The sequence below is a fragment of the Oncorhynchus clarkii genome, chromosome 5 (assembly GCF_045791955.1).
Source record: "Oncorhynchus clarkii lewisi isolate Uvic-CL-2024 chromosome 5, UVic_Ocla_1.0, whole genome shotgun sequence".
NCBI lineage: Eukaryota > Metazoa > Chordata > Actinopteri > Salmoniformes > Salmonidae > Oncorhynchus > Oncorhynchus clarkii.
Window position 1 is genome coordinate 40961396 of NC_092151.1, and position 72089 is coordinate 41033484.

Genomic DNA, 72089 nt, shown 5'->3' on the forward strand with positions numbered 1-72089 from the left:
TTTCTACTTGCCATATATTTTTCAACTGTGCTGTGATGCTTCACAAAAGAATTGAACCTTCCTATTCTCATAGCTTCTACAGATTGTAAATTAAAAAATAAACATTTTTGCTAAAATAATTATTATATTATTGATTGATTGACTATGGCTTTTCAAATCACCCAGTATTGCTATCTGCAGCGTTAGTTCTAGGCAAATGTCGCAATTCTTCAGCCATTCCTGGACCTGTGACCAAAAATGAGCTACATATGGACAATACCAAAATAAATGATCTAATGACTCTGCCTCCTCACAGCAGATTCTGCAGAGCTGGGAAGATTGTATCCCCCATATATATAACATTCTATTAGTTGCAAGAATTTTGTATAGTAATTTATATTGAAAAATGTGAAGTTTTGAATTCGACGTTGTTTTGCGTATCAATTCATAAACCATGTGTCATGGAATGGGTACATGAAAATCTCTTTTGCAATTTATATGGCACAGCTGTCAGTTTTTTGGTCCTTAAATGAAATTGGTATATGTTTTTATTTATCACACTTTTCTTTAATCATTTATGTTCTTTACTACAGGGCCGACATACAAGTTCCTTACTTTTTTCCCCTTCTCCTTGCCTATTCCATTTTTGTGGTAATGCTGCAATTAATTGGTTGTAATTTTGGGTAGAGCAGACATTTTCATATGTCTGTGTTAGCTGCATGTGTGACATAACTCCACCAGTCCTATTTATGATATCATTCACTAAATGTATACCTTTTTAAAAAATGTCTTCGATAAATACTGTTTTTTTTTTAATCAATTAGTATATTTGAATTTAATCACAATATTTGTTGTACTATTTGTTCCGTCCTTTCAGGGGGATTAAACTGAAATTGCAACCAACTTTTTAAGGCTTGTTTAAAAAAATAAAGATATTTTGGAGATGATTTCCTTTTCAAACAACCGAAAGTGAGCAGGTGTAATCTGAATAAAGGGGGAAAGGCCCTTCCTGAATATAGGATGAGACATATCGTACCAATTGACTAGAGAACTGCTTATGAATTTCATGCGAATGCTTATGAATGTTCATAGACCTCTTCCATACATCATATTGGAAGTACACTCACAATGCCTCCTTCCTATTCAGAGAGGTAAGACCATATGAATATTAGTCGCCAAATATAATGGCATAGCCTCCTATTGGGCTGGTGAATGATATATGAATGCCTATGTAATCATCCCTGTCTGTTCCTCCAGGTGATGAGGCATGAGAACTCGAGTATTCTGGAGCTGGATGGTAAAGAGGTGACAGAGTTCAAGCCCTCTAAACCCAGAGAGAAGTGGATCCGCAAGAGGACCCACGTCAAGATCAGGGTGAGGACAGACCACTTCCTTAACCCCCCTTTTTTTTAGGCTTTCTGTCGGCAAGTTACAGAGGTATTGACCGCGGTAAACGTCTGTGTGTGTGTGTAGAACGTGACGGCCAACCACCGCGTGAACGATGCGGTGTTCTCTGAGGACGGAACACAGCTGGTGATGGGACGCTTCATGTACGGACCTCTGGACATGGTCACCCTCACTGGGGAGAAGGTAAAGCCGTACTCATTGATGCCAACTTGTCTTGTGGAACAAACGTCAGTTCTGCAACTGAGAGACACTTGCATCCAACTCAATATTTGAGCATAATGTATTGTTTGTCAATGGAACACATGGGCAAGTCAGCCATTATTTGATGTAATATACAGACGTGGTGTGATTACTGTTATGTGTAACCTCCTCTTGTTGCCCCCCAGATTGACATCCACATCATGACCCAGCCCCCCTCAGGAGAGTGGGTGTACTTTGACACCGAGCTGACCAATAGCAGCGGACGCATCTCTTATGTCATCCCAGAGAGCAAAAGGCTGGGCATTGGAGTTTATCCTGTCAAGCTGGTCGTCAGGTAGGTTATGGGCTGAAACCCTTGAAATATCTGATTTGCTTGTTTTCGGTTGGTGTTTTTGAGTATGAGAACAAGCGTTGAATTACGTGTTCCCCCTTGCCACACATTCTCCTTTCCCCTCCCCCGTTTCTCCTCCCTCTCTCAGGGGTGACCATACGTTTGCGGACAGCTACCTGACGGTGTTGCCGCGGGGAACAGACTTTGTAGTGTTCAGTATCGACGGCTCGTTTGCTGCCAGCGTGTCCATCATGGGCAGCGACCCCAAGGTCAGGGCTGGAGCTGTGGACGTGGTCAGGTATGAACACGATGGGTCTTATTCTATCATGATTTGTATTTGATGTACTGTTATGTTCCTGACCAGGAGTCACACTACCTAATGTGGCGTACAAGTTGTGAATCAGCAAATGAATAACTTAATAGATAGATAATACACCAGACTCTTTAGGGTGTCACCTGCTCACCCACAGCCTGTTCTAACTCTCTCTCTCTCCCGTCAGACACTGGCAGGACCTGGGCTATCTGATAGTGTATGTGACGGGTCGTCCAGACATGCAGAAGCAGCGTGTGGTGGCCTGGCTGTCTCAGCATAACTTCCCTCATGGAATTGTGTCCTTCTGTGACGGCCTGGTCCACGACCCCCTCAGACACAAGGCCAACTTCCTCAAGTCCCTCATCTGTGAGGTAAGAGGGGCAGGGGGGTAGAGATGAGGGTGTAGGGGTATGGCTTGGGTTGGGTTGTGGTAGGGTAAGTGTGTTGTTCGGGGTGGGTTGGGGTAAGGGGACTTAGGGTTTTTAAGTTAGGTTTCTACTGTCACAAAAACACTACATTGCTCGTCGAAGATCTCATTCTAAAATCATGGGCATTAATATGGAGTTGGACCCCCCTTTTCTGCTATAACAGCCTCCAGTCTTCTGAGAAGGCTTTTCACTAGACTAGGGACTTGCATCTATTCAGCCACAAGAGCATTAGTGAGGTCGGGCACTGATGTTGGGCGATTAGGCCTGGCTTGCAGTCGGCGTTCCAAATTCATCCCATGGTGTTCGATGGGGTTGAAGTCAGGGCTCTGTGCAGGCCAGTCAAGTTCTTCCACACCGATCTCGACAAACCATTTCTGGATGGACCTCGCTTTGTGCACGGGGGCATTCCCAAACTGTTGCCACAAAGTTGGAAGAACATAATCGTCTAGAATGTCATTGTATGCTGTAGCGTTAAGATTTCCCTTCACTAGAACTAAGGAGTCTGAACCATGAAAAACAGCCCCAGACCATTATTCCTCCTCCACCAAACTTTACAATTGGCACTATGCATTGGGGCAGGTAGTGTTCTCCTGGCATCCCCCAAGCCCAGATTCGGCCGTCGAACTTCCAGATCGTGAAGAGTGATTCATCACTCCAGAGAATGCTTTTCACTGCTCCAGAGTACAATGGCGGCAAGATTTACACCACTCCAGCCGTCACTTGGCATTGCACATGGTGATCTTAGGCTTCTTTGCGGCTGCTCTGCCATGGAAACCCATTTCATGAAGCTCCCGGCGAACAGTTCTTGTGCTGACGTTGCTTCCAGAGGCCGTTTAGATCTCGGTAATGAGTGTTGCAACCGAGGACAGACGATTTGTACGTGCAACGCAGACGATTTGTACACGCTGTGACCTACCACTTCGCGGCTGAGCCATTGTTGCTCCTGGACGTTTCCACTTCACAATAACAGCACTTACAGTTGACCGGTGCAGCTTTAGCAGGGCAGAAATTTGACGAACTGACTTGTTGGAAAGGTGCCATCCTATGACGGTGCCACGTTGAGTCACTGAGGGGTGTCCATATATATATATACACAGTGCCTTGCGAAAGTATTCGGCCCCCTTGAACTTTGCGACCTTTTGCCACATTTCAGGCTTCAAACATAAAGATATAAAACTGTATTTTTTTGTGAAGAATCAACAACAAATGGGACACAATCATGAAGTGGAACGACATTTATTGGATATTTCAAATTTTTTCAACAAATCAAAAACTGAAAAATTGGGCGTGCAAAATTATTCAGCCCCCTTAAGTTAATACTTTGTAGCGCCACCTTTTGCTGCGATTACAGCTGTAAGTCGCTTGGGGTATGTCTCTATCAGTTTTGCACATCGAGAGACTGAATTTTTTTCCCATTCCTCCTTGCAAAACAGCTCGAGCTCAGTGAAGTTGGATGGAGAGCATTTGTGAACAGCAGTTTTCAGTTCTTTCCACAGATTCTCGATTGGATTCAGGTCTGGACTTTGACTTGGCCATTCTAACACCTGGATACGTTTATTTTTGAACCATTCCATTGTAGATGTTGCTTTATGTTTTGGATCATTGTCTTGTTGGAAGACAAATCTCCGTCCCAGTCTCAGGTCTTTTGCAGACTCCATCAGGTTTTCTTCCAGAATGGTCCTGTATTTGGCTCCATCCATCTTCCCATCAATTTTAACCATCTTCCCTGTCCCTGCTGAAGAAAAGCAGGCCCAAACCATGATGCTGCCACCACCATGTTTGACAGTGGGGATGGTGTGTTCAGGGTGATGAGCTGTGTTGCTTTTACGCCAAACATAACGTTTTGCATTGTTGCCAAAAAGTTCAATTTTGGTTTCATCTGACCAGAGCACCTTCTTCCACATGTTTGGTGTGTCTCCCAGGTGGCTTGTGGCAAACTTTAAACAACACTTTTTATGGATATCTTTAAGAAATGGCTTTCTTCTTGCCACTCTTCCATAAAGGCCAGATTTGTGCAATATACGACTGATTGTTGTCCTATGGACAGAGTCTCCCACCTCAGCTGTAGATCTCTGCAGTTCATCCAGAGTGATCATGGGCCTCTTGGCTGAATCTCTGATCAGTCTTCTCCTTGTATGAGCTGAAAGTTTAGCGGGACGGCCAGGTCTTGGTAGATTTGCAGTGGTCTGATACTCCTTCCATGTCAATATTATCGCTTGCACAGTGCTCCTTGGGATGTTTAAAGCTTGGGAAATCTTTTTGTATCCAAATCCGGCTTTAAACTTCTTCACAACATTATCTCGGACCTGCCTGGTGTGTTCCTTGTTCTTCATGATGCTCTCTGCGCTTTTAACGGACCTCTGAGACTATCAAAGTGCAGGTGCATTTATACGGAGACTTGATTACACACAGGTGGATTGTATTTATCATCATTAGTCATTTAGGTCAACATTGGATCATTCAGAGATCCTCACTGAACTTCTGGAGAGAGTTTGCTGCACTGAAAGTAAAGGGGCTGAATAATTTTGCACGCCCAATTTTTCAGTTTTTGATTTGTTAAAAAAGTTTGAAATATCCAATAAATGTCGTTCCACTTCATGATTGTGTCCCACTTGTTGTTGATTCTTCACAAAAAAATACAGTTTTATATCTTTATGTTTGAAGCCTGAAATGTGGCAAAAGGTCGCAAAGTTCAAGGGGGCCGAATACTTTCGCAAGGCACTGTATATATATGTATGTATGTATGTATATGTGTATGTATATATATTGTAACAACAACAATGTTTCTAACAGTCCATTCCTCTGTGCGTGTGTGTGTGTGTGTGTGTGCAGGCCCATATGAAGATATTTGCCGCGTACGGCTCTACTAAGGATATCACAGTTTACTCCTCCTTAGGCCTGCCCCCATCACACATCTACATAGTGGGACGGCCCACCAAGAAGATGTCCAGCCAGTGTCAGGTACCAAACTAGCTGGTAGAAAGTGCACTGTCGCCAACAAAAAGTTATCAATTAAAGTGTTGAAATGCTTAACTTCCAACTTCAACTCATAAATAGATAAAATGCGCAAATGTGTTCCTATAGATGAATAGTTTAGTAGATGAGGGGTTGAGCTGATCTCGTCTCCATCCTACCCCCTCTCTTTTTCCTCTTTCTCCCTCTCTCGATCTCCCCCTCCTCTCTGTCAGTTCATCCCAGACGGCTATGCTTCCCATCTGTCCCAGCTGGAGTACAGTCAGAGGTCTCGTCCTGCCAAGACCGCCAGTGCCCGTATTGTTCTCCGTAAGGGAAGCTTCGGACTAGGCGCCGCCGGGGGGGACTACCTCCGCAAGCGCAACCACATCCTGCGCTCCATCAACGCAACTGGGGGGGCGGGCTCTAGCTCCCCTGGCCAACCAGGACGCACGGAACGCACGCTGAGCCAATGCGAGGTAGAGAGGGAGAGAGCAGGAGCGGGGACCCAGAGGAGTATGAGTATAGCTGCTGGGTGTTGGGGCCGCACCGGGAGCACCAAGGAGGGGTCAGGAGGATTACTCAGCCCAAAATAGGACTCACCAGACTGGGCTACAGGGGGGAGGGGACCCTGCCTGACTCTACCTGGAGCACCATGATCTTTGGACTGGCCCCGAGAGAGACAAGGAGAGAGGATGGATGGAGATAGGAAGAAGTATGTTTAAGAGAGAGAGAGAAAGGAAAGAATGGGATGAAAGTGGGATAAGGTTTACTGAGGGGCGGAAAGTGAGAGGGAGGGAAAAGGGCCAAAGAGGGTGAGCAAGAGGAAGAAGCAGGGTCTCTTGGAAATAGATACGAAAGGAATAGAGAGAGAAGAGATTGGTTGAGTGAAAAGTAAAGCCAGAAACATGGGAGGTGCTCTGACTTTGCTGTAAAGATCAAATGACATTTCTACTGTAGCATTAGTCTCACAGTCAAGACTTTTATATTACCTACCTTGGCCACTAAAAGAAAATAACTGGAAAATAAAATAAATTAAACTAAAAACAAACGATCGTAAGCCTTAATCGTCACCCCCTGAGGGCCTGGAGTGCCTACCCTTGTCTGAGTAATGGTTGAATGTACTCTCTCTACCGAGAGGACAATGGGAATTCGCACACATACAAACACCCCAGCTCAGGACAGGCCCGGACAGTGGAGCCACAAAAATAAGACTCAAATGGTGATCTGGAGGTCAGTCTGTAGCCATGGCAACAAGTCAACAACTGCATCTGTTTTTATCCCTCTATCCGCTGAGATACACCTCCTTCCTTCCCGCTAACCCCGTTGTGTCTGGCAATAAGAAAACGAGTCCCCTCACACTGCCAGGAGAGAAGCACCACTACCCTATAGAAAGAGAGAGGGAAGAGGAAAAGCAAGAGGAAGAGGGCTGGAAGGAAAGAGGGTGGATACAGAGAGAGATGCAAGACAAAAGGGAGGGAGGGGAAAGGTTATGGATGACATGTACAATTTCCTCTAGTCTATTCCTGGGCCATTTCTCTACTTTATCAGTGTGGTACTACACAGCGATTTCTACCGTTGACCTCAGCTCCAGTCCTTTTCACTCCGTAACAGAGTAGCTACTGTACTGTACCACGTCTTTCAGCATGGCCTGTGGGCCATCCCAGGCCTTAAACCCCAATGACACATTTATAACGTCAGACTCTGAAGGATCCCAGGACTGAGCTAGACAAGGCTTGTCATAACAGTAGACATTAGTGACACTTTTTAAACGCTGAACAAACGGAACACAGCAGCAATCCCTTTACCAGACCATCTGCTTGCAATACCTCTGAGCCACCAGTGGGGGAGCAGTGTCTCTCTCTGTTTTCCAAAAGCATGATGCTGTTGGTATTCATTTCAGTTCATCCTGCGGCGCCTCTTCGCTATCAACCTTTGTCATTACACACCATTCAGTGACACTCCAGTGGACTTCCCTATGATGCTCAGAGCTCTTTCCTCCTTGAGGCATGTGATGAATGCTATTCATTGGACATTACTACATTTCAGTCTGGATACTGAAAGTGATCTAGGCTTTTCACAGTGATTTAAGCTTTTCAGCGAATCCTCACTATTCAAAGGACGGAAGCGGGACGTTTCGTGATTCCTAACAAACAGACGAGGACAGGCGATGAGGTCACAGGAAGAAGGGTTGTAAACGTTCTGAGAGCAGACAGGATGGCCAGACATCCTCAGAGGCAGGAAGACATGCTTTGATTCCACTTTATTTCACAGTTCCCCTATCCTGTTTTATTTTTTACCTGTTTTTTACCTAATAATAACCACCATCCGATACCAAGTTGTTTCCAATTGTGATTCGTTATCTGAAGTACCAGAGAATATACCATGTTATTACTTAGCAAATACCAGCTGGTATCGGACTATAAAATAAAGGGTTACTAATGCTTTCACTAAAGCTATGGCAACCTGTACAGAGAATTTTAGATGAACACCTAACTCTCATACTACCTGTTATCTAATACCTGGCCCCTACTGTATGGTTAGGTATTATCATCGTCTTCAATTATATCCCCATTACTAATCACACAAAGCCAACAATCTCTCTCTCTAGCGGCTGTAGTATCTCAACCTGTTCAACCTCGTTGTTGTTGTTGTTTTTTGCACTCGTTTATGTTGGAGAATCGTGTTACCGTCTCATGTCGCTACATATTGTTACCTTTTTGTAGTGCATGACATAAAAACGATTCATTATTGCAGGGTATATGTGCTGCAGTAGTACGCACACTCGTGTACATTTATTCAATGTCAGGATTACTGAATAATGTAGAATAACGTGCCAAAAAAGCTAAACAGTTGTTGGGTGTGGGAAGCTAATGTGCCAGGCTGTATCCCACCGTTTCTTTGTATAGTGAGAAGAGTCGGGGCTTGCATTGAGAGCATGACGGCGTGGCTTTAGTTGAAAAGGCACGTGTTCTATACTGTATTTTAACTATGTCAATCAGATTACTTCTGATTTGCAGATCTTTTTGAATCCAATATGTTGTCCACATCTAAGGGACATAATGGCTAGCTGTATAGGATGTGGTTAGCTTGGAAGCTCTAGCGTATTGTTTTGATTCTAGGGACATGCTACTATTGCCAACTTGCATTTATTGCAACCTGTTATGACACCGCTCAAGCGCAGTAGCATAGGTGATGATTGTTAGTTAAAGCAATAGTTCACTTCAAAATCAACTCTTTTTTTTTTTGTCAGACATTGATCAGAGCTAAATATATATATATATATATATATATATAATTTTCTTTTTTTTTTTATAAAATAAAAAAGGTTGTAACTTCAAGTCTCTGTCCCACACCATTGGTTGTGTAGATCCAGCTGCATAAGGTCTCTTTTGAGGTTTGACCAAGTCGTACAAACTTTGATCTTTCAGTGAACTACGACTTTAATGAAGGATGTAGACTGGAGCTGTAGGTGACGATCTGGAAGGCACTAGGGAAGGTATTGGATACAGCCATACTGGTTCCCCTCTGGCCTGTGGTCTGGTGATGATGAGCTGAATGTCTTCCTGCTATAGGCTTGGAGAGCCCAGACTGTACATGATCCATGGATATGTCTGTCTGTCTGTCAGTGTAGATACTGTAAAAAAGGATACTGTATATGTAGGAATATAATGGTTGAGAGGTATTTATTTACGCAACATGAGTTTAATTTCTATTATGGATCTTTCAGGTGAACAATATTTGAATATGTAGCGTTTTGTTTATGATGAGGACCAACAGTCAGTGGAAGGTGTGTGATTTCTTTGCCAATATTATTGTTTCAGTCGCAGGGTAGCATGAACACAACAAGGCACAGACAGAGACAATCTATCGAACATGCACGAGTATAGACAACATTAACAACATCCACTTATCCACTGTCCCACCCCTTCACACTTCTGCTGTCCCTTTACAAAGGTTAACTGTTAAAGGTTCAATTATTTTATAGTGAAAACAAAACTATTTTTCAAACTGGACCATTTTACAAAGCCTTGACAAAATACTGTATTGCTTCCTATCTTCTGTGAAGGCAGTTTTTTCCCCCCTTCAGAATGAAGAAATGTTTGATTGTGAACTTTTCATGTGAAATTCCATCCTGATGAACCTATTTTACCTGTAATATGTGGTGTTCTAAATAATTCAGACTGGGTTAGCCATCAATATTGTATACAGTAGTTATATATAAATTATGTTAACCACTAACCCTTATAGTATGTCTTGAAATTGAAATGTATTCCAGAAAAAACTATTGTTTATATTTGAGAATATTAGAATTATTGCCACTTTAGTAGCAGTCTTGCATGTACTGTACTATTAGATGCCAGTTTTACACTCGGTACAGAACATGTTCTACTTTATGGGGCCACGTGTGTGACTGAATAGTTATTATAGTTCAATGCCTTGTAGATATGTCAAGGATAAATAATCAACAAAGGGCTATGTGTTCTATGGAAAATATTGAAGATGTTTCCAGAGAACGCATAGAGGCCCGAGTTGATTATCCTTTTTATACCATGGCTATAACTGAACACATTTGTCACTAAGAATGTGTTCATTTGTTTACTGGATAGCTACAACAGTTGCCTTGGTAAACAAACAGACTTGCTAGTTTAGCTAACCAAACCATCAGTCATAGCTTGCTATTAATGAAAATGTAATTCAACAATGCAAATAATGTTTTCAATTCGACTTTTGCTTTCAAAAGCAGCTCAAACATAGAGCATGTAAGAATTAACTATAGCCAATGAATTCTACCGTGCTGATACCCTGTGTTATAGGGAAATAATGCATGCTCTAGAATGCCCTTCAAGCCACTCAGAAACAAGTATTCAACAACGCCATGGATAAGTCCCAGTCGGTATTAAATCGTATTCAATTATTGTTGGCTGCTTGTTTAAGTCGATTACAAAACTACATTTGAGAAAAGTACAACATGCCTATAGATTGCTTTTCAACATCGCCTGCTCCCGAGCATTCTCTACTTAGAAATACGTAATATTGTAAGGCTTCCCTTATGCGCCTTTTCGTGACGGTGCTAGGAGGCGATGACTGAGTGCTAGCTAGCTACCGACCGGAACATTAAGCTAGCCAAGACCAACAACATAAACAAACGGAAAACATTTAATCACAGGTAAGACATTTAGTACAGTCCGTTTGTAACTCCACTCACTACTTATAGCTGTATAGTCCGTTTGTTTGTGTTGTTGGTATTGGCTAGCTTAATGTTCCGGTCGGTATCTATCTAGCTAGCTAGCACACTACTCGTGTGGCTGTTAGCGCTGTTATGAAAAAAAAGGGGCATGAGGGAAGCCCTACAATATTACACTTTTCTAAGTAGTGAAAATACTTGGGAGCATTCAATGTTGAAAAGTAATCTTTAGGCATGCTGTACTTTTCTTAACTGTAGTTTTGTAATTGACAAAAACAAGTAGACAAAGACAAAATTGTGTTCGAAAATGGTCAAGTTTTTGCTGTGAGCCAATGGCGTAACCAAGGTGATGGTTGGATTGGTTTCCCCCTAGGCGGTCGGGGCCGCGACGTTCTATCTAATACCGACTAGGAGTATAAACAGGTATAACGAGAACTATATAACAATGTGTTCAGTCGGTTCTGTGCTAACGTTCCACTCCTTGTCATGCCAACATTTTTTTATGTTTGAAATGGCATGGGTGTGGCAACGAGTGTAATGCACAAACAGACTGCATTTCAGGCTGACAATGTGTACCCACGGTGTAATTAACACTGTACCTGCTTATGTAGCTGCCATGTAAATACATAGATTTCTGAACATTTTGTTAATATACTGTAAAGTGGGACCAATATATTTAGCTACATACAGTATACATAAAATGTATGTCATTTACTCAAGCATTAGTAATATAAAATGTACACAAGCTTTACTTGATTATTTCCATGAACAGATTTGGAAATGTTTTGTATTAGTACAATGCCGTTATGATTATCATAGCACTGTAAATATACATATACAGCGCATTCGGGAAGTATTTTTTCCACATTTTGTTACGTTACAGCCTTGATCTAAAAAGGATCTCAAATCAATCAACACACAATAGAAATTGTTCCAAATGTATTAACATTTTTAAAAACAACTGAAATATAAAATTTACAAAAGTATTCAGACCCTTTACGCAGTACTTTGTTGAAGCACCTTTGAGAGCGATAACAGCTCGAGTCTTCATTGGGTACACAACTGTATTTGGGGAGTTTCTCCCATTCTTCTCTGGAGATCCTCTTAAGCTCTGTCAGGTTGGATGGGGAGCGTCACTGCACAGCTATTTTCAGATCTCTCCAGAGATGTTTGATCGGGTACAAGTCTGGGCTCTGGTTGGGCCACTCAAGGACATCAGAGACTTGTCCCAAAGCCTCTCCTGCGTTGACTTGGCTATGTGCTTAGGGTGTGCTTAGGGTCGTCGTCTGAGGTTCTGAGCGCTCTGGAGTAGGTTTTAATTAAAGATCTCTCTGTACTTTGCTCCGTTCATCTTTCCCTCGATCCTGACTAGCCTCCCAGTCCCTGCCGCTGAAAAACATCCCCACAGCATGATGCTGCCACCACCATGCTTAAACGTAGGGATGGTATCGACCAGGTGATGAGCGGTGCCTGCTTTCCTCCAGACGTGACTCTTGGCATTCAAGCCAAAGAGTTCAATCTTGGTTTAATGAGACCAGAGAATCAGTTTCTCATCGTCCTGAGAGTCTTTAGGGTCCTTTTGGCAAATTCCAAGCGGGCTGTCTTGTGCCTTTTACTGAGGAGTGGCTTCCGTCTGGACACTCTACCATAAAGGCCTGATTTATGGAGTGCTGCAGAGATGGTTGTCCTTCTGGAAGGTTCTCCCATCTCCACAGAGGAACTCTGGAGCTCTGTCACGGTGACCATCGGGTTCTTGGTCACCTCCCTGACCAAGGCCCTTCTCCCCCGATTGCTCAGTTTGCCTGGGCAGCCAGCTCTAGGAACAGTCTTGGTGCTTCCAAACTTCTTCCATTTAAGAATGATGGAGGCCACTGTGTTCGTGGGGACTTTCAATGCTGCAGAAACTGTTTGGTACCCCTCCCCTCGACCCAATCCTGTCTCGGACAATTCGTTTGACCTCATGCCTTAGTATTTTTTTTTTGCTCTGACATGCACTTTCAACTGTGGGACCTTATATAAACAGGTGTGTGCCTTTCAAAATAATGTCCAATCAATTGAATTTACCACAGTTGGACTCCAATCAAGTTGTAGAAACATCTCAAGGGTGATCAATGGAAACAGGATGCACCTGAGCTCAATTTCAAGTCTCATAGCAAAGGTATTTATGTTTATTTTTCATAAATTTGCAAAATGTGAAAAAAGTCAGGGGGTCTGAATACTTTCCAAATGCACTGTGTGTGTGGTATGTGTGTGTGTGTGTATATATATATATATATATATATATATATATATATATATATATATATATATATATATATATGGTAACATATATTGTTCGAGGTGGCAATAATTTAAGTACATTTTGAGTATATGCAGTTTATTTGACATAAGTGCATAATCATATAATCAATATTTGAATTTGAAGGCATGTACATAAATTTAAATAGTGTTTTGTACCTCTTACAATCTCACCCATTTCCCTTTGTAGTTTGTAGCAGGTCTGGATTTCAAATAGGCATTATTAAAGAAGTCTATAGGAAATATACTTGTGTAATTGATGTGGCACTCTTATTCAAAACACCACCAACATCAGAATTGCTTCTTTGGGTGGTTTTGATACCAAGTTTAGTTTTCAAAACAAGGAGTGGGTACAATGTTTAGTTATGTATGAACAGTTCCTTTTGACTTTTTCAAAATGTTGCTGTGTTACAAAGTGGTATTAAAATTGATTACATTTTTTTTTTTTTTGTCAACGACCTACACAAAATACTCTAATGTCAAAGTGAAAGAAAAATTCAAACTTGTAAAAAAGAAAAACACTAATGTTTCTCAATTAGATAAGTATTCAACCCCCTGAGTCAATACATGTTTGAATCACCTTTGGCAGTGATTACAGTCATGCTGGTTAAGTCTCTAAGAGATTTACACACCTGGATTGTGCAACATTTGCCCATTATTCTTTAAGCACTGTCAAATTGGTTGTTGATCGTTGCTCAACCACCATTTTCAGGTCTTGCCATAATATTTTCAAGTGGCTTTAAGTCCAACTGTAACTCAGCCGCTCAGGAACATTCACTGTCTTCTTGGTAAGCAACTCGAGTGTAGATTTGGCCTTGTGTTTTAGGTTATTGTCTTACTGAAAGGTGAATTCATTTCCCCGTGTCTGTTGGAAAGCAGACTAGGATTTTCCCGGTGCTTAGCTCCATTCCATACATTTTTTTATCCTGAAAAACTCCCCAGTCCTTAATGATTACAAGCATAACCATAACATGATGCAGCCACCACTATTCTTGGAAATATGGAGAGTGGTACTCGGTAATGTGTTGTATTGGATTTGCCCTAAACATAACACTTTGTATTCAGGACAAAAAGTGAATTGCTTTGCTACATTTTTTTGAATTATTACTTTAGTGCCTTGTTGCGAACAGGATGCATGTTTTGGATTATTCTGTACAGGCTTCCTTTTTTTCACTCTGTCAATTAGGTAAGTATTGTGGAGTACAAGGTTGTTGATTCATCCTCAGTTGTCTCCTATCATAGCCGTTAAACTCTAACTTTTTTAAAGTCACCATTGGCCCCCTGAGCGGTTTCCTTTCTCTCCGGCAACTGAGTTAGGAAGGACACTTGTATCTTTGTAGTGATTGGGTGTATTGATACACCATCCAAGGTATAGTTAATTACTTCACCATGCGCAAAGGAATGTTCAATGTCGGTTTATTTTTCCCCCATCTACCAATAGGTGCCTTTCTTTGAGAGACATTGGAAAACCTCCCTGGTCTTTGTGGTTGAACCTGTGTTTGAAATTCACTGCTTGACCTTACAGATAATTGAATGTGTAAGGTACAGAGATGAGGTAGTCATTCAACAATCATGTTAAAGACTATTATTGCACACAGGGTGACTTGTTAAGTAAATGTTTACTCCTGAACTTATTTAGACTTGCCATAACAAAGGTTTTGAATACTTATTGACTCAAGACATTTCAGCTTTCAATTTTTTATGAATTTGTAAAAAACAAAAATTGAAAAACATCATTCCACTTTGACATTATGGGGTATTGTGTGCAGGCCAGCTCCAAAACATCTCAATTTAATCCATTTTAAATTCAGGTTGTAACACAACAAAATGTGGAAAAAGTCAAAGGGTGTGAATACTTTCTGAAGGCACTGTAGTTCCCTCACTGTTCCATCTCTCTCGCTCTCGCTCTCTCTCTGGTTCATAGGTCATTTCACCCTTCCTGGGTGAGCGCTCAATGTATTATTGTCTGTACTGTGGAATAAATACAATTGGACAATAACATATCTGCACTTGTACTTTGTGTTTTCAATACATTTTAAATTACATAGCAATAGTAGATTATATGATGAAATTGGGTGAAATTGAATGGGATTATTGTAGTCCTTTTGTAGAACCACTTTTTAACCTGTAACATCTAGGCAGTTAAGAGTTGAATGCTTTGCTCACATTGAACAACAATGTTTAACATGCTTGCCAAAAAATTAAGTGTATAAACCGGATTTGATTTAATAGGGGCCTAGATGTGAACAAACACACACCTTCCATAGGTCCTCCAAATAACAATATGGTCATCATCATCATCGCAAATGACACCACCCTTCGATTGTGATCTGTCTCTTAAGTTTTCTTCCGCATCTCTCCTATATAAGTCGTTTGGTAATACCTATTTAATTGTTTTCTAGATGACAGTCAAGTGAATTATTCATGCAACCGTGAAAGCTCGCTACTAAAGTCTGCAATATTTTCTTCATAGGTAAGTGTTTTTCTTCAAGGAGATAAATACTATATCATCAGATTATTAGTTTGACTTTGAACCTACTATTTCAATTTAATATTGGAAAATGTTAAGTGTACAAACTGTAAAGATATTGACATTGAAGATAATCCATTATTTAATTTAAGGGTTAATAAAGATCAAGGTTCAAAGTTAGAATAAGCTGGATGAGCTCTGTTCGAGACTATCCTATCAACTGTAATATCCTATGTTTCACGAGTTGTTGCTGGATCATACATTGTACAGTTAGCTGGGTTTTCTGTTTATCGGCAAGACTCCTTGTCAACAACAGCTGGTGCGTGATCGCTAACATGCTGACCACACCGCCCACATTGCCTGCGCGAGCGTTGCTAAATAAATTTACAATTTTTTTCACCTTTATTTAACCAAGTAAGCTAGTTGAGAACAAGTTCTCATTTACAACTGCAACCTGGCCAAGATAAAGCAAAGCATACATGTTATTCAATAACTTCATTCAAACTGCGAACAACTACATAGCGAAGCTCTAAAATAGAACTTGGTTCTATTTTTGACACTTGACTCTCTGCAAGTCCCGCCTCCAATCTCCTCATTGGTTTTTAGGAGCATATGCCCATGTGGGTGATTGAAAGCTAAACAGAGGTCTACAGTCCAGTTGGTGGTGGTAATGCACCTTAAAGTTGGTTGCCAACCATCATATAAAGTCAGAAGAAGAGGACAAAAAAGAAGACTGAAGGAGGAGAGATTACAAGAATATGCGGATTCATTGACGGAGTAGAGGACCTTGTGCATTTCAGGTAAAATAACAACCCAATGTTTATCTCACAGGACAAGTTAGCTAGCAACAACTAGCTAGCAAGCTAGCTAAATGGCCATGAATATTACATGCTTTTCGATGTACCAAACAGACCAAGACAGTCGTGAACTACAACAATCTCTGAAACTGGAAACACTTATCTCCCTCACTAGCTTTAAGCACCAGCTGTCAGAGCAGCTCACAAGTTACTGCACCTGTACATAGCCCATCTATAATTTAGCCCAAAAAACTAAAACCTCTCCCCCTACTGTATTTATTTATTTTGCTCCTTTGCACCCCATTATTTATATATCTACCTTGCACATTCTTCCACTGCAAATCTACCATTCCAGTGTTTTACTTGCTATATTGTATTTACTTTGCCACCATGGCCTTTTTTTTGCCTTTACCTCCCTTATCTCACCTCATTTGCTCACATTGTATATAGACTTATTTTTCTACTGTATTATTGACTGTATGTTTGTTTTACTCCATGTGTAACTCTGTTGTTGTATGTGTCGAACTGCTTTGCTTTATCTTGGCCAGGTCACAATTGTAAATGAGAACTTGTTCTCAACTTGCCTACCTGGTTAAATAACACCATAGTGCGCTCCAAGATCATCACTTAGCTAAGGACTTTGGGATGAACACCTGCAACTGGATCCTGGACATCCTGCTGGGTCGCCCCCAGGTGGCGAAGGAAGGCAACAACACATCCGCCACGCTGATCCTGAACACAGGTCCCCTCAGGGGCGCGTGTTTAGTCCCCTTCAGTACTCCCTGTTCACCCACGACTGCGTGGTCATGCACAACTCCAACACAATCATTAAGTTTGCAGATGACACGATGGGTGATAGGCCTGATCACCGACTACGATGAGACCGCCTATAGGGAGGAGGTCAGAGACACTGCTAGGACAACAACCTCTCTATCAACGTGGGAAATACAAAGGAGATGATCGTGAACTACAGGAAAAGGAGGGCCACGCATGCCTCCATTCACATCGACGGGACTGTAGTTGAGCGGTTCGAGAGCTTCAAGTTCCTTGGTGTCCACATTACTAAGGACCTATCATGTACCAAATAGACCAAGACAGTCGTGAAGAGGGCAATACAAAGCCTAGTCCCACTTAGGAGGCTGAAAATATTTGGCATGGGACCTCAGATCCTCAAAAAGTTCTACTGCTGCACCATCGAGAGCATCCTGACTGGTAGCATCACCGCTTGGTATAGCAACTGCTTGGCATCTGACCGCAAGGCGCTACAGAGAGTAGTGCGTACTGCTCAGTACATCACTGGGGTCAAGCTTCCTGCCATCCAGGACCTCAATACCAGGAGGTGTCAGAGGAAGGCCCTAAAAATGGTCAAAGACTCCAGCCACTCCAGTACTGAATCGCCAAGTTTGGGACCAAAAGGCTCCTTAACAGCTTATACCCCCAAGTCATAATACTGCTGAACAGTTAATAAAATTGCTACCCTGAATATTTACATTGACCCCCTTTTATTTTATTATTATTTATTCTTATGTTTTGTACTGAGTCTCTTGCACAATCTGGATGTACACTCACTGGACTCTAATCACACACTCATACATACTACACTGACAGTCTAACACACACACACACACACACACACACACACACACACACACACACACACACACACACACACACACACACACACAAATACATTCACATTCCTTCACACTCTTCACATACGCTGCTGCTACTCTGTCTATTATCTACGCATAGTCACTTTACCCCTACCTACATGTACATATTACCTCGACTAACCCGTACCCCTGACTCTTGTCTATAGCGTCGTTATTGTTATTTTATTGTGTTACTATTTTTCCATTAGTTTATTTAGCAATTTTTTGTTTGTTTGTTTAACTCTGCACTGTTGGTTAAGGGCTCGTATGTAAGCATTTCACGATAATGTCTACACATGTTGTGTTCGGTGCATGTGACAAATAACATTTGATTTGAAATCATAATGTGGAATAAGGTAAAGATCAGTCTGTGTTCCAGTACACTGGGGTCTGACCTGGAACTTAAAAGGTTCTTCAAAGGGTTCTCCTATGGACAGGGGAAGAACCCTTTTAGGTTCCAGAGAGCACTTTTTTTTCTAAGAATGTAATAAACACTTTTAATTAATTATTGAATTAATAATTAATATTTAACATGTTTATACTGTTATCCAGTGTATAGTTATGTTATTAAGAGCAACATTTATGTAAAGTGATACCTATGAAAACAATAGTGTGCCTGCAGCTGTGCTGCGACTCTGTCAAAAAAGGGAATTATAAAGAAACTAGCTCTGCAATATCAGATTATGACAGCTTTAAAAACATCCAGGCTATCAAAAAAGCATCCAGGGCTCCAGACTCCGCAATATGAATCGCGTAAACACAGTTCACTTTCATAGCAGCCACGTTGTATTCCTTCTCTCATCTATGCGCTCTCCTCCTCTCACCTTTTCCCTTCGTTTGTGGACTTCAATGCACAACACATCAGCTGTAGAAGACCAAGCGAGAACCTTTCCAAGCCAAACCATATCATAAACACTACACACTGCCTACATCAGTGTCACCATATTAGCTAAAGTAAAGTCATAGTCAACATAGCTAATATAACTAATGTGTTAGTAAACCCGCTACAATCATGCGGTAACATTACAGTGTACAGTCAGTAAGCAGTTTAGCAGTTACATCAATGTGCCCCGGTTCCTATAAAAGAGTAAAACCAAAATCTTTGAGTAGGCTAAACTAGCTAGCAGTGTCTCTGTTACATCTTCAAGGCCTATATTCAGTCCGATCACACTTCATTGGCTATGCACATTAAAAGCAATGTTCCTGTGCTCATAGAGAGTATAACACATTCATGGTCATCACTGCATATTTTGCTGCATATGTCGCCTCAATTGGAAATTACCTTTAAATGTCAAGCGAGCTATAACGCACATCTACCGCTGATTGGATCGAATCCCGGCCTTGTATCTGTAGACAAACGGCTGCCTAAGATAAATACATTGTTTAGACACCTTCTGTGTTGAAGTTATGAGTCACAAAGTCAATATTCCTTATTTCCACCCAGGGGATTGAGACTTTTGTTGGCTTCTTAAAATACAATGATACTTTTTTCAGATTGTTTCAGTTTATGGCATAATCTATAGGTCTATATGTACATACTGTAGGTAGGCATGAGCTATAAATCTGAAGAGAAGCTTTTGAAAAGTTAGAAAGCAATCAAAGCAAGACATTCTAATAAATAAAGACTTGATCAATTTTCAGTACGTCTGTGTTTTTGTTGTTTATCTACAATGTAACACTTACAACAATACATATATATATATATATATATACACACACACACACATATACATATATACATATATATACATACATATATATATATACAGTGCCTTGCGAAAGTATTCGGCCCCCTTGAACTTTGCAACCTTTTGCCACATTTCAGGCTTCAAACATAAAGATATAAAACTGTATTTTTTTGTGAAGAATCAACAACAAGTGGGACACAATCATGAAGTGGAACGACATTTATTGGATATTTCAAACTTTTTTAACAAATCAAAAACTGAAAAATTGGGCGTGCAAAATTATTCAGCCCCCTTAAGTTAATACTTTGTAGCGCCACCTTTTGCTGCGATTACAGCTGTAAGTCGCTTGGGGTATGTCTCTATCAGTTTTGCACATCGAGAGACTGACATTTTATTCCCCATTCCTCCTTGCAAAACAGCTCGAGCTCAGTGAGGTTGGATGGAGAGCATTTGTGAACAGCAGTTTTCAGTTCTTTCCACAGATTCTCAATTGGATTCAGGTCTGGACTTTGACTTGGCCATTCTAACACCTGGATATGTTTATTTTTGAACCATTCCATTGTAGATTTTGCTTTATGTTTTGGATCATTGTCTTGTTGGAAGACAAATCTCCGTCCCAGTCTCAGGTCTTTTGCAGACTCCATCATGTTTTCTTCCAGAATGGTCCTGTATTTGGCTCCATCCATCTTCCGATCAATTTTAACCATCTTCCCTGTCCCTGCTGAAGAAAAGCAGGCCCAAACCATGATGCTGCCACCACCATGTTTGACAGTGGGGATGGTGTATTCAGGGTGATGAGCTGTGTTGCTTTTACGCCAAACATAACGTTTTGCATTGTTGCCAAAAAGTTCAATTTTGGTTTCATCTGACCAGAGCACCTTCTTCCACATGTTTGGTGTGTCTCCCAGGTGGCTTGTGGCAAACTTTAAATGACACTTTTTATGGATATCTTTAAGAAATGGCTTTCTTCTTGCCACTCTTCCATAAAGGCCAGATTTGTGCAATATACGACTGATTGTTGTATATAGCACACTTTCATTCGATGTGGGTCCCTCTTCTCTTTAATCCGTGTCGATCCATTACATTTGTCGCATAAAATGGCCCAGGTGTCTTCTTTTTGACAGTGGTGTTGTCTGTCTTTTTATCCTTCAGTACGTTACTAAATTCCTCCATCAGCTCCGACAATTGTTTTTTTTCATAAACGGAGAAATTTTAACTTCTTTGACGTGCCATGATCAGGTGGCTAGCGGACAAATAATACATGGCTAAATAACATTAAGTAATGCCAATAATACATAATATTGAATGTGAGCTATCTTACTTTATAAACTAGCTAGCTACAGTAGCTAACATTAGCTAACAAATTAGCTTTCTGTCTAGTATAGTACTGGCAAATAACAGATTTGATTTAAAATCAGCCAACCCATGAGAACCTTTCACGATGGAGTTGCAGTAGTTCTAACATTACCTTGTTAATATTTTATCAAGGAACAGCAACTGTGGCCTCATTTGTCAAGTAGGCTAGCTACTTCGTTTCATCTCACAAAATACCTCATATATTGGTAACATGTCACTAATAGTTTTAAACTGTTAATCATAGATTTACTGATCCAGATTTTAAATTAAGTGGGGCAACACATCTGAATTATAAACCTTGAATTACAAAACCGAGATTAGCTCTGATCCTAGATTAATTTAAACCATGTTGGTGCAACCCACCCATGGTTATAAACATGTCATAATATGTCGCAACAGTTAACAATTTGGCATAACACTGTCATGACACAAACTCAGGAAAAAAAATAAATGTTCTCTCACTGTCAACTGCGTTTATTTTCAGCAAATTTAACAGCACAGTTCCTTCTCCTTGCTGTTAGATTCACTATAAGTGTTCATGCTGTTTTAGGTCAAATGCAGACAACAGATTGTTCCAAACAAGAACGATGCTTCTTTACACTTTGCTTCTTAATAAACTCAGCAAAAAAAGAAACGTCCTCTCACTGTCAACTGCGTTTATTTTCAGCAAACTTAACATGTGTAAATATTTGTATGAACATAACAAGATTCAACAACTGAGACATAAACTGAACAAGTTCCACAGACGTGACTAAAATCAATGGAATAATGTGTCCCTGAACAAAGGGGGGGTCAAAATCAAAAGTAACAGTTAGTATCTGGTGTGGCCACCAGCTGCATTAAGTACTGCAGTGCATCTCCTCCTCATGGACTGCACCAGATTTGCCAGTTCTTGCTGTGAGATGTTACCCCACTCTTCCACCAAGGCACCTGCAAGTTCCCGGACATTTCTGGGGGAATGGCCCTAGCCCTCACCCTCCGATCCAACATGTCCCAGACATGCTCAATGGGATTGAGATCCGGGCTCTTCGCTGGCCATGGCAGAACACTGACATTCCTGTCTTGCAGGAAATCACACACAGAACGAGCAGTATGGCTGGTGGCATTGTCATGCTGGAGGGTCATGTCAGGATGAGCCTACAGGAAGGGTACCACATGAGGGAGGAGGATGTCTTCCCTGTAACGCACCGTGTTGAAATTGCCTGCAATGACAACAAGCTCAGTCCGATGATGCTGTGACACACTGCCCCAGACCATGATGGACCCTCCACCTCCAAATCGATCCCGCTCCAGAGTACAGGCCTCTGTGTAACGCTCATTCCTTCGACGATAAACGGGAATCCGACTATCACCCCTGGTGAGACAAAACCGCGACTCGTCAGTGAAGAGCACTTTTTGCCAGTCCGGTCTGGTCCAGCGGCGCTGGGTTTGTGCCCATAGGCAATGTTGTTTCTGGTGAGGACCTGCCTTACAACAGGCCTACAAGCCCTTAGTCCAGCCTCTCTCAGCCTATTGCGGACAGTCTGAGCGCTGATGGAGGGATTGTGCATTCCAGCTGTTGTTGCCATCCTGTACCTGTCCCGCAGGTGTGATGTTTTGGATGTACCAATTCTGTGCAGGTGTTGTTACACGTGGTCTGCCACTGCAAGGACGATCAGCTGTCCGTCCTGTCTCCCTGTAGCGCTTTCTTAGGCGTCTCACAGTATGGACATTGCAATTTATTGCCCTAGCCACATCTGCAGTCCTCATGCCTCTTTGCAGCATGCCTAAGGCACGTTCACGCAAATGATCAGAGACCCTGGGCATCTTTCTTTTGGTGTTTAAACCCTTTACAATGAAGATCTGTGAAGTTATTTGGATTTTTACGAATTATCTTTGAAAGACAGGGTCCTGACAAAGGGACGTTTCTTTTTTTTGCTGAGTTTATATTGTCAACTCAGCAAAAAAAAGAAACGTCCCTTTGTTCAAGGACACATTCAATTTCTGTTAGTCACATGTCTGTGGAACTTGTTCAGTTTGTCTCAGTTGTTGAATCTTGTTATGTTTACTGAAAATAAACGCAGTTGACAGTGAGAGGACGTTTGTTTTTTTGCTGAGTTTATGTATGGGGGACAGATGAAGGGCTAGTCATTCAGAAATCATGTCAACCCCTATTATTTTAGAGTGAGACCATATAACTTTTTGTTGTTATTTTACTTCTGAATTAATTTAGGCTTGTCTAAACAAAGGGGGTGAATACTTATGCAATGACTATATTTTAGTTATTTCATTTGTAAAACTGTTTAAAAAAATGTAACTTTGACATTATGGAGAATTGTGTAGATCAATGGGAAAAAAATGCAATTAAATCTATTTCAATCCCACTTTGTAAACCACCAAAATGTGAAAAAAGTTCCAAGGTGTAGAAATTCTATAGGCACTGTATATGTTAAAATAAAGTTAGCCTACCACCCCCCAAAAAATACATACAATTGTTGTGACTGGAGATTGTGGTCTGTAAGGATGTCAACGTCTGAATAATTCTTGTCAGAACACATACAGCAGAAGGTGCAGTCAGTCAGGTGGTTCTTTATTCTTTAAGCCAGGCATTTACATCTGATGCACACATCAATTATTTTAAGGTACCGTAGTCAAGTTCTAGTAACACTGCAGCAGCTAGGTCCAAACTCAGTCATTTTCATCACTATACATCTGCACCTCCATATTCCCTTTTATAAACAACTTTAAAATGGGATGGGGGGAGAAAATAAACTTTTTTACAAGATTCATAGTACGAGGGTATTTCTTCAGTTAATAGCACATTGATTGCTTTGTAAACAGAACGGACAGATACAACTGCGACTGGGCTTGTTAAGAGGCAGGTTGGTACATATAAATATTTATCCTAGCAAGTAACACAGAGCAGTTTTATACAAGCTAGTCATTAGAAGCATTTGTACGACAGTGTTTCCCCAATATTCTTAGGAGGGGCACAATGTCCCTCAAAAACATAATTTCAACCAGTCTTTTTAGACGTGAAGGGTGGCACACCTTGCCTAAGAAATGGTTGGGAAAACACTGTTGAAGGTCGTAAAGAGTAGTGCATTTATGTACAGTAGCACACGAGGGTGCAGTAGGTTTATGTAAGAGATAATCAACAACGGGCTATGCGTTCTGTGGAAAATAACGCGCTAGCGGAGTGGAACTGACTTTCCACGGAGTTGCATTATTTTCCAGAGAACGCATAGAGCCCGAGTTTATTATCCCTTTCATACAATGGTTATAATTTAATACATTTGCCGCTGGAAATGTGTTCAACATCCACTGAAGTAGCTAGCAAGTTTACTAGAGAGCTGCAGTAGTTGCCTTGGTAACCAGACAAACATACTCGCTAGTTTAGCGCAACAAACCATCAGTCCTAGCTTACAGTTATGAAAATCCAATTCAACAATGCCAATAATGTTTTCAATTTGACTTTTGCTTCCAAAAGCAGCTCAAACATAGAACACATAAGAATGAACTATAGCCATTGAATTCTACCGTGCAGATACACCGTGTGTTATGAGGAAACAATGCACGCTCTAGAATGCCCTTCAAGCCAAACAGAAATGAGTATTCAACAACTCCAATAAAGTACAATCACAGCTGGTTTGTGCATGCATGCATCTGGTTGGCACCCAGACCAACACATTATCACTTCCTCAACCTATATAGGCTACATGATCAGAACAGGTGGTCAGAAATGTATTTCCTACTAAATCAGTGTTTGTTGCTCTTGGTCCTGGAGAGTTGAATACAGTGTGTGCAGGCTTTTGCCCCAACCTAGCACTAACACATCTAATTCAGCTGATCACGGTCTTGTTGATTTGTTGAGTCAGGTGTGTTCGTGCTGGGCTGGAAAGAAAGCCTGCACACACTAAAACTCTCCAGGAGCATGATTGAATACGGACGGTAGTTAATTTACTAAATAAATACGTTGTTTTGATTCTTAAAATTGGCTGGAGGTAAAATCGATCATATCTTACAGTTTGTCTTATAAAAAGGTACATAAAATAAATCCTTCCCCCTTTTCTTTGTTTAAATGAAAATCCGTCAATAGTTGTTTCACCACATAGATACATTACCCATGTACATACATGGAAATAAGAGAGAATCTTGCCCTCGGTTTAACAGATGGATAAATGGATGGATGGAGGATATTTACAAGCAGCAATGAGAGCCTGTACATAGAGAATAGGGCAACACCTCATGATCCTTCAATCATAAAATACATCATAGCATGGATCTTCTTTAGGTCTAAACAAATTACTAAATAATTTGCTTGTACAGTTGTTTCCAGATGTTTTGTGCTGTGACCCCCTATTTCTTTTAATGCCTTTAAATGTCAATATGCCTCTCTGGACAAATGAAACAATGCTTTAGGCCACAACCCACATTTAGATATCCAAAACCCAGTACCGCAATGGGCCCCGACCATCTTTTAGGGACCATGGCTAAGGACATCAGTTATGTCATGCTTATGACAGTCTCAAGTAGCCTTAATGTCAGAGGGTTCCAGTCAAGTGTTGAGATTAGTGACGTGTGTACGTACACGTGTGTGTTTGAATGTGTGTGTCTAAAGAGCGCGAGGCCTCTTGGGGTTGATCTGTTTGCTCGCCTGCTCCTCTTCCTGGAGCGTAGAACGGAAACCCTTCACTTTGTCTGGGAGAGGGAAAGAAAGAAGGGAAGAGAGACGGAAGAAAAGGAGGGAGGAGAGAGGGGCGTAAAGGAGGGAAGAGAGAGTAGAGGAGGGGGAGGAGAGGAGGGGGGGAGAGAGGGGAGGAAAGGAGGGAGGATGGAAAGGAAGAGAAGGTAGAGGCTTAGATATAATCAGTAACAAATGCTATGAAATGTCATCTTGTTTCTTACTTCCAAATAACATGACATGAATCACAATTCATTTAATGATTGCTTAGTTCTGATCTAGAATCAGTTATTAGAATCCCACATTACCTCTGAGCTCAATGAGGATGTCGATCTTCTGATCCAGGATCTGTTCTAGCTGCGTGGCGTAGGAGTCTACGTCATAGTCCACTTCCTCTGTCATCTCCAACAGAACCTTCTCATCCTCCAGCCAGCGGATAGACTCCTGCACCGGACACAGACGGGAACACACACAGAGAATGAAACTCCTACTCTGAACTAATTTATAAACTCAGCAAAAAAAGATAATTTGTGAAAATCCAAATAACTTCACAGATCTTCATTGTAAAGGGTTTAAACACTGTTTCCCATGCTTGTTCAATGAACCATAAACAATTAATGAACATGCACCTGTGGAACGGTCCTTAAGACACAAACAGCTTACAAACGATAGGCAATTAAGGTCCCAGTTATGAAAACTTAGGACACTAAAGAGGCCTTTCTACTGACTCTGAAAAACACCAAAGAGAGATGACCAGGGTCCCTGCTCATCTGCGTGAACGTGCCTTAGGTATGCTGCAAGGAGGCATGAGGACTGCAGATGTGACCAGGGTAATAAATTGCAATGTCCGTACTGTAAGACGCCTAAGACAGCGCTACAGGGAGATAGGACGGACAGCTGATCGTCCTCGCAGTGGCAGACTACGTGTAACAACACCTGCACAGGATCGGTACATCCGAATATCACACCTGCGGGACAGGTACAGGATGGCAACAACAACTGCTCGAGTTACACCAGGAACAGCACAATCCCTCCATCAGCGCTCAGACTGTCCGCAATAGGCTGAGAGAGGCTGGACTGAGGGCTTGTAAGGCCTGTTGTAAGGCAGGTCCTCACCAGAAACAACGTTGCCTATGGGCACAAACCCAGCATCGCTGGACCAGGCAAGACTGGCAAAAAGTGCTCTTCACTGACAAGTTGCGGTTTTGTCTCACCAGGGGTGATGGTCGGATTCGCGTTTATCGTCAAAAGAATGATCGTTACACTGAGGCCTGTACTCTGGAGCGGGATCGATTTGGAGGGTCACAGCATCATCGGACTGAGCTTGTCGTCATTGCAATCTCAACGCTGTGCTTTACAGGGAAGACATCCTCCTCCCTCATGTGGTACCCTTCCTGCAGGCTCATCCTAACATGACCCTCCAGCATGACAATGCCAACAGCCATACTGCTCGTTCTGTACGTGATTTCCTCTAAGACAGGAATGTCCGTGTTCTGTCATGGCCAGCGAAGAGCCCGGATCTCAATCCCATTGAGTATGTCTGGGACCTGTTGGATCTGTGGGTGAGGGCTAGGGCCATTCCCCCCAGAAATGTTCGGGAACTTGCAGGTGCCTTGGTGGAAGAGTGGGCTAACATCTCACAGCAAGAACTGGCAAATCTGGTGCAGTCCATGAGGAGGAGATGCACTGCAGTACTTAATGCAGCTTGTGGCCACAGCAGATACTGTTACTTTTGACCCCCCCTTTGTTCAGGGACACATTATTCAATTTCTGTTAGTCACATGTCTTGTTCAGTTTATGTCTCAGTTGTTGAATCTTGTTATGTTCATTCAAATATTTGCACATGTTAAGTTTGCTGAAAATAAACGCAGTTGACAGTGAGAGGACGTTTCTTTTTTTGCTGAGTTTATTAAGAAGCAAAGTGTAAAGAAGCATCGTTCTTGTTTGGAACAATCTGTTGTCTGCATTTGACCTAAAACAGCATGAACACTTATAGTGAATCTAACAGCAAGGAGAAGGAACTGTGCTGATCGAGTGACATGTTGCAAGGCTTGTTGTGTGTGGGAAGCAGTCACGAGCAGAAAGGAGACAACAAACGGAATAAACTATAAACACGGACATTACGCAGCTGAATGGCATTTCAACATATTGCATGCAATATGGATCCCTTGCGATATGGATTTTGCACATGTTAAAATTGCAATTTCGATGGCAATTTGATTCATTGTGCAGCTCTACTCTGAACTATATGTGTGTGTGTGTACCTGAAACACAGCTCGGTGGTCTTCCAGCACCTGTTCCTCCATCTCCACCAGCTGAGACACAGCCTCATGAAAGGTAAAGAGCTGGGGGGACACCTCCTCTTCCTGGAGGGGAGAGAGGGGGAGAGAGAGACGCCGACGGAGGGAGGGGTGAGAGAGAAGGATAAAGAGAAAGAAAGAGAACAGAGAAAAGAATACTCTGAAGAACCACACCCTTTTTATTTGACAGTAAATCAGTGTATAAGCCAGTATATACAGTGCCCTCCACTAATATAACCTTGGTAAATATGAGCAAAACGGGCTATGAAAAAAATTATCCAGCTGTGATGCTTGGGAGTTTTTTTGGGCCACTTTAACCATCCTCCTCAATGTGCGTGGGGTCAATATTACCGAGAATATTACTGTATTCTCGGGTCTTTCCCATAGTGATGGATGACTATGGGAATTGCCTGTGTGTCACCTCATATTTATACCCCATTGAAACAGGAAGTCATGGCTTACCACTTAAGTGTTCCTAATCACTCAGGTGAACTTAAAAACACAACATTTGAATGGGAATATACTTAAGTTAGATTTTACTCATGAGAATTTCTAGGGGTGTAATAATTGTGGCACATGTTTCTGAGAAAAATATTTAAAGGTTCGATTTTTGTGAATATTTTGAATGAAAGACCAAGAGGATAAACAGCAAATACCTTTTTTTCACAGGCCGTTTTGCTAATATTTGCCAAGGGTGCCAATATTAGTGGAGGGCACTATACAGGGGTAACTGGACAGTAGGTGTATGTGTGTGTGTTTTCTTACGTTTTGTTCACAGAGCAGTTTGAGGTCATCCCTCTGAGGGGAGCTGCCGACCCCCCACTGAGCCTCCAGGACCTCTAGCTGGGTGACGCTGTGTCCTCCCCGCCCCTCCATCATCACCCCTGGGTCCACCGTCAGCTCCTTCACCCTGTCGATGCACACAAACAGCACACACAGACACACACACAGGCACGCAAGAACACACATGTACGCGCACACATACGCAAGCACACACATTAGTAGTTTTCCCTGACCACATGATCTGACCTTTTGATTGGTTAAAACAGTCAATGAACCAATGGGAACGAATGGAGACATTTTAGGCAGGAGTGTGAAGGACAAGCTGGGAAAGAAAAACATGAAAAACAAAAAAACGGCTTCTGAAATGAATGTATGAAAGAGTTAAACATATAAGCATGCCACAATTCAGCAATGACAAACTGAAACTGAAGGTTAAAGGTCATGAACAGTCAAAATCATGTTTTTCATGAAATGCAGGATATTTGAATAAAATCAGATCAAAGTGTGAAAAATGACTGTCGCTTCTACATTGATAAAGTTTGATCATAAAGTTACTGGTCCTCTCCACCATGTCAAACACTTGGATTCAGGCGGCGGGATTAATAAGGGTTTAGGGTGACATCACCCCAACTCTCTCATTTTAATACACCAATGGTAACATGATATTCTCTTATCTAATTTAAATAAGTACCGCCTTGTAACCAACATCGGAGAAGGCGTATTTTAAGAGAGGCGTGATTTATATAGCTAGATAACTACACAACTGGTGTCAAAATCTGTAGGTTGTCAGCAAACATAATTAAACGTTTATCCTATTAATCTATGGCAAAGATACTTATATGTCTGGTGTTAGCTAGTTACTGGCTAGCTAGGTATTCAGCCAGCATGGAACAAAAGGGGGGGTCGTTCAAAACCGACGCAGTTGTCATTTTAACACATCCGTCAGTGCTGCTGTGAACCATATCACAAGATACATGCCAAACAGGAGATGTATAAAAATCATTGATGCAATGATTAAATAATTGATGCAAATTCAATGTCGTTTGAGCTGTTTTGTGTATCACCAAATATTCTTGAGATGATTTTACTGCTAAACTGCTCACTGCATCCAAGTTGCTTAACAGAGGTGTTTCAAAGAGCTGTCAGTCAAGGCGAGCTCATGAATATTAGCTCCCCGTCCACTTAGCCTGTCTTTTCAAACTTCCTGGTAGTTAGCCATGAGAAAAAAAGAAAATGTTCTACAATTTGAAGCATTTCTATTCAAAACAAATATTATGGGTGATATTTTAGTCACTCAAAAGGCTATTTTACATGGGAATCAGAATTACTGTTCGGGACCTTTTAAATAAATTATATCAGTGTAGGTTAAATAAATGATAGAAATGAAGAAGAAGAAAACGGAAACATGCTGAAAAACTTGAGGCCGTGCAGGTTTGTAGCCAGCAACACTTAAGTCAAAAGTTACCCCTAACCCCTGGTCCAGGATCAGAGCGATATTTTCTTTATGGCTGGCCTTATAGTTATTATAAGGTTACAGTTCATCTGATCCTAGATCTGCGGTTAGGAGTAACCTCTCACTGCAGTCAAATGACAGGCAGAGGATGGGTTTGTATGTGAGCTAGTGGAGATCACAAACATAGGAACGAAGAAGATGAAGTTAGTACGGTAGGTAAGAGATTAGTAGAGAGGAGAGACCTGGTGGGAGAGGTGGGAAAGTCATCGTACTCGTAGGTATTAGTGGGGGAGAGCTCAGCACGACTCCCCCCTCCACCACCCTGCTGCTGGGAGAAGGGGATGTCTGATGGGCTGATCCCAAACTCCTTCACTCTGGAGAGGGGGAGAGAGACACACACACAAAGCGACCGAGAAGATCCCGTCAGGATAAGGTCTGATCATACATTAGAGGGTAAATGATTTGTCTCGTATCAAGAAGAGGGAGTGAGACGAGATATAGAGGGGGGGGGAGGTTATTCTGCAATGACAACTTGAATGAAACTTCTCCCTTATCAACCAACAGTCTTAGTAATTAGTCGTTGGTGAGATGTAGACAGTCAGTCAGCGTGGTCTCACCTGTTGGCGTATCTCAAAGTGTTTAGAGTGTTTTCACAGGAAGCCATTCCAGGAGATATAGTGGCAATCTGTGGGGGGAAATAACAGTTACTACATCATTAGAAAATAATCATAATCGTTGGTGCTTAATAAATAAACATTGAACCAGGCAGTTCTGAAGACCAGGAAGTGTTGAAGGGACAATCTGCTGTAGCTACATCCATTTTTGGACTTATACATTAATTATATATATAATTATGAATAATATAACTTCACGAGTTTAGTACCCCATCAGAACCCAAAATATAAGCTTGTTTTACTCTAAACAAAGTAAATGTAAACAAACACTGTATAACCTCAAAACATGGTTAAAACTCTCATTTTGATATCATGGATGGTCAGTCCTTGCATCCACAGATCTGTCTATGAATTTGAGAGTGGTTACATTTCTCCAGCCCCACCCCTTAGCTTTTTAGCGAAACGGGGCGGCATCACTTTAAAGGAGATGTATGTACAGTATTATCTCACCATGCAGGTCCTGGAATTCTCCCCGATGAAGGAGTCTCTGAGAACCTGGGTCAGCTTGCTGGCTCTGAACGGGGTGTGGGGCTTGTTCCGACCCAGGGCTCTGATACACTCCTTGAGCGCCAGCAGGCTCTTGTTGATCTCGGCTCCCTCCAGGCGAGTCTGGCGGTCAGCGCTGGACGTGTCGGCCCCCCTCTCGTTCCCCGCCAGGTCGATCAGCGAGAACTTGCCATGCATCTTCCCTCGCCGCCTCAGAATGATCTGGAACACAGCGTGGCTTCGGGACGAGTGGGCGTTGGCCGAGGTCTGACCTGACGTCCTGGGAGAGAGCGAGAGATGGAAGAGGAGGAGCGAGAGATGATAGAGAGGGGAGGGAGGGAGAGTAAAGCAGCAGGAAATGACTGGCAGGAATAACATCCATATCAGATCTTTAAAATAAGTTAACGCCAGTCAATTAAACCATCCCACTCCACCCCTCCCTCCTACTCGCCCTCTGTGGTTTTACCTGCAGCTATTTCCAACCTCTATGAGTTTGAGGACGTCTTCAGTACATTTGACGTCTCTCTCCTGCAGCCCCACCACCTGCACCTGCTGCTTCCCATCCTCCAGAACCCTCAGCTTGGCTTTCCGGTTCAGCAGGTCAAACACCTAGAGAAGCGCAACACAACCACGCGGCCGGGTTAACACAACCACAACCGTCCTTCGGCCCACGCATTGCGGTTCAGCAGGTCAAACACGTACAGAACCACAACCACGGTTACATAAACACAGTCGCCACCCTCCATCTTCACGGTTCAATATAGGGGGTTTGAAGATGCATGTATTGTGGTGACTCCACTTGCCTTCCCACTGTAGATCTCAAAGAAGGTGGCGTAGACATTGAGGTCCAACTTCTTGTAGTTTGGCTTCTTCAGCATGAGAAACACGTCTCTCGCTGCAAAGAGAGAAAGGGCTTCACTGAAGAGACACAGCTTCACGCAAACACGCAGTAGGAGCACGTTTTGAACTAAAGAGAGAGAGAGAGAGACATGGTGTAGTGTTCGTACCAGCCAGTGCGTAGATCCCTTTAGAACAGTCTTGGTTCTTCCCAGAGAAGTCTCCTCCCATTGTCTGAAAGGGAAAGCAGTGAGCTTATCTCCCAAACGAAGGCAATGTGCCCCCCCCCAAAAAAAGAAAGCCTAGAAAGCGGTTGCTAGGATACAGCATTATCAAGTTAGCGTTCAAGTGTTAGCCGACACGCGCGGAAAGTGATCATCATCGGTGCCACTCACATGCGTTTTCCCACTTCCTGTCTGTCCGTAGGCGAAGCAGGTGGCCATTCCCCTCTCAAAGATGGTCTCCACCAGTGGTCGGGCGGTGAACCTGGGGACAGGGGGAATGAACGGTTGACCACAGTAAAGATACTCTAAATTACAATATTATACTTTCAACTCACACTTTCAAATAAACCGTGTTATGTCAATGGGAGTGTTGACACAGACACAAATCTCCAGTTAGAATTCGTCCCAGTACACGTGATCATTTGTGTTCTTGAAAAACGTACCTCCGCACCAAACGCTATCACCTCTTGGGAGTTGAGAATAGCAACTTACCGGTAGACCATGTCGTTGTCTGCGCTGTCGTCAAAGGTGTAATCGAAGCGGAAGGTCTGGTTCTCCAGGTACCTGGTCAGGTCCACCTTCTGCTTGGGCTCATGGACCATCACCACGTCCTTACTGGGGATGGTGATCACATCCAGGTCCTTCATAGTCAACTCTGGAGAGGGGGGGGAATCATGTTTCCACGAGAACGTGTGAGGAGTGCGATGCTTATGCTGCTGCTAAACCTCTGCATGTAAAAGACCATGTAACCCGAAAGTTGGTGTGCCTGCGTTCGATTGATGAAATGTGTACCTTTTTTATTGAGGGGCCGTGCTCGTACACACACACATATCCTGTGCTCCTCATCGATCTGAAAGTTGAAACAATGTCATACAAGACATGATTTAGTTAGTGGCCAACAAAGACGTGTCACCACTCTATGAAAATAGACCGGCGCCTAAGCAGTTTTAGCAGACAGATGTAGATATAAAACGTACCAGATCAGCGGTGGTTAGAGGCCTGTAGTCCAGACTGGCTCTGAAGTCTCTGATCATACACATGATCTCATAGTTAGGCACAGTGACATCTACCTCCTGGAAGAGAACGGCACAGTCAACAGTGTGTGTGTGTGTGTGTTAATGATGTGTGGGTTACCGCAGTCCCCGCGGATATATTGTGTGGAGGAAGGGCAGGTTGAATAAAGAAAAAACAATGCATAAAAAAAATCCATAAATGTATCATTCTTGTGCAATTTATACCTTATAAGCTACATTGAGGATTTTCTTGAATTATTTTAGGCTATCTGGCATTGGTGCACAAGCATTAGCTTTAGGGCCTAACTGTACACGCGCCAAATAGACTACACTCCAAAAACAAAATGCTTTTGGGAACGCACAGAAAAAGTTAATGTCATCTACGGAGGAGAAAGGACACTGTAGGACTTTAATTCAATAAGAGAAAGGCTACGAAATGGAGAGATGAAAATAAAGCGAAGGGAGGGCCAGAAAAGTCATGTTTGGGAAAGATTTGGTGACGTGGTAAAAGAGGATGATAGCAGTGATGACTGTGAGGCGCCATAGTCACAAGACGGGGTCTTCAAAATGGGCCTGCGGCACGTCAGGGGAACTTAGCCTACTGTTCAGATGGGTTAAATGGAAAGTGAAATCTGGACACTGACTGTAGGTCTATAACCTCTCACATAGCCTTAATATAAACTCCTTCAGAATCAAGCATTTCTTGCAGTAAAATGATACACCAAATGTAAGCCAAATTTTGACTCGGGAACAAGAGATACGTGATTCATTTAGTTCAGCATCTTGAGAGAATGCAAATGTGCAGTTAGCACCTCTACAGGCGGTATCTATCTTTATTAGCATAACATAATAATTGTATTTCAACCACATAAAATATGCATCCAAGTCAAACTGAAATCTTATCAGAAACATGAAACATGATGTCATTTGGAAACCGTTTTTTTTTTTTTTTGCATTTTATCCCGGTCCCTAAACGTCTTTGCTCCACAAAAGAATCCGAAAAGACAGAGAAAATGCTACCGATGTCAACTAGATTGAAGCATTCATTCTATCGATCTATGACATTATTCTAGTGAGCAAGGGTAAATTTAGTCTTCTAGGGCAACACATATTGACAGAAGAGTCAACTAACAAATAACCTACCAAATTGTCAGAAATTATAAGCAGAAACATACACAATATTTACAAAACCACACCTGTTGCTGATAGGTGTATAAAATCGAGCACACAGCCATGCAATCTCCATAGACAAACATTGGCAGTAGAATGGCCTTCCTGAAAAGCTCACAGACTTTCAACGTGGCACCATCATAGGAGGCCAACTATCTAACAAGTCAGTCGTCAAATTTTGCCCTGCTAGAGCTGCCCCAGTCAACTGTAACTGCTGTTATTGTGAAGTGGAAATGTCCAGGAGCAACAACGGCTGAGCCGCAAATTGGTAGGCCACACAAGCTCACAGAACGGGACCGACAAGTGCTGAAGCGCGTAAAAATCGTCTGTCCTCGGTTGCAACACTCACTACCGAGTTCCAAACTGCCTCTGGAAGCAACATCAGCACAAGAACTGTTCGTCGGGAGGTTCATGAAATGGTTTCCATGGCCGCAGACAAGCCTAAGATCACCATCCGCAATGCCAAGCGTGGGCTGGAGTGGTGTAAAGCTTGCCACTGGACTCTGGAGCAGTGGAAACATGATCTCTGGAGTGATGAATCACGCTTCACCATCTGGCAGTCTGACGGATGGATCTGGGTTTGTCAGATGGCAGGAGACTGCTACCTGCCCCAATGCATAGTGCCACCTGTAAAGTTTGGTGGAGGAGGAATAATGGTCTGGGGCTGTTTTTCATGGTTCGGGCTAGGCCCCTTAGTTCCAGTGAAGGGAAATCTTCACGCTACAGCATACAATGACATTCTAGACGATTCTGTGCATCCAACTTTGTGGCAACAGTTTGGGGAAGGCCCTTTCCTCAGCCCCCGTGCATGAAGCGAGGTCCATACAGAAATGGTTTGTCGGTGTGGAAGAACTTGACTGGCCTGCACACAACCCTGACATCAACAACCAATGATAATTTGGAATGCCGACTGCGAGCCAGGCCTAATCGCCCAACATCAGTGCCCGAACTCAGTAATGCTCTTGTGGCTGAATGGAAGTAAGTTCCAGCAGCAATTTTCCAATGTCGAGTGGAAAGCCTTCCAGAAGAGTGGAGGCTGTCATAGCAGCAAAGGGGGTCCAGGGGGTCCAACTCCATATGAATGCCCATGATTCTGGAATGAGATGTTCGACAAGCAGATGTCCACATACTTTTGGTCATGTAGTGTACATACTTGCGAAGGTATTCACCCCCCTTGGCATTTTTCCTAATTTGATGTCTTACAACCTGGAATTAAAATGGATTTTGGGGGGGGGTTTGTATCATTTGATTTACACAACATGCATACTACTTTGAAGATGCAAAATATGTTTTATTGTGAAACAAACAATAACACAAAAAAACAGAAAACTTCAGCATGCATAACTATTCACCCCCCCAAAGGCAATACTTTGTAGAGCCACCTTTTGCAGCAATTACTGCTGTAAGTCTCTTGGGGTATGTCTCTATAAGCTTGGCACATCTAGCCACTGGGATTTTTGCCCATTCTTCAAGGCAAAACTGCTCCAGCTCCTTCAAGTTGGATGGGTTCCGCTTGTGTACAGCAATCTTTTAAGTCATACCACAGATTCTCAATTGGATTGAAGTCTGGGCTTTGACTAGGCCATTCCAAGACATTTAAATGTTTCCCCTTAAACCACTTGAGTGTTGCTTTAGCAGTATGCTTAGGGTCATTGTCCTGCTGGAAGGTGAACCTCCGTCCTAGTCTCAAATCTCTGGAAGACTGAAACAGGTTTCCCCCTGGAATTTCCCTGTATTTAGCGCCATCCATCGATCCTTCAATTCTGACCAGTTTCCCAGTCCCTGCCGATTAAAAACATCCCCACAGCATGATGCTGCCACCACCATGCTTCACTGTGGGGATGATGTTCTCAGGTTGATGAGGGGTGTTGAGTTTGCGCTAGACATTGCGTTTTCCTTGATGGTCAAAAAGCTCAATTTTAGTCTCATCTGACCAGAGTACCTTCTTCCATATGTTTGGGAAGTCTCCGTCATGCCTTTTGGCAAATACTAAACGTGTTTGCTTATTTTTCTCTTTAAGCAATGGCTTTTTTCTGGCCATTCTTCCATAAAGCCCTGCTCTGTGGCGTGTACGGCTTAAAGTGGTCCTATGGACAGATACTCCAATCTCCGCTGTGGAGCTTTGCAGCTCCTTCAGGGTTACCTTTGGTCTCTTTGTTGCCTCTCTGATTAATGCTCTCCTTGCCTGGTCTGTGAGTTTTGGTGGGCGGCCCTCTCTTGGCAGGTTTGTTGTGGTGCCATATTCTTTCCATTTTTGAATAACGAATTTAATGGTGCTCCGTGGGATGTTCAAAGTTTCAGTTATTTTTTTATAACCCAACCCTGATCTGTACTTCTCCACTACTTTGTCCCTGACCTGTTCGGAGAGCTCCTTGGCCTTCATGGTGCCACTTGCTTGGTGGTGCCCCTTGCTTAGTGGTGTTGCAGACTCTGGGGCCTTTCAGAACAGGCATATATCTACTGAGATCATGTGACAGATCATGTGACACTTAGATAGCACACAGGTAGACTTTATTTAACTAATTATGTGACTTCTGAAGGTAATTGGTTGCACCAGATCTTATTTAGGGGCTTCATAGGAAAGGGGGTGAATACATATGCATGCATCACTTTTCCGGGGGGCGTTTTGTATAATTCTTTCAACAAAATAGGAAAAACGCCAAGGGGGATGAATACTTTTGCAAGACACTGTCAATCAGGCAAAAGAAAATCCTTCACCCCATGTCAAAAGATTGTTCCACTGTCTCTGCTGACTGTAGCCTACAGGCATTTTCTATATTAGTGGGTTAGGGTTGGGTGCGGGCATCAGATTTATACTTTATCACATATTCAGTAGTTGGGCGGTTGTGGGTGAGCAAACTGTGACCCTACCTGTGCCTTCTTCTCTCTCAGCTCCTGTTGTTGCAGCCTCCTTCTCTCTCGTTTCTCCTGCAGTTTCTCCACCTCCTTCACACAGTTGGATTTCCGCCGGGCTGAACCCGTACAGAGTAGGAAAACACAATTATCAAAAAAGAATCTAGCATAAATGTATAATAGTGGTCCATTTTCATTTCTACTGTCCCTATTTCAATATACTTCAAAGCTCTTCAGAGGCAAATACACAACAAAAAGATAAAACCATGAGCGCTAAGCTACACATTCAATAATCTCATAATAAACCCCCCTGGCCGGCCGGAATAGAGCGCAGCTCAGTGAAAGAGCTATTCTCCGGCTGCCTCTCTGTTCTCTCAGCAGTACAGCTGGGCTAATAGGCCTGTCTGTCTGCCTGGGCGCATTAGATCACTGGTCATGTGTCCCATCATCATAACCCACCAGACTCAACATCACATCTCATCGCGGCAGAGAGCTCCAATCGGAGATTTACAACAACAAACAAACAAAAACAACTAGTTGTTAACATGGCAAATGTATTTCACAATAACCAGGACTATTTAGCGACACAAAGCTGCAGTGTGTCTGTGTGTATTACCGTTCTGCTGCTGTTGTAGTGTCATTTGCTGTGTCTGTAGGGCTGTGAGTGCTGCGGGTGGGGGTGGTTCTGGTTGGCTCTGCTGGTGCTGTATCTGACTGGGTCTGGCCCGCGTAGTCCCCACCGCTGCAGCTGGAAAGACACAACATACAGGACATTTTAGTCACGCATGTACATTTTGTTTAGTACATTTAGCACATGACATATTGTCTTTGGGCATCTCATCTTCTTATTGATGGCTTTTTAAATTCAAAACAGGAGTAATGACAGTCCCATATCGGTCGTCCTCAGATGATTTGTCAGTAAATGATCTTGACATGAATATGCTATCTCTCCCCAGATCCCCTCTCTCCTTTCCACCTGTGTATTTATCTATTTTCGACTGTTGCTACAGATCTCTCTCTCTCTACAGATACCAAGGTCTCGCTCTTCCTCTTCATCTCTCTACTGATCTCTCTGTCTCTCTCCCTCCAGATATCACAGTGTCCGAGGGGTATTTTCACCACGTATTCACAGATGGCACACCTGTTGCTTCTATTGAAACAGAAATAGAGATCTATTACTCTCGTGGTACAGTGGGTCAGTAGGATGTTATGTAGCAAGCCTGGTTAAACCAAGTGTACACCCAACATGGCACCCTATTCCATGCATAGTGCACTGCAGTTGACCAGAGCCCTATGGGCCCTGTTGAAATGCAGTGCACCATAAAGGGAATAGGGTGCCATTTGGGACACCGACGTAGTCTCGCGTTGACAGACTTCAAAAGTCGTCTCGTCTTTGCTCAGGAACGTGAGGAGACTTGGAGATCAAAGTTCTGTTGAAGCTGCCTTGCCTCTGTTTTCTCTTGCTGGGGTTTCAGTCTTGGGGGGTGCTATTGTTCGTCGGTTCTACAAGAGACAAAATAATACCATATGAACGTAAAGAAGCAAATGGGACACATGAAAATAGACAACACTTTCCCATGATTAAAGTATACTGTACAGACGTATGGCTTTTGGCCACAGCACACACTATAAGAGAATGACCTTGGGTGGCTTGATTTGTTTGGCAGCAGAGGCGATAGAGGTGGCAGGAGGAGGGGTCTCAGGACTCTGTACTGCCTCCTCTTCAGGGGCCACATCTGGGTTCAGAGCAAATATGCTCTCCAGGTCAATCTGCATGGGAAGAGGGTGCAACATACATGTTAAAACTCTGTTCCAGCCTCTCCAACCTAATGTGTGTATGAATATACACTGAGTGTACAAAACATTAGGAACACCTTCCTAATATTGAGTTTACATCCCTGTTTACCCTCAGAACAGCCTCAATTCTTCGGGGCAAGGACTCTACAAGGTGTTGAAAGTGTTCCACAGAGATGCTGGCCCATGTTGACTCCAATGCTTCCCACATTTGTGTCAAGTTGGCTGGATATACTTTGAATGGTGGACCATTCTTATTACACACAGGAAACTGTTGAATGTGGAAAAACCCAGCAGCGTTGCAGTTCTTCCCACACTCAAACCAATGCGCCTGGCACCTACTACCATAACATGTTCAAAGGTGTGCCATTCACCCTCTGAATGGCACACATACACAATCCATGTCTCAAGGCTTAAAAATACTTCTTTGACCTGTCTCCTCCCCTTCATCTACACCGATGGAAGTGGATTCAAGAAGTGAAATCATTAAGGGATCATAGCGTTCCCCTGGATTCACCTGGTCAGTCTAAAACTGAATGTTTTGTCCGCTCAGTGTATATCACATGTGCAGTGAGATTGATTAACAATTTACCAGTGACATTTAAGAAGTGAAATAGGCTACCATGTTAAAACGTGTAATCCGAAAGGAGGGCACACACACACACACACACACACACACACACACACACACACACACACACACACACACACACACACACACACACACACAAACTACTTAAAGGCATCCGTAGTCAAGCTGATTTGCTTTGTGTCCTAAAACTTTCAACGCTCCATCTGGTACAAGCTGATAGGGGGTCAGACATGACTGATTAACACACATAAACACACACACACACACAGTACCTCTTTCCCTTTCGTATCTCCATTCTCTATCCATTCCACCGTGACACTCTCGTTGTCTTCATTCAGTGAGGTGACCATTGCCTGGTGGATTCGACCTGCAAGAAACATGTTATAAACATATACCAGTTTCAGTGTAGACTCCTGCAGGAATAGAGAACCATGACATGATGGGTTTGTGACCACATGACATGATGGATTTGTCCTGGCTGCCATAGATGGGAGAAAACAGTTGTAGACTCATACGGTCATACACTCTGGCTATTGAAATTCAGCCAATGACCACGACACACTAGATCACACTGACCAAAGAGGGTGGTGATGAGACCAGGCAAAATCGGCCAGTATGGGCAGAGGCCTTCAGTAACAGATGTGTCAATAACCCTGGATCTGATTGGTTGACATTTAAAAAAGCTTCACATGCATGTCAACATTTGACTGCTTCAGGGCATTTTGTTATGTTACCGTACATGCAAAATGGTTTGTTTCCATAATGTTTCTAGTGTTATGTCTCATTCTAAATAGCTAAAGCTCTTCTCTTATGGATGAGCCCAAATTACTACAAACATTTAAAAAAAATACAGTCACACAATTGGTTGAGCAGATAATTAAATTAAATCAAACAAGACAGGTTCATTGCTGCAGAATCACTAAGCGTGTGTCTTTTGCTAGTCCTTCCCTGGAGATAGAGCAGACGAGAATTAAATAAATAGCAACTGAACACTACTCACTTTAGACTAGCAAGGACTACTATGTAAAGAAGTAGCTAGTAGGCTATTGTTAGTCAGTGGCTAGCCGACTAAAACTCAACAATTAACGAGGGGGTTAAGCGGCGACTAGTGTGGGAGAACTGGACTTCCGATGTCACATAAAAATACGTTTTTATCAAAAACTATGAATTTCAGCACCCAAAGAATAGCCCGCAATTACACATGACAGGAAATGGGGGGAAAACTGATAACGGATTAACAACATTGTAGTTACTCAACAATACTAACGTAATTGACAGAGTGAAAAGAAGGAAGCCTGTACAGAATAAAAATATTCCAAAACATGCATCCTGTTTGCAACAAGGAACTAAAGTAATACTGCAGGACATGTGGCAAAGCAATACACTTTTTGTCCTGAATACAAAGTGTTATATTTTGGGCAAATCCAATACAACACATTACTGACTACCACTCTACATATTTTCAAGCATAGTGGTGGCTGCATCATGTTATGGGTAAGCTTGAAATTGTTAAGGACTGGGGAGTTTTTCAGAAAACAGAATGGAGCTAAGCACATGGAAAATTCTAGAGGAAACCCTGGTTCAGTCTGCTTTCCACCAGACACTGGGAGATCTTTCAACAGGACAATAAACTAAAACTCAAGGCCAAATCTACACTGGGGTTGCTTACCATGAAGACAGTAAATGTTCCTGAGTGGCAGAGTTACAGTCTTCACTTAAATCAACTTAAAATTCTATGGCCTGAAAGTCTAAGAACTGAAAATGGTTGTCTAGCAATGATCAACAACCAATTGTTTTCATATATAGAATTTTTATTCCACTTTGACATTACAGAGTATTCTTTGTAGATTGTTGACAAAAAATGTTTAATCAATTTTAATCCCACTTTGTAATGCTTCAAAATGAGGAAAAAAGAAGGAGTATGAATACTTTCTGAAGGCACTGTAGTACGTGTAACATAATGTAACTCAGAGCCATGATCAAGGGCTAGGCTTAAAGGAGAATCGCCATATTCAACGTTTCCTGTAAACCCAGATTCTGGTTCAGAGCTGAACGGTCTTCTGTGACTATTCCCATTAAGACAGTTCGCTAAACGATATATACGGCTGAATCCAGTATCATTACCAGGAAACCAGCACGGCCTATAACCGCACAGGTGGATGCATCCCTGCCAATATAAATCATTAATCCCTGTTAGCCAGCCGGCTAGCTTCACCCAGTAATTGAGTAAAGGCTACAACTAGCTGGCTATAGCTACGCCATTCAAAGTAATATTAACCGATTTGATTGACTGCCGCTGTGTCAGACAGGGAGCATGACAGTAGGATGAGAATGGGTCTAGTACCGAGCACAGATCTCTATGCCATTGCTAGGCTAGGTATCCAACTCAGCACCCTGCCTGACTGGATAGGCGCTGCCTTGAAGCAACAAAGATGATGTAGCTAACGCGACAGCGCCTCAATGAAAAATGCATCTTTATCTAGCTAGCTAGCGGACGAGCAGGAGAGAGAGATATCTCTCTGTCTTACCATCACTCCGTTTGATTTCCACATAAATGCCGATGAGGATCTTTCCGAAGACAGCGACAGCCATCCCTCATGTGTGTAGTATGTGTGTGTATGGCTGTAGTATGGGGTGTGTATTTGTTTAATTTGAGGGGGACCAAGTCGCGCCGCAGAAAAGAGAAACCGGGAGGAGGTCAGGAGGATAGAAGGAAGCAGTGCGCATGCGCATAGACTACTTCGCTCCATCAGAGTGGAGACGCATCCAAGAAGCGAGTTAGATTTTATTTTTGCTTAGTCTTCTAGCTAGCTACACTTGCTATATTTATGCGATTTTCTGTTGATGTGCCATTGGGTGAAAAAGCAGCACGCTTAAATGTGTTCATTGCAAAATAAGAGGCTTTTTCGGGACTAATTCTATAAATGCGTTTAATTCACGATGTGTAACCAACGATTGAGTAATAGTCGATAAGTATAACATGTTTTATTATAAATGTTTATAATTCGAATAATTATTATATGTATTCATAAATAGGATAATAATTCATACATTAACACATGGTTGAATGCTCTGTTTTGATTTAAATGTTAAAGGCCCAATGCAGCCGTTAAAAAAAAGAATCTATATCAAATCATTTCTAGGTAATAATTAAGTACCTTACTGTAATAGATTTCCATTAAGCAAGAATTTTGCTAAGACTGTCTGGGAGTAGTCTGAGTTGGGAGGGGAAAACTGAAAACTAGCTGTTATTGGCAGAGAGGTTTAGAACTCTCTTTGAACTCTCTTTGCCTGGTGATGTCACCATAGAAAGACGAAACTCCCACCCATGCAAGCCTGCTGATTAGAAAATTTTATTTTTAACCATCAAGATTGTAGATTGTATTTTCAAGCAGCAACTATCAGGAAAGGGCATTGATAAAACATGTTCACACGTTTACAGTGTTTGTTTCATCAGCTGTTGTACAATATGATATAAAACACAGGAAACATAATTTTTACTGCACTGGGCCTTTAATCTCCTCTTGTGTTCACCTGCACTTTATTGTTCTGAAAACCAAATCTGGAAGACCCACTAAACACGGACCGACACAACGTCTTTTTTTGGTGCAGTCCGGATCGGCCTTGATTTCAACATCCAAGGATGTTGATTATTGGTCCAGACAGGAACCAATCATAGGCATCTATGTTTCACAAGTTTGGACAGCACAGTACAGGCTAGCCGACTGCCCAGGCTAGTCATCGCAGTATAGTAGATTACATTACAGTCCAGTAAAGAAAAAAACAAATAGAGTATAGTACAGCACAATGCAGTAGAGAAAAGTAAAGTATAGTTCAGTACAGTATAATGTACTCTACAGAACTAAACTGTACTGTACTCTACTGAATTAAACTATACTGTACTGTACTGAATTAAACTTTACTGCAATGTACACTACTGTACTCTACTCTAGTGAATAAAACGCTACTGTCCTGTACCGTACTGTACTGTGCCGTACTGTACTGAACTGTGCCGTACTGTACTGTGCCGTACTGTACTGAACTGTGCCGTACTGTACTGTGCCGTACTGTACTGAACAGTGCCGTACTGTACTGTGCCGTACTGTAGTGAACTGTGCCGTACTGTACTGAACTGTGCCGTACTGTACTGTGCCGTACTGTACTGAACTGTGCCGTACTGTACTGTGCCGTACTGTACTGAACTGTGCCGTACTGTACTGTGCCGTACTGTGCTGAACTGTGCCGTACTGTACTGAACTGTGCAGTATTGTACTGTGCCGTACTGTACTGAACCGTGCCGTACTTTACTGAACTGTGCCGTACTGTACTGTGCCGTACTGTACTGAACTGTGCCGTACTGTACTGTGCCGTACTGCACTGTGCCGTACTGTACTGAACTGTGCCGTACTGTACTGTGCCGTACTGTACTGAACTGTGCCGTACTGTACTGTGCCGTACTGTACTGAACTGTGCCGTACTGTACTGTGCCGTACTGTACTGCGCCGTACTGTACTGAACTGTGCCGTACTGTACTGTGCCGTACTGTACTGTGCCGTACTGTACTGAACTGTGCCGTACTGTACTGAACTGTGCCGTACTGTACTGTGCCGTACTGTACTGTGCCGTACTGTACTGAACTGTGCCGTACTGTACTGAACTGTGCCGTACTGTACTGTGCCGTACTGTACTGTGCCGTACTGTACTGAGCCGTACTGTACTGTACTGTGCCGTACTGTACTGAACTGTGCCGTACTGTACTGAACTGTGCCGTACTGTACTGTGCCGTACTGTACTGAACTGTGCCATACTGTACTGAACTGTGCCGTACTGTACTGTGCCGTACTGTACTGAACTGTGCCGTACTGTACTGTGCCGTACTGTACTGAACTGTGCCGTACTGTACTGTGCCGTACTGTACTGAACTGTGCCGTACTGTACTGTGCCGTACTGTACTGAACTGTGCCGTACTGTACTGTGCCGTACTGTACTGAACTGTGCCGTACTGTACTGTGCCGTACTGTACTGCGCCGTACTGTACTGAACTGTGCCGTACTGTACTGTGCCGTACTGTACTGTGCCGTACTGTACTGAACTGTGCCGTACTGTACTGAACTGTGCCGTACTGTACTGTGCCGTACTGTACTGAACTGTGCCGTACTGTACTGAACTGTGCCGTACTGTACTGTGCCGTACTGTACTGTGCCGTACTGTACTGAGCCGTACTGTACTGTACTGTGCCGTACTGTACTGAACTGTGCCGTACTGTACTGTGCCGTACTGTACTGAACTGTGCCGTACTGTACTGTGCCGTACTGTACTGAACTGTGCCATACTGTACTGAACTGTGCCGTACTGTACTGTGCCGTACTGTACTGAACTGTGCCGTACTGTACTGTGCCGTACTGTACTGTGCCGTACTGTACTGAACTGTGCCGTACTGTACTGTGCCGTACTGTACTGAACTGTGCCGTACTGTACTGTGCCGTACTGTACTGAACTGTGCCGTACTGTACTGTGCCGTACTGTACTGAGCCGTACTGTACTGTGCCGTACTGTACTGAACTGTGCCGTACTGTACTGTGCCGTACTGTACTGAACTGTGCCGTACTGTACTGAACTGTGCCGTACTGTACTGAACTGTGCCGTACTGTACTGTGCCGTACTGTACTGAACTGTGCCGTACTGTACTGAACTGTGCCGTACTGTACTGTGCTGTTCAAACTTGTGAAACATTTCTGTAACCGTTACTGAGAACAATATTGTAGTTGAAGTGGTCTGTTGGTTTATTCTGTAGGTTGGAAGCTTTTGAAAAAGCTAACATAAGTGTATGTGACAGATAACAGCAATAATAAATATTATATTTTGCAATCTTTACTTGGCCCCTCTTTCCTATATTAAATTGATTTTTCTTTAAATATTAGTGTGACACAATGCTTACTTCATTGAGAATGTATGTGCAGTTGAAATTTGGCCATAGAATCAATTACCAAAACAAGACGTATTTTCAACACCTGTAAATGATGTCTTTTCACCTTTCATTCAATGAATCTAACGTCAATGTCTGGAAAATATGTATTTTAGATCCATATTGTGTGCCTCGCAATAGCTGCATGAGAGGAACAATGTGTCTGCATCTCAATCAGTGATGCAGTCATCATTACACACATGGTCTCAGAATGCATCATTGTTTCTCCGTATGAGGGGCTACAAAGAATCACATTGTAGCGTAAGCAACAAAAAACAATACCACAACTGTCATTATTAAGTAGCCTGGTCAGCCGCTATAGTGGGCGCAATGAATCTCCACTATCATCTGGGCATAATGTGACCAGCTGGTAATATGACGTTACATTCGACCGGTCTGTACAAACACATCCTCAATTCAGGCTGCAAAGACATCGGTGTCCTCCATTTCTAGCTTTAATGGCGTGCCGCCGAAAATAAAACAGGGGAAATATGCGTACTGTTTTAATAAAAACAATTTTCCAACACATTCTCGGATTTTCACACAACTTCCGGATGTTGCACACCGCGTCCAGCCAATCAGGTTACAGCAGCCGGTTGTTTACCCCTGGCTAAACATGGGGCGCAACATCGGGAAGTAGCAGTAGGAAATAGCATTAGCCACCATGCCTTTGAAGCCTGAATGGAGGATGTTTTATTACAAACCGGTCATCGGGGGACATGAGTATGTTACCGGCAGGGTCATTTAAGGCCTGACGATAGTGGAGATCCATAGCGGCCACTAGCGGCTGCGCAGGCTAGTCAACATTTTCGTAAAAACAGCTATTTTTTCTAGAGCAAGTTGTTTTCCACAGACAGTTAAGCTCTTTTCACATTGACTGTTGGAATGGATAATTACCTCTACTTATTTTCATCAAGTTAAGATCATCAAAAGAGAAAGTTGAATGGGGCTACTATAAAGTATGTGCAGGGTTTTGTGAGCAGTGCAGTCAGATCATGTCATTCCCACGTTGGACCACACCACAGCAGCAGAGGGCCATCTAGGAACCATCTCTCTCCTGGGTCATGTTTAAATAGTTTACAAATGCATCCTATTCTCACATACACTGTATCTGATTGGGAGATTCCGCCCAGAAAGTGAGAACAGAGGGATGCATTTTGAAAGTATATAAACAGGTCCATTACTTGTATTTCACTTTCACTTTTTGTTGCTGAAGAAAATACTATAGTTTGGTGAGTTGCTGGATAGTTTTGAGCTGTTGTAAATCTAATACCACTCATTAATATAGGCCAAACAGTCACAACCGAACACACTGTTAGTCACTCTGTGGATAATGATGGTGCATTTACAGTGACTCCCAGCCTAGCGGTTAGAGTGTTGGGACAGTAATTGAATGGGTCTTGTTCAAATTCCTGAGCCAACCAGATGAAACATCTGTCTACAGTATGTACGCTTGAGCAAGGCACTTAACCCTAATTTGCTCCTGACCCTGTAAAACAACACATTTATCTGGTGTATGTGACAATATATTTTATATATAAAAATAAGACATCTGTTAGGGAAGCAAGCAGCAGTAACACAGTCCCTCCTATAACCAGCCCTGAGCGGCAGCTGTCACTTCTACACGGACAGAACCACCATCCTTTCCAAAAGATGAATTAAGCTGCCTCCCTCTCTCTCTGTCTCTCACTTCCTCTCTCTCACTCTCTCTCTCTCAAATACACACACACACCCTGCCTCTCTCTCTGTCTCTCACTCTTCCTCTCTCTCGCTCTCTCTCTCTCAAATACACACACACACCCTGCCTCTCTCTCTCCCTCTGCCCGTCAGTTCAGAGGGCACATCCATTCCCCAAGGTGTCGGCCAACGTGGTCTGGCCTATCTGTTTCCCCAGCAACCACGTCCCTCGCTGTCAGCAGTGAGGGACTACTTTCTGTCTGTTTGCTTTGGATCCCATAGGACCAATGAGGACACAGTACAGCTTAATGGTGTTTGATGATTGTTCTTTGTGTGTTTATAGGAGGGATGTGTGTGTGTGTGTGTGTGTGTGTGTGTGTGTGTGTGTGTGTGCCCTCCTTTCGGATTACACGTTTTAACATGGTAGCCTATTTCACTTCTTAAATGTCACTGGTGGGGGGGGGGGGGGGGGGGAGAAAGAGAGTGGGTGTACAATATCATAAATGGACATGAATTTCCTTATGATCAAAGGAAGTACTTAACAAATACACCATTTGTACCAAGTCATATTCATGACATTATCATCACTGTTCCCCAAGCTGATTCGTCAGTCGGGCTGTAAACCCATCTGTAAGCTGTAAGCCCATCAGCTCACAGCATCCTGCCATGCATAGGTAATTTGGAGATCATTCACATTATTTTACATACCAATATTTCATGTACTGCAGGGAGGGATCGCTGGGAGTTTCTATTTTGCAGTCATGGATCATTCGTGATGCAAGCAGACAGTGCATATGGAGATCCCTTGAAGGGGGTCTGAGAAGTATTTGGGGATTGCTCAATTCCCCCTCAACCAGCCTCCTCTCTACTCTCCACTTGAACAGCACAAGCCTCACTCTCAGGCTGTAATAACCTCGCTCTTTATTTTATTATTTTTTTATTTTACCTTTATTTAACTAGGCAAGTCAGTTAAGAACAATTTTTTTTCAATGACGGCCTAGGAACAGTGGGTTAACTGCCTTGCTCTCAGGCTCCATCCAGGGCTGCAGTCATGTCTTAGTCTAAGTCAGGTCCCAAGTGTCTCTGTTGGTAGAGCATGGTGCTTCTAACAGCAAGGTTGTGGGTTTGATTCCATATGCATTCACTACTGTAAATTGCTCTGAATAAGAGCATCTGCTAAATTATGTAAATGTATGGTCAGTAACTCTGGCATGTATATGAAATGTACACAAGTGACAATAGCCATTTCCACTGTGCAGCCAGGACTGAGTGTGTACTCTCTCACACAAGTGTCAGCAATGCTCTCCCAGAATGCCCATCTAAATTAAGGTATATCAGGCCTGCATAGCACGAATGATACCTCATTGTTAGTTTCCTTAGAGCCTTTTCAACCTGGTTGCTACTGTAGAGAGGCCTGCCATACGTACCATTCCACTGTCTGGACATGCAGTTAACTGGCACCAAGATGACCCAAGAATGGCTTCCTCAGTGTGTGTGTGTGTGTGCTGTGACATGGCAGACATCCCCGTGCTAATTACTATTGTCATGACTGTAGATCTGAGCTGGACAGAATAGTCAGGAGGGAGGAGCATTCTGACCAGAGTTCCATTTTTTTCTTAGTGGACAGTGGGAGCCATAGAAATATAATAACTAGAATGCATGTACGTACACACCACAGAACCTTGATTACAATGGGAATGTCCATTCTGGTAATTGTAGTTCTATGTGGGGAGCAGAGGCAGGGGAACAGATTCGGTGTCTAATGGTTTCTGGCAGAGATGGGCCCTTAGTACTGTTCACTGGAGCTGCAACATCCCCCCTAGGGATACACTGGCTGTTAGTGCTATCTCTCCTCTATTTTATATCACTCTATCCCTCCTCTCCTCCCTTTGTTATACATGTCATTAAATAAATAAAAATGATGCATGTCGTTATCTCATGTACTCTTAAATCTAGGCTACATATTCTCTATATCCCCACATATCCTATACGCATTCATCGTTTTAAAAGGAAATGTCTTTTCAACCAAACAATTTATACTGTGTAGAGTCAACTTTTCAGGATAGATGGTAGATAATGCTTAGTAATCTGAGGTTCTAAATTGGTATTTATACAGAACCAGTTAAAATTTTGGACACACTTACTAATTCCAGGGTTTTTCTTTATTTTTACTCTTTTCTATATTTCATATTTGAGATTTTTCAAAGTAGTCACCCTTTGCTTTGATGACAACTTTGCACACTCTTGGTATTCTCTCAACCAGCTTCATGAGGTAGTCAGATGGAATGCATTTCAATTAACAGGTGTGCCTTGTTAAAAGTTAATTTGCGGAATTTCTTTCCATCATTACTTTAGGACATGTAGGTCAGTCAATCCGGAAAATGTCAACAACTTCAAGTGCAGTCGCAAAAAGCATCAAGCACTATGATGAAACTGGCTCTCATGAGGACCGCCACAAGAAAGGAATACACAGAGTTACCTCTGCTGCAGAGGATAAGTTCATTAGAGTTAACTACACCTCAGAAATTGCAACCCAATTTCTTCACAGAGTTCAAGTAACAGACACATCTCAACATCAACCATTCAGAGGAGACTGTGTGAATCAGGCCTACATGGTCAAATTGCTGCAAAGAAACCACTACTAAAGGATGCCAATAATAATAAGAGACTTGCTTGGGCCAAGAAACACAAGCAATAGACATTAGACAGGTGGAAATCTGCTTTTTAACCGCTGTGTTTTTGTGAGACGCAGAGTAGTTGAAAGGATGATCTTTCAACAGGACAATGACCCAAAACACACCTTCAGGCTGTGTAAGGGATATTTGACTAAGGAGAGTGATGGAGTGCTGCATCAGATGATGCATCCAAAATCACTTGACCTCAACCCAATTAAAATAGTTTGAGATGAGTTGGACTGCAGAATGAAGGAAAAGCAGCCAACAAGTGCTCAGCATATGTGGGAAAAATTTCGAGACTGTTGGTAAAGCATTCCTCATTATGCTGGATGAGCGAAATGCCAAGAGAGAATCTGAAACAGAACATATATTTTGATTTATTTAACTATTATTTGGTTACTACATGATTCCATATCTGTTATTTCATAGTTTTGATGTCTTCACTATTATTCTACAATGTAGAAAATAGTTCAAATAAAGAAAAAACCCTTGAATGAGTAGGTGTGTCTAAACTTTTGACTGGTACTGTATGTTTTCAGTATTCATGTCTTGCCTTGGGCAAAGTTTAGGGTAAGGGTTTTTGATAGGGTTAGGGTTGTGTTGGAGTGTTGACATGAAGCTAGGGCTAGGGTTTTGGCAAGGGTTAGGGTTGAGCTGGGGTGTGGACATGAAGCTAAGTTTAGGGTTAGGAGTCTATTAGAACGCTCCCCGAGGCATAAAGAGGATGGAAAAGGAGGAATAAGAGTGAAACGTGAGAGGGAGGAGGAGAGAGGAGGAGGGGAAGAGAAAAGGTGGTGGATGAAAGGGGAGACGGGTGAGGAGACCTCTTGGGACAGGGTGCATGACTTTGAAGTGCATTCTAGGAGAGCTTCTCCCACCACTATGATGTTTTCTCATTATGTTTTCGTAGGCTGTCCTTCCTGAGGCCTGTGTGAAATCTAAAGGTCCAGGAGAATCCAATCTAAAGGGGATACTATAAGAGAGCGGCAGAAATAGACTTTTCTTGTCTACAGTATTTGTCAGATTGGAGCTACCATTATCAAATCCACTCTCTAATAGGGTTTGATATTGTCGTTATACTGATACTCTTGACTAAGTTTACTAGTCATTAAGGACAATAACATATTGCCTATTCAATCCATGAATTACCTTATAGCCTGAGATTTATGTATGCTTCTTCTCCCTGTCCATCCAAACATATGTCTATGAATTGGGTTTGACAGACGACACTTCCCTATTTCTTGAATTATTTTCACGCTCGTCATGATTTCCTCATGTTAATGGAAATAAAGATGTATTTTAAGTCAAACTCTTTATAATGATAATAAGCAGATGATCCTTGGCTTCCTAACGACCGTGTGAGGCCTAGTTGTGTCAGTCGAGGGTTTGTTTACGCTTGTGAAGATGAGAAGACGCTTGTTACATTTTCCTCAAATTTATGGCAAATGCAATTCTAACTCTTTATAATGACAATAAGCAGATGCTCCTTTGCCTCATAATGACTGTATGAGGCCTAGTTGTGTCAGTCAGGGAGGCTGTCTATGGTTATGGTGCTCTCCTTATTTTGAATATAGTCAGTAGAGAAATGAGAATCATTCAAGTTAGCTCGGGATCGGCATGCCCGACGTGAACTACATTTTAGATGATCTCCTTGAGCTCTATAATGATCCAATACATGACCTCAAACAGAAGCTACTGTATCTAAACTAGCTCTCAAGATAGGAGCGGAACAGAAATCCAATACAGCCAGACAGACCCCGGCGCCAGGATAAAGTGACTAAGGGGGCTGTTGAAATCGGCAAGGGGAAACAATTTTGGAGGGTTCTTGCATTGGAATTATATTGAATTATGCTTATATTCATGCTATACCACAATAAACATAAAGTTCAAATGTTGAGATTCTGAGACCACTGATTGAGTGCTTTTGAAGTGACAGGTTAGCATGAAATCTGTAGCCTGTCTCTGATATGCTTGTATCAGCAGAATGGACAGTGGCCTACACACTAAAGCAAGGCCGTTTTGGGCATGAATATAGGCTACAAGATAGATAGGGTAATTCACCTTCTACAAACAGCCTATGTAAATGCATCTGTACAAACAGCTGTCTTACCAAAATAATGCAAACTAAATGCTGAAGTAGTAGCCTAGTTATTCATGAATGGGGGAGAAAATACTGAATAGCAATATGACTTAGAATACTGACACAACTGTGAATGCGAACAAATGAATGTGAACAGAACAAAACAGCGGTACCAGGTAGGCAACGTAAACAAAATAATAGATCGATAAAGGTATGACACAATCTACACGGGAAAAAAATATGAACGCAACATGTGACAATTTCGAAGATCTTACTGAGTTACAGTTCATATGAGGAAATCAGTCAATTGAAATAAATTAATTAGGCCCTAATCTATGGATTTCACATGACTGGGAATACAGATATGCATCTGTTGGTCACAGATACCTTTAAAAAAAAAGGTAGGGGCGTGGATCAGAAAACCAGTCAGTATCTGGTGTGAACACCATTTGCCTCATGCAGCGCGACACATCTCCTTCACATAGAGTTGATCAGGCTGTTGAATGTGGCCTGTGGAATGTTGTTCCACCCCTCTTAAATGGCTCTGTGAAGTTGCTAGATATTGGCGGGAACTGGAACACACTGTTGTACACATTGATCCAGAGCATCCCAAACATGCTCAATGGGTGACATGTCTGGGGAGTATGCAGGCCATGGAAGGACTAGGACATTTTGATCTTCCAGGAATTGTTTACAGATCCTTGGGAAATTGGACCGTGCATTTAAATATATATATATTTATTTTACCTTTATTTAACCCTGCAAGTCAGTTAAGAACAAATTCTTATTTTCAATGATGGGCTAGGAACAGTGGGTTAACTGAACAGAACGACAGATTTTTACCTTGTCGGCTCGGGGATTCAATCTAGTAACCTTTCAGTTACTAGTCCAATGCTCTAACCACTAGGCTACCTGTCTAGTAGTCAGTAGTAACAGTGGATGATTGGCATGACAATGGGCCTCAGGATTTCTTCACGGTATCTCTGTGCATTCAAATTGCCATTGATAAAATGCAACTGTGTTCGTTGTCCGTAGATTATGCCTGCCCATACCATAACCCCACCGCCACCATATGAGACACTCTGTTCACAACGTTGACATCAGCAAACTGCATGCCCACGCAACGCCATCTGCCCCGGTACAGTTGAAACAGGGATTCATCTGTGAAGAGCACACTTCTCAAGCGTGCCAGTGGCCATTGAAAGTGAACATTTGCCCACTGAAGTCGATTACAATGTCGAACTGCAGTCAGGTCAAGACTCTGGTGAGGATGACGAGTATGCAGATGAGCTTCCCTGAGACGGTTTCTGACAGTTTGGGCAGAAATACTTTGGTTGTGCAAACCCACAGTTTCATCAGCTGTCTGGGTGGCTGTTCTCAGACGATCCAGCAGGTGAAGAAGCTGGATGTGGAGGTCCTGGCCTGGCGTGGTTACACATGGTCTGCGGTTGTGAGGCCAGTTGGACGTACTGACAAATAATTGTTTTGTCAGGAGCTTCATGAAATGGGTTAACATGGCCGACCAGCCACACACAAGCCTAAGATCACCATGCGCAATGCCAAGCTTCGGCTGGAGTTGTGTAAAGCTCGCCACCATTGGACTCTGGAGCAGTGGAAATGCATTCTCTTGAGTGATGAATCACACTTCGCCATCTGGCAGTCCGACGGACAAATCTGGGTTTAGCGGATGCCAGGAAAAAGCTACCTGGCCCAAAGCATATTGTCAACTGTAAAGTTTGGTGGAGGAGAAATAATGGTCTGGGGATGTTTTTCATGGTTCGGGCTAGCTCTATTAGTTCTAGTGAAAGGAAATATTAACGCAGCAGCATACAATGACATTCTAGACGATTCTGAGCTTCCAACTTTGTGGCAACAGTTTGGGGATGGCCTTTTCCCGTTTCTACATGACATGCACAAAGCGATGTGTCTATGATGAAACATACCGATATGTAGCAATACATCATTTGGGTTTTTGCATTGGAATTACATTCGGATATTATTCAGACGCCTTGACTTTTTCCACGTTTTGTTACGTTACAGCCTTATTCTAAAATTGATTAAATTGTTAAACATTTACATAAGTACTCAGACCCTTTACTCTGTACTTTGTTGAAGCCCCTTTTGGGGCACCAATTACAGCCTTGAGTCTTCTTGGGTATGACGCTACAAGCTTGTCACAGCTGTATTTGAGGAGTTTTTCCCATTCTTCTCTGCATATCCTCTCAAGCTCTGTCTGGTTGGATGGGGAGCATCGCTGCACAGCTATTTTCAGGTCTCTCCAGAGATGTTCGATCGGGTTCAAGTCCAGGGCCATCTCAAGGACATTCATTGTCTTGCCTGTGTGCTTAGGGTCGCTGTCTTATTTGAAGGTGAACTTTTGCCCCAGTCTGAGATCCTGAGCGCTCTGGAGCAGGTTTTCATCAAGCGTCTCTCTGTAATTTGCGCCATTCATCTTTCCCTCGATGCTGACTAGTCTCCCAGTCCCTGCCGCTGAAAAACATCCCCACAGCATTATGCTGCCACCACCATGCTTAACTGTAGGGATGGTGCCAGGTTTTCTCCAGATGTGACGCTTAGCATTCTGGCCAAAGAGTTCAGCAAAGCTGTCATCATGGCAAAGGGTGGCTACTTTGAAGAATCTCAAATATTACATATTTAGATTTGTTTAACACTTTCTTGGTTACCACATGATTCCATATCTGTTAATTCATAGTTGTGATGTCTTCAATATCATTCTACAATGTAGAAAATAGTAAAAATACGGAAAATCCCTGGAATGAGTTGGTGTGTCATCACTTTTGACTGATTCTGTATGTAAAGAAGGTATTTCTGTTTTTTTTATATATACATTTTCTAAAAAATAAAAAAAATAACTGTTTTTGCTTTGTCATTATGGGGTAATGTGTGTAGATTGATGAAGAAACACATTTATTTAATCCATTTTAGAAAAAGGCTGTAACGTAACAAAATGTGGAAAAAGTCAAGGGTTCTGAATACTTTCCGAATGCATTATATATTGAATTCTGCTTATATCAAGTTATACCCAGCTTGGGTGAAAGCCTTGTCTGCGTCAGCATTGGATCCAACACAGAACATTTGACATGGGAAACTAAATGCTGCATCTACAGTAACCTAGTATTCCAGCCACTCTCTTTCTATGAACTAGTTGCTATTAAAATAACGTTTTTGACGTTATTTTTTGACGTTAACCTGGTAGGATTCTAGGCTAACCTGGGCTGACTCCTCTGTTCCAAGATCGTCAGGAACAGTAGGAGGTGGAGGGGGCTGTGAAGCCATTATCCTGGTGGAAGGGTGGGTAGGCTCCACACGTGGAAATAGCTGGAACTCGATAGCATCATCGCTGCTGGGCTTGGCGGTGGCCTCTGTGGTTTGATGCTGCTGGTCATCGCTCTCCTTCTCTTTGGCTTTGTTTGGGTACTTTGGCGAAGCCAATTTCTGATATCCATCATGGCATGGGCAGATTACCTGCTTCGACCTACCTAAGTAGGCTAAGGCTAATAACGATAACGCTTTTTACAGCTAGGTAAGAAGCTAACGAAACTCTTTAGTGGTGGGGCGTAAGGAAGAGTTGAGTGAAACAGCTTCAATGACAAACTTGTAAATCGAAATCAAATATTATAGGCGGAGGCGTATCGCGTTATTCACTTAGTCTACTACTGACGAGAAGCGTTTTTTCCCACTTTTTATGTGAACCCAAAGGCGTGAGAGAGAGAAAGCCACTGGGGTGATTACCATAGCCCCCATACACACACCTTGGAGCGCTGTGTCCATTGTGCTGACGCAGCGCAGATACAGATTTTGCGCCAACCTGTCCCTCAAACATTTGGATTTATTTCTTATTTGTATATAGGGACATAAAACTAGCAGGGCACAAGTTTTAACTTTGGGGGCAAAGCCCCCTTTATCCCCCTCTTTGAGTTGTGCGCACAGCCAGACCTTCCACATATCCTCTATCAGCTACATAGATTATAAACAGTGGTTTCCATCTCTCTCTCTCTCTTATCTCTCTGCCACAAAAGTGACTTCTATCAATGGAAAATGTATATCTTGTCAGTTGAAGTTCCATGTGTTTTTCGACGTGTTTCCATAGATTTTTTTCTGAGGCAACAGGCAGTAAGTACCTTGCAATAGTACTCATCCCCCTTTTTGCATTACAACCTGTAATTTAAAATATATTTTTATTTGGATTTCATGTAATGGACATACACAAATTAGTCCAAATTGGTGAGGTGAAATGAAAAAAAATACTTGTTTAAAAAAATATAAACCGCTAAACTGGTGCGTGCATATGTATTCACCCCCTTTGCTATGAAGCCCCTAAATAAGATCTGGTGCAACCAATTACCTTCAGAAGCCACATAATTAGTTCTCAGTATATACACCTGTTCTGAAAGGCCACAGAGTCTGCAACACCACCACCAACAAACATGTCAGGGACAAAGTTGTGGAGAAGTACAGATCAGGGTTGGGTTATAAAAAAAATCAGAAGCTTTGAACATCCCACGGCGCACCATTAAATCCATTATTAAAAAATGGAAATAATATGGCACCACAACAAACCTGCCAAGAGAGGGCCGCCCACCAAAACTCACGGACCAGGCAAGGAGGGCATTAATCAGAGAGGAAACAAAGAGACCAAAGATAACCCTGAAGGAGCTGCAAAGCTCCACAGCGGAGATTGGAGTATCTGTCCATAGGCCCACTTTAAGCCATACACTCCACAGAGCTGGGCTTTATGGAATAATGGCCAGAAAAAAAGCCATTGCTTAAAGAAAAAAATTATCAAACACGTTTGGTGTTCGCCAAAATGCATGAGGGAGACTCCCTAAACATATGGAAGAAGGTACTCTGGTCAGATGAGACTAAAATTGAGCTTTTTGGCCATTAAGGAAAAGGTTATGTATGGCGCAAACCAACACCTCACATCACCCCGAGAACACCATCCCCAGTGAAGCATGGTGGTGGCAGCATCATGCTGTTGGTGATGTTTTTCATCGGCAGGGACTGGGAAACTGGTCAGTATTGAAGGACCGATGGATGGCGCTAAATACAGGGAAATTCTTGAGGGAAACCTGTTTCAGTCTTCCAGAGATTTGAGACTGGGACGGAGGTTCACCTTCCAGCATGACATTGACCCTAAGCATACTGCTAAAGCAACACTCAAGTGGTTTAAGGGGAAACATTTAAATGTCTTGGAATGGCCTAGTCAAATCCCAGACCTCAATCCAATTGAGAATCTGTGGTATGACTTAAAGGTTGCTGTACACAAGCGGAACCCATCCAACTTGAAGGAGCTGGAGCAGTTTTGCCTTGAAGAATGGTCAAAAATCCCAATGGCTAAATGTGCCAAGCTTATAGAGACATACCCCAAGAGACTTGCAGCGGTAATTGCTGCAAAAGGTGGCTCTACAAAGTATTTGTCACACCCTGACCGTAGATTGCTTTGTATGTTTCTATTTTTGTTTGGTCCGGGTGTGATTTGGGTGGGCATTCTATGTTTTTGTATTTCTATGTTTCGGCCGGGTATGGTTCTCAATCAGGGGCAGCTGTCTACCGTTGTCTCTGATTGGGAATCATACTTAGGTAGCCTGTTCACTTTTAGAGGTGGGTAGTTGTATTTCTGTTTAGTGTTTGTCTCACTTGCAGGACTGTTTCGGTTTTTCCTTTTGTTATTTTTGCATTCAGTGTTCAGTTCCTTAAAATAAAGATGAACACGTATCCCGCTGCATTTTGGTCTGACAATTCCTCTTCTTCCGATGAAAGCCGTTACAAAATTGACTTTGGGGTGGCGAATAGTTATGCACGCTCAAGTTTTCTGTTTTTTGTTTTTTTATTTCTTGTTTGTTTCACAATGAAAAAATATTTGTCATCTTCAAAGTGGTAGGCATGTTGTGTAACTCAAATGATTCAAACCCCCTAAAAATAATTTAAATTCCAGGTTGTAAGGCAGCAAAATAGGAAAAATGCCAAGGGGGGTGAATACTTTCGCAAGCATCCTTTATCTTTCATCCAGTGTGCTTCTGTGTTCATCATGCTCGCTCTGCCAAGCTGCTTCTTGTCATTAATTTCAGTATGGCCGCTTCATGGTTTCATGATAATTATCTGAACTCTTCGAGATCTGTCACACTCTCAACATGAGGGTAGCAATTCATTTTCTCCTCTGACGACGCGTGAGCCATCCCCTGGACCCAGATTACATTTCTTTGTCAATTTTACTTGAAATTGTATATTTCACCAAACGGGGGTGCCATTCAGTTTGTCACGTGGGGCCGCGCTCAGAATCCATCTGATTCTCTGTCAGTGGAGCACAGAGCTGTCACAATAGAAATCAATGATGTGATGCGGACAACCTGCTGTGGATGACGGGGAAAAGAGGAGGAATTAAATTATGTCCGTAGTGTGAATGCTATTGTTATTAGATAGGCTTTGTCATTCAGAGATATTGCCACACGAGTCAACATTTAATAGATACAGGAACATTTATTAAGGTAATTATAAAACATTCATTCTATACCACCACAAACAGCTTATGAAAGTATAAGTGGGATGAAGAAATGATATTGTGTTCAGTCAGCCTATGAAAGGGTTTCCAGCCAGGTTTCAGATTTGACCTTTCGACATCACTGGTCTAGTGGTCTAGGGACTGTTAAACTAAAGGATACTCTTCTATTGGGAAACACTACTTTCCTCTCTTTCTTGCGACGCAGCAGGCCTACATAACAAGTGGGCCAAGGTATACCGTGCTGTAGTAAATGGTCTCCTCAGATGTGCAAGCTCACAGCTTACAGTGGGAGAACATTTCTTGATCTCTCCTGGTTCCTCTGAGAACATGCGTCGACAAAGCTGCTGGGGAGATGACGGCTTTCTTGATGAAATATGCATGGTGTATTAAGCGCAAAAAAATGTCACCACCATCTTACTCCAAACAGCATTCGCATGATCTGCCGTTATGAAAGATTTATGTTGTTGTCGTGTTCGGAAACTTCAGCACAGCAAACGTCAGACGGATTAAGAAGAAATCAAAGTGCAGATCAGTCACCGAGGAATAATTAATTCTCTTTTCAAGTGCGGTTGGTCGCCACAAACCTACACAACACTGAGAGAAGCCTCCCTACTGGAGTGTGGAAGAATCTGTGCTTGCATAAACAACTTCGCACACGTCCCACAGCTCTGTGCGCCGCATAAGAATCAGGACTCAAAACAAAGTTACACTCCTAAGACAAGTCATGATTAAAAAAAACACACTGAACTAAAAAACTATTGCGCTGGGTATGAAAATACATGAATAAAATAATGATGTGGGGAAAAGAGAGACAACAGCGTATCCAAAATGAGGTCTATGGGAGGTTAGCAGTTACACAACAGAGTTATAAAGACCAATGTGTTGATGAAAAAAATGATACGCCTGCACTTCATGTTAAACGATGATCTTCGAAGTATGTCCAGACACAGAGAGCCTTTAACCCCTGTCCTGTCTGTCTCTTTCTTTGAGGTATGTGGATTTATTTATGGCTGATGGGCTTCTCAGGGCCTTGTCCTCGGAGTCAGAAAATATTCACCCATGAATCACCTATACCCAGATTAAAGATGGCTGCCTACTGTATGGCTGCCTACTGTAATTAATAACCAACCAGCTCCTCTCCTCTCAGCACGACCAGGAATTGAAGAAGGGCACTCAACCATAGGGTGCTACTGGCTTCCTGCAGTTGCAGTGCATGACCTATAGAGGATGCTCCTAACCACACTGACTGAACAACACTGATGCACTCATTCCCCCCATGCACACACTCACTCACGCACACATACAGACATGCACATAGCTCCTCAAAGGGTTTCTACACTAGAGAGGGGCCTTTATGCCATCTGATAAAGTGCTGACCACAGATGTATACGCATCACCATATGGTGAGAAAACAGTTGAATTTAATTGTGCGCCAAGTTATCAGGGTTTTCAATCTGCTGCCAATGGCTTGTCAATTGGCACTGAAATATTCAATTCCAGACAACGCTAGACTAGATATGGTTGCACAACAGAAAACCCTCCTTTCCTCGGGTAGGCTATAGACAAGCTATTTTAACTCAAGTTTATTTTCAGTGTCTCTCTGTCTCTCTCTCCCTCATTCCCTCCCTCCTGCCCTCTCTGCCTACCCCATCTGTCTAACTCTTGCCCAGTCCGCTGTGAATATGCACAGATATTAAATGAGATCCATCTATCTCCTGTCATACAGCCGTCCCCCCATTCATCTCCTCAGCAGAGTAAAGAGAACGGAATACCAATCTACCCTGACCACCCTAATTCTATGAATCCACCCATCTCTTCCCAACTGTGTAGAATCCAGAGAAATATCATTCTAATTATGTGCTAGTTTGTATGGAAATTCAGGGAATCTCTCCCATATGTAATACCAGCATGTTTCAAGCAGACCACCATAGTCCCTGTGCCCAAGAACACTAAGGTAACCTGCCCAAATGACTACTGACCCGTAGCACTCACGTCCGTAGCCATGAAGTGCTTTGAAAGGCTGGTCATGGCTCACATCAACACCATTATCCCAGAAACCCCAGACCCACTCCAATTTGCATACCTCCCTAACAGATCCACAGATGATGCAATCTTTACTGCACTCAACACTGCCCTTTCCCACCTGGACAAAATAAACATGTGAGTATACTATTCATTGACTACAGCTCAGTGTTCAACACCATAGTGCCCTCAAAGCTCATCACTAAGCCAAGGACCCTGGGACTAAACACCTCCCTCTGCAACTGGATCCTGGACTTCCTGACGGGCTGACCCCAGGTGGTAAGGATAGGCAACATCACCTCCGCCACGCTGACCCTTAACACAGGGGCCCCAGAGGGGTGTGTGCTTAGTCCCCTCCTGTACTCTCTGTTCACTAATGACTGCATGGCCAGACACGACTCCAACACCATCATCAAGTTTGCCGATGACACAACAGTGGTAGGCCTGATCACCAACAAGGACAAGATAGCCTATAGGGAGGAGGTCAGAGACCTGGCCGTGTTGTACCAGGACAACAACCTCTAACTCAATGTAATCAAGACAAAGGAGATGATTGTGGACTACAGGAAAAGGAGGACCGAGCACGCTCCCATTCTCATCGACGAGGTTGAGAGCTTCAAGTTCCTTGGTGTCCACATCACCAAAAAACTATCATGGCCCAAACACACTAAGACTGTCATGAAGAGGGCACGACAAAGCCTATGCCCCCTCAGGAGACTGAAAAGATTTGGCATGGGTCCTAAGATCCTCAAAAGGTTCTACAGCTGCACCATCGAGAGCATCCTGACTGGTTGCATCACTGCCTGGTATGACAACTGCTCGGCCTCCGACCGCAAGGCACTACAGAGGGTAGTGCGTACGGCCCAGTACATCACTTGGGGTCAAGCTTCCTGCCATTCAAATACCAGGCGGTGTCAGGTTATAGGCGGTACTTAGGTTATACAGGTCTCTGGTTCTTGTGTTCATTATTTATTGTTGTACTGTTATTAGTACTGTTATTTGAGTGAACTCGGAAAGAGTGGGACACTTTTAGCATCTCCGTCTTCTGTAACCTCTTCAGACATCTATCCAACATCTTAGCCCGGCAGGTGATCCATTTCTGAAATCCTCAGATGTTTCCCAATCCCACGCATTTGAATTGAATTGTCACTGGGTACAATTAGGACTGCAATAATGGTGTCCCTGTTTATCTAACCCGCTGCCCTAGTCTACCAAATTCAAACTGAAAATATGGTTTTGACACAGTGTACAGAAATGGATGTGTCATGCCTCCTAGGAATATGATACATTTTTCATTATTATTTTGGATTAGGAAACATATTTAAGGTTTTCAGAAATGTATCATGTGTTGGGCTAATATGTTGGATAGATGTTGAAAGAGGTTACAGAAGACGGAAAGGACAAAAGTGTCCCTCTTATTCTCGAATTCACCACACACGGAGCTCCACGGTTGATAAGATGGCAGAAGACTGACACAGTGAATAGAGCTAAGGGCAGTGTGCTAGTAGGAATTAACATGTGTGTTTCACCCTGACAGCACTACCATTTTCCAACTCCTCTCTGACTGAACAAATGTCTTTGAACCAGATAGACTCCACAGTTGGCATGAAAGTTTCCCCTTCTAAATGATTGATCATTTTAAGTGGAAGGAAGAGACCTGTTAAAGTTAAGTTTACAGGACACAGGGAATGTTCTGGATTTTATTCTAAATGACAGCTTGGCGTGGGAAGGGTTGTGAGACGACAGCTTTAAGATATTGCTAACTGCCAGTGTTTTTAAATGATTCAAAGTTTGTTTTTTTTATACAGAAAGGCTACCAGAGGTATCTACCATTTAGAGTTTTCTGGTGATTCACTAAGTAAACAAAAGCAACAGTATGTTACCAGGTATTACGTAGGCGTTCATATAAATCCTGTTGGAGAAATTGCCACAATATGCTACTTCATGCAGAAATCGATGATCTTAGAGAAAATCAATGTGCTATTGTCTTCCATATGTACTGTATGTGTTGCCACAGCACAACCTCCTCTCAGTCTCCAGTCTCCCGGGGGATCCACTCTTTAGGTGAAAAGGTGTCTGACGTGCTGTTCACTCTGTGTTCATCTATTCTGGTCACGTTTGGGCCCAGGCTCAGCTCAGCAAACCCCCCGAAATGTAATCGCTGGCTGGGGCAGGCAGCGCAGTTGTCATGGAAACCCAGCACCCATCCGCCATCTTTGATTTGGATTGAAGCCAAGGTTGTGATTAGCTTCCTCTCCTCTCTTTTCTCCTTTCTTTCCCTCATATTTTTGGCACTGTGGCTGCTCTAAGTGGTGAAGGGGTGTTAAATGAGGACAAAGAGGGGTCCGGTCTTGAAATAGGCTGAGATGCAACAAACCTCAATTACAATAACAGCATCAAGAGTGTACACACACACACACACACAACATAACAACATACTGGCCATTGCTACAGTATGAACCGTGGTGTGTCTAGATGTCTATTACCAGCCAGGGCCTAAAACACACGATCAATACCATCCCAGGGACTCATAATGACCCAATTACCGTCTGGAGGTTTGTCAATGCCACCTCTCTGAGGACGCTGTGTGTGTGTGTGTGTGTGTGTGTGTGTGTGTGTGTGTGTGTGTGTGTGTGTGTGTGTGTGTGTGTGTGTGTGTGTGTGTGTGTGTGTGTGTGTGTGTGTGTGTGTGTGTGTGTGTGTGTGTGTGTGTGTGTGTAGGCTGAGAAATGCCACACAGACACGTACAGCCAGCACAGGAGTAACCCCATACATTTTTAACACTGAGTGTGTGTGCGAGTGTGTGTGTGCATTCACCTTTTCTCATTCCCCACCCACACAATGACATTTGAGAGGAAATGGAGGATTGGCAGGATCGTACGTACACAATCCTGTTCATGTTGTTGTGTCCTTATGGTTCACACTCGATGTTGATGTTAGGAAGTCCTGCAGTGATATTTACGTGGGCTTCTCAAGATGCTTCTAAAGGTTAGTGAGCGACGGACGATCTACAGACGACTCTCTGCATATTGTCAAAGGCAACAATAATCAGAGGACTAATCTAAATCCCACACAGACCTAGGTTACAACACCAGTGGTTAACAGGAAACAAACATCCAGTAGGCCTGCAAAGGCAGTGACAGGGCCAAAATGGAGACTTATCATTTAGTCAATACTACATCTGTTCTTCTGGGATTGTTCTATTGTCGTGATGGATTTCATCAATACATTTTGTTCCTCTCGACCGGCGGATATTCATATGAAGAAGAGTTATAGACCCTCAGACCCTCTAGTTCTGCAGTCCTGCTGGTTTCTGTCTCTCCCTGGTACTTACTCCCAAAATGTTTTGCTTGTCAGCAATCAAGTTTTCAAGATATGTAGCTTTCAAAATACAGAAATCATCCCCCTTTGATGCATTTATATCCCCCTTTGATGCAATATATAAAAAAACGGGATTGCTGACAAGCAAAACCTTTTGGGACAAATGAAACAATTACCAAAACATCGTTTTTGGGTGGAGTTTTCCTTTAATTGGCTGGCCCAGCAGGTAGAAGTCAGTTATGGCTGTGAAGAAATGGACTCTTACAGAACACATCCATCAACACCCAGAGATTTTGTTCGAGGGACGGAGTGAGCGAGTGGGAGAGAGAACGAGAGAGAGATTTTGAAAAAGCAATCCCATCTCTTTTATTAGTCACAATGCTACAGCGCCTATCTCTGCATCACTCTCTCTCTCTCTCCCACCCTCCCTCTCTATGTGGTACAGGGTAAGAGTTGCCTAGGCAGGCAGATTTAATAAGCAGGCAGTAAGAGGGTCGTTTTAGGGCCTTTAGCATTTGAACTGAACAAAAATATAAACGCAACATGTAACAATTTCAATGAATTTACTGAGTTACAGTTCATATAAGGAAATCAGTCAATTGAAATAAATTCATTAGGACCTAATCTATGGATTTCACATGACTGGAAGGGGCGCAGCAATGGGTTGGCCTGGAAGGGCATAGGCCCACCCACTAGGGAGCCAGGCCCACACACTGAGAAACCAGGCCCAGCTAAACATAATTTGTTTTTCCCCACAAAAGGGTTTTATTACAGACAGAAATACTCCTGTTTCATTAGCTGCCCAGGTGGCTAGTCTCAGACAATCCCGCAGGTGAAGAAGCCGGATGTGGAGGTCCTGGTCTACACGTGGTCTACACGTGGTCTGCGGTACTGGCAAATTTTCTAAAACGACGTTGGAGGCGACTTATGGTAGAGAAATGAACATTCAATTATCTGGCAACAACTCTGGTGGACATTCCTGCAGTCAGCATGCCATTTGCACGCTCCCTCAAAACTTGAGACATCTATTGCTTTGTGTTGTGTGACAAAACTGCACATTTTAGAGGGGCCTTTAATTGTCCCCCAGCACAAGGTGCACCTGTGTAATGACCATGCTGTTTAATCAGCTACTTGATATGCCACAACTGTGGAGGTGGATGGATTATCTTGGCAAAGGAGAAATGCTCACCAACAGGGATGTAAAGAAATTTGTGCACAAAATTTGAAAGAACATTTAGAGGTTATTTTATTTCAGCTCATAACACATGGAGCCAGCACTTTACATGTTGTGTTTATATCTTTGTTCAGTAGAGTATTTTTAAGGATCCCTCTGCTAAGACAGCCGCTACCCTTCCTGGGGTTCAAACAGGAATAAAACTATTACATCACAATAAAACAGCAGCCTACATCATAAATAAAACAATACACCACACAAGACATTATTGCATTATTATTTACATTTACAATATTACAATGTGTGTGTGTGTGTGTGTGTGTGTGTGTGTGTGTGTGTGTGTGTGTGTGTGTGTGTGTGTGTGTGTGTGTGTGTAGAGTGTGTGTGTTACAGTGTGTGTGAGTGTCTCTTCACAGTCCGCGTTGTGCCTTGAGGTGTTGCTTTACCTGTTTTTGAAATCTGATTTTACTGCTCGCTCGAGTTACTTGATGTGGAAGCGAGTTTCATGTAGTCATGGCCCTATGTAGCACTGTGTGTTTCCCCAGAGTATGTCCTGGAAAAACACACAGTGGTGTCATGTCTAGTGGGGTATGTGCGGGCGTTTGACCTGTGTATGAGCTGTTTGTACAGACAGTTTGGCGCTTTCAACCCGTTTAATCCCTCTCACAAAGACAAGTAGTGATGCAGTCAATCTCTTTGCTACTTTGAGCCAGGAGAGATGGGACTTAAAGGCCAGCCGTGCTGCTCTGTTCTGGGCCAACTGTAATTTGCCTATGTCCTTCTTTATGGCACTTGACCATATAACTGGGCAGTAGTCCAGGTGTAATAAAACCTGGAGGACTTGTTCGGTTGATTGTGTGTCAAGAAAGCAGAGCAGCGCTTTATCACGGACAGACCTCTCTCCGTCTTAGCTACCGTTGCATCAATATGTCTTGACCATTTCAGTTTACAATCCAGGGTTCCACCAAGCAGTTTAGTCTCCTCAACTTCCTCAATTGCCACAATATTCATTTCAAGCTTTAGATGAGATTCAGGGTTTGGCGAATGATTTGTCCCAAATACAAATATACAAATATATATATATATATATATATATATAAAACTGTAAGCTTTGTATTTGGGACAAATCATTCGCCAAACCCTGAATCTCATCTAAAGCTTGAACTAGCTTATTTCTTGCCACCCATTCTAAAACTGACTGCAGCTCTTTGTTAAGCGTTGCAGTGATTTCCCTCGCTGTGTTAGCTGACGTGTATAGTGTTGATTCATCAGGGTACCTAGACACTCACTGGCTTTATTCAAGGTTTGCCGGTGGGTCATTGTGTCAGTCTTGTGAGTTCATTGGAATGCAAAGTGTGTGTGTGTGTGTGTGGTTGTTGGCTGGTGACTGGGTCAGATGCAGCCTATAAATGCCTCTGCTAAATGAGTGTAATTATTTCTGGTTGCAGGTGACTCATGCATGTTTTATTCCCCATCTGGACACAATGGTACACAATGGTCTTAAACGATCACTCTCTCTTTCTTTACACTGTATAACTCTCTCTCTCTCTCTCTCTCTCTCTCTCTCTCTCAATCTGTTCCTCTCTCTCCACCCTTGTGTGTGTGCGCGTGTGCATGAAGCACGAGCCAACGTTTGTGTGTACAAGAGGGCGAGAAACAGATATTTGGGTCATTCTTGAATTCTGGTGGCATTTGAGCATGGCCTTTTGAAAAAAAAATGAACTTCATTTTTGTAGATAAAAATAATTATACATGTATCTGGGTACATCTTTCCATTCCAAATCAACTAATATGGTAGCTTAATGACTTTAAACATTTTTTTACCAATATGAAAACATTTTGCCATCACTAGGACTAGTAACACCAGCAATGGTATGACGAATGAGACATGTTAGGTAAATTAGGATTTTACTGAAATGGAGGCCACAAATGCTAAGGTCATTCATCCTTTAAAATAATTTACTAAAGTGATATGATTCATTATTTTGCTCACAGTGTTATTTCCCTTCATTTAAATTGTGTGACACCAATTGACACATTGGATTGAGACACACCAAAGTATCAATAGAATCCTAAAATGCATGACATACTAAAAAGGGTGGGACTACCTAATCATTTCTTTTAATATACACACCTCCCACGAGGACAGTTTGCCACTGGAAAGAATGCTCAAGGTCCTTTAAATAAAATTTAAAAAAGTTTATTTATTTCACCTTTATTTAACCAGGTAGGCAAGTTGAGAACAAGTTCTCATTTACAACTGCGACCTGGCCAAGATAAAGCAAAGCAGTGTGACAAAAACAACAACACAGAGTTACACATAAACAAAAGTACAGTCAATAACACAAAATAAAATAAAAAATAGAAAATTCTATGTACAGTGTGTGCAAATTTGATATCTTTGTACTGAAGGATTTAAGGCGGTAACACCAATTCCATAAAACTGAGGGACATACATTATCCTCGCAAAAAAATAGGTGTTTTAATATCCTTCTTTTTTGTTTATTAATCCATACAAATGAATTATTTTTGTTCACTTTCTAGCATTCAAAAAATCCCCAAAACATGTCACTACAACTCTACACATTATTACTGGGACAAGCCAATTTGCATACCCTACGTGCTTTAAACCATGCATAAACATAAAGTGTTGCAGAATAAACGTTTTGCATTGTGTTTAATCATTGATAAACAGTTCAATATAAAGACAAACATATATGATGTGCAGCTATTTTGTCATTTGAAAGTGTTTTTCATGGTTGCAAAGGCAAGGGAAGCACTCAAGAACGACCCATTCATATTCAAGCTGCGAGAACATACATGTGCAAGAGATCATTAGCCAGACTGAACCTCATACAGTAGCTACATGCGTGTGTGGTTCATTCCTGTTGTCTGGTATGCAGGAGACATTAACATATGCATGATATGTACATGACGGATGCCTGAACCCTACAGTGCCTTGCCGGGCGCTGAATTAGTATACATTATGTGTCACACCCCTCATTGACTTCACAAATTGGATTCTGTGGGATGGCGTTGTCGAGCTGTGGCCGCTGTACACACACACACACACACATTCCTCTGTCTCGCAGAAGCCATTTTCAGCTGAGATAAAAGCAATCTTTGGTAAATGTGTATATAGTATATTATAATGACTTGGCTGGAGGTGGCTCAGTGACTTTGAATAGTGGAGGAGAGGAAGCGAGGAAAGAAAGGGAGGAGAGGATAAAGGAGAGGAGAGGAGAGAGGAGAGAGCAGAGAGCTTGTTTTGCAGAATGAAAAGTAAAAGCTGAGACATTAAGCCTTAGGTTTGTGTGTGTGTGTGTGTGTGTGTGTGTGTGTGTGTGTGTGTGTGTGTGTGTGAGTGAGTGAGTGAGTGAGTGAGTGAGTGAGTGAGACAGAGATAAAGAAAGAGAAAGAAAGAGAAAGTGAGAGAGACACCCACAAAGAGAAAGTCCGGGATTGATCTATTCTAAAGGACAAGGTAAAGAGGTCACAAGGATTAGAGGGAATTTACACCAGTCAGTGTGACAGTGGCTCTGTATATCTCTGTGTGCACAGTGTCACTGTGTGTGTATATCACGGTACTGAATATATCACTGTGTGTGTATATCACAGTACTGAATATATCACTGTGTGTGTATATCACGGTGCTGAATATTATTATTATTAATTATATCCATAGAGCAGTAAAATAATAGACAGACAGACAGACAGACAGACAGACAGACAGACAGACAGACTTTTGTTGGAGCGGATGGTTGGGGGCATACATAATTTTAATAATGTGTAAACTGCAAATTGACTACAACTAAGCCCAAAAATAGATTATATTTGAAAATAAGTTGTTTCATACCTTGATTACATTGAGACACGATCACATATATTTTGTATTCATGGGAATACTTGGTGAAAAGATTTCCCTAAATAAATTCCTTTTTAGTTGTATTCCTGGTGATTTTAGTCTTTTTTTCTGGTGATTCGTGTCTTTTATGACCAAAAAACTTTGGGGGGGCAAAATAAATCACTCGAGGGCCTGTTCAGGTTAGGTGGTCAGGTGGGGGCTTGGATACGAACCCTGTTTAGGATTGTACGGACTCCGATTTGAATGAGGGTTAGGTCAGGTGTCCAGTAGGGTCTCTCTTTCTTCTCTTTAATACCCCCTCTCTCTCTTGCTCCACCCCTTCTTTTTCACATCCCCTTTCTCTAACACGGAACCCAAACCGGCTGCTCGCGTGCGACATCGTGCATACATTCATTTTGTCCCCCCACACCAAACGCGATCACGACACGCAGGTTCAAATATCAAAACAAACTCTGAACCAATTACATTAATTTGGGGACAGGTCGAAAAAGCATTAAACCTTTATGGCAATTTAGCTAGCTAGCTTGCACTTGCTAGCTAATTTGTCCTATTTAGCTAGCTTGCTGTTGCTAGCTAATTTGTCCTGGGATATAAACATTGAGTTGATATTTTACCTGAAATGCACAAGGTCCTCTACTCCAACAATTAATCCACACATAAAACGGTCAACCAAATCGTTTCTAGTCATCTCTCCTTCTAGGCTTTTTCTTCTCTTGACTTTATATTGCGATTGGCAACTTCCATAAATTAGGTGCATTATCGCCACCGACCTCGTTCGTCTTTCAGTCACCCACGTGTGTATAACCAATGAGGAGATGGCACGTGGGCACCTGCTTCTATAAACCAATGTGGAGATGGGAGAGGCAGGACTTGCAGCGCGATCTGCGTCAGAAATAGAACTGATTTCTATTTTAGCCCTTGCCAACGTAGATGCTTGTTGGCGCGCGTGAGCAATGTGGGTGCAATAATTGAAATAACATAGATTTCAAAATGTATTTTGTAGTCAGCCTGTAACACTCCTCTCTCTTTCTTCTTCGCCTCCCTCTTCTCTTCCCTCTCCTCTGTGTGTTTTCCAGTTCTGACATTCAGGTTGCTGGACCCTGGTCGGCCCCTCACTGCAGGCCCTAACGTGTTTGTATGTGCGTGTGTGTGTCAAATCAAATCCAATTTTATTAGTCACATGCGCCGAATACAACAGGATTCACCTTACAGTGAAATGCTTACTTACAAGCCCCTAACCGAAAATGCAGTTTCAAAAAATACGGATAAGAATAAGATACAAAAGTAACAAGTAATTAAAGAGGAGCAGTAAAAAAGAACAATATATACAGGGGGGTGCTGGTACAGAGTAAATGTGCAGGGACACCGGTTAGTTGAGGTAGTATGTACATGTAGGTAGAGTTAATAAAAGTGACTATGCATAGATGACAACAGAGAGTGGCAGTGGTGTGGAGAGGGGAGGGGGGACAATGTGAATAGTCTGGGTAGCCATTTGACTAGATGTTCAGGAGTCTCATGGCTTGGGGGTAGAAGCTGTTTAGAAGCCTCTTGGACCTAGACTTGGTGCTCCAGTACCGCTTGCTATGTGGTAGCAGAGAGAACAGTCTATGACTAGGGTGGCTGGAGTTTTTGACAATTTTCAGGCCTTCCTCTGACACCGCCTGTTATGGTGGTGGTCTGCTTAAAACATATTGGTATTACAGACTCAGACAGGGAGAGGTTGAAAATGTCAGTGAAGATACTTGCTAGTTTGTCAGCGCATGCTCGCAGTACACGCCCTTGTAATCCGTCTGGCCCTGCGGCCTTGTGAATGTTGACCTGTCTAAAGGTCTTACTCACATTGGCTGCGGAGAGCGTGATCACACAGTCTTCCGGTACAGCTGGTGCTCTCATGCATGTTTTCATGTTTGCCTCGAAGCGAGCATAGAAGTAGTTTAGCTCATCCGGTAGGCTCGTGTCACTGGGCAGCTCTCGGCTGTGCTTCCCTTTGTAGTCTGTAATGGTTTGCAGGCCCTGCCACATCTGAGAGCGTCATAGCCGGTGTAGTACGACTCGATCTCAGTCCTGAATTGACGCTTTGCCTGTTTAATGGTTCGTCGGAGGGCATAGCGGGATTTCTTATAAGTTTCTGGGTTAAGAGTCCCGCTCCTTGAAAGCGGCAGCTCTACCCTTTAGCTCAGTGCGGATGCTGCCTGTAATCCATGGTTTCTGGTTGAGGTATGTACGTACAATCATTGTGGGGACGAAGTCTATGTGTGTATGTATGTGTGTGTGTGTGTGTATATATTGTTACCAGACCTGCTGGAGATGGAGAGGGGATTAAGGTCTGGGGTCCCAAGTGATTCAAAGTAATAATGTGGAGAAAGTAGATGGCCGATCAGAGAAAGGACAGGGGGGAAGAGAGAGAGAGAGAGAGAGAGAATAGGGTGTATTTACTTCTGAAAAACTGTTCCTCCACGTCTTCCAAACATTTGCTGTTTTAACTAAAGACCAAACCACAATCCATTAGACATTATTACTTCCATGTTTCTAATCAGCTCATTCTGTCAGGATAGTTTAGTGGTGGTCTAATCTGGTCCAGAGACATTCATTATCTCTCCTTAAGATACAATCAAATGTTAATGGCTCCCCTCTGGTGAAACGCCTCTGCTTTAACTAAGGCTTTAAAATGAACTTATCAATGTATTAATGTCTTCCCCTCCATCTGTCATAAATCTTACAGGGGATGTGTTTTACCGAGCGGTCAGGCCGAACGGAGAGGAGAGGGGGTCTTACGGTGATCTGTTAATCGTGGAGGTGAGGTGCCTATAGGCTCGTTAGGTTACATCATCAATGGGGATCATTAATCATGGGACTGGAGAGACGTGTAAAAGAGCGCACTGCAA

General features: G+C 42.6%; 2 protein-coding genes across 2 annotated transcripts in view; one reads left to right on the forward strand and one right to left on the reverse strand.

Moving 5' to 3' along the window:
* Positions 1–8674, forward strand: part of LOC139408849 (membrane-associated phosphatidylinositol transfer protein 2-like) — a 92283-nt gene extending 83609 nt beyond the window's left edge. The window contains exons 21-27 of the mRNA XM_071153234.1: positions 1237–1353; positions 1453–1569; positions 1773–1921; positions 2067–2216; positions 2419–2602; positions 5492–5620; positions 5848–8674. Coding sequence (XP_071009335.1) covers positions 1237–1353; positions 1453–1569; positions 1773–1921; positions 2067–2216; positions 2419–2602; positions 5492–5620; positions 5848–6207 — 1206 coding nt within the window. The 3' untranslated portion in view covers positions 6208–8674. The remainder of the gene's footprint in view (positions 1–1236; positions 1354–1452; positions 1570–1772; positions 1922–2066; positions 2217–2418; positions 2603–5491; positions 5621–5847) is intronic.
* Positions 8675–23640: 14966 nt separating this feature from the next.
* LOC139410032 (kinesin-like protein KIF2A) lies at positions 23641–42569 on the reverse strand. Its single transcript, XM_071155460.1, has 20 exons — positions 42431–42569; positions 40175–40269; positions 39158–39286; positions 38965–39019; positions 38133–38264; positions 37535–37635; positions 33458–33553; positions 33273–33330; positions 32973–33135; positions 32652–32742; positions 32427–32490; positions 32223–32314; positions 31886–32028; positions 31384–31699; positions 30877–30944; positions 30502–30633; positions 28789–28933; positions 27988–28089; positions 26032–26167; positions 23641–25740 (listed from the first exon to the last, which is right to left on the reverse strand). Exons 1-20 carry the CDS (start codon positions 42492–42494, stop codon positions 25655–25657), a joined length of 2268 nt encoding a protein of 755 aa, XP_071011561.1. The 5' UTR covers positions 42495–42569; the 3' UTR covers positions 23641–25654.
* Between the last annotated feature and the right edge of the window lie 29520 nt (positions 42570–72089).

Bases quoted from the DNA above. Each gene is read 5' to 3' on its own strand.
- LOC139410032 (XM_071155460.1), bottom strand. From the start codon at position 42,494: ATGGCTGTCGCTGTCTTCGGAAAGATCCTCATCGGCATTTATGTGGAA. The intron at 33,136-33,272 runs GTACACATTTCA...CCCCCTCTCCAG, and splicing joins ACGGCCCCTCAATAAAAAAG to AGTTGACTATGAAGGACCTG. The intron at 28,934-30,501 runs GTCTCTCCTCTC...GTGCATCGACAG, and splicing joins TTTCCCACCTCTCCCACCAG to GGTGAAGGAGCTGACGGTGG.